This window comes from Watersipora subatra, chromosome 8 (genome assembly GCF_963576615.1).
Source record: "Watersipora subatra chromosome 8, tzWatSuba1.1, whole genome shotgun sequence".
NCBI classification, from domain to species: Eukaryota; Metazoa; Bryozoa; class Gymnolaemata; order Cheilostomatida; family Watersiporidae; genus Watersipora; species Watersipora subatra.
Genome location: NC_088715.1, coordinates 8,782,220 through 8,854,308, shown reverse-complemented (window position 1 = coordinate 8,854,308; position 72,089 = coordinate 8,782,220). Strand labels below are relative to the sequence as shown.

General features: G+C 37.4%; 1 protein-coding gene across 1 annotated transcript; it reads left to right on the top strand.

Moving 5' to 3' along the window:
• The first annotated feature begins 22,192 nt into the window (after window positions 1-22,192).
• LOC137402271 (tripartite motif-containing protein 2-like) lies at window positions 22,193-44,221 on the top strand. The gene is made up of 8 exons (XM_068088765.1): window positions 22,193-22,356; window positions 23,739-23,895; window positions 37,830-38,013; window positions 38,334-38,524; window positions 39,087-39,257; window positions 39,996-40,104; window positions 42,577-43,314; window positions 44,154-44,221. The coding sequence occupies exons 1-8, from the start codon at window positions 22,193-22,195 to the stop codon at window positions 44,219-44,221; spliced, it is 1,782 nt and encodes a 593-aa protein (XP_067944866.1).
• Window positions 44,222-72,089: the final 27,868 nt, after the last annotated feature.

Here is a 72,089-nt window from a genome sequence, read left to right as displayed (position 1 = left end):
TTCATATTATTGTTATTACTATTACAACCTTTGTTACAAAATAAGTTATAAACTAAACGGTACAAAGCTAAAGCTTTGTCACATAATAAAAATTAAATAAGTTATAATGTAATTAAACAACATGTCATTGTATAGAAGAAATATTTTAAATACGAATAAAATATAAATTTAATAAAAGGAAACTTGAAAAATGTAATCATATTTTAGTGTGGTTCTGTATTATGACTATTAAAAGTGTTTAACCTATTTTTGAGGCGTTAAATGCACATTTTCTATGCTCTTTCGGACATTGTAGTCGTTGTAATATACATGTATATACCAACATAATTATATGCTGACAATAGTACCAATATCCAAAATTCTTACCGTATTGCATATTCAACAACATTTTAAGAAGTTATTTACATAGTACATAACAATTTGTACTATACAACGTATATTTAGTCAGAATGATAGCAATCAAAAATGGCCTCATTAATTATTAGTGTAGCTTAGTAGTTGACCGAATTTCCTTCTCTCCTAGCAGAGCAACGATTAAATATCAGTACGTAGCAGTAAGAGGGCTGGAATATTACTACCCTTTGATCACTTTGACCCACATTCTCTCTGATTTAATCATTTTCAGAGGCTCCTTTTATACAGGCGGAATGAAAATAGCAGCTGTTAATTGGCTTCTGGTTGAGCATATTATTTCACATTTTGTAAAGGCTATTTGAGAATAGCAGCTATTACCCAACATAATGAAATTATTTGATGGTGTTAATAGTTCGCGCATTTGTGTGCAGTCAATTCCGCAAATTATTAAAATCCACGATTAATTAGTTTTTTTTAACAAAAGGGAGAATAACTACTACCTCAAATTAAAATCTAGCCACTAGGCAGAGTTACTAAACGTCGATGAGTTCCAAACTTGTTTTAAATCATCGCCGAGGCTTTGAGTTAAGACCATTGCCAATGCATGACATTTGTTTAAAAAAATATTCAAAGTTGTCACAAGTTTTTCGGAATTCAATCCGGCATCATCATTGAACAAATATCTACTGCAACTCTTCACAATGAAAACCTCAAAACTTACCACAATTTGTTAGTTCACCAGAGTTAGTTCACCAAATCGATGAAACTTCATGAAAACCTTTGAATGCAGCCAAAAAGTATAGCTTAGCATGATCAACATAAATTTCTCTGTTAAATAAAAATCCTAAGTACATGGTACATTATATGCACGTGAAGGTTTTACTCTAGTAATAGTTGCTCTCACAGACTAATTTGTTAGCGATTGTGTTTGTCCGAAAATAATTTAGTCCGCGAATATGCACAAAAAGACAATCTTCGCAAAATTTAACTCCGCAATTCATTTCATACTGTAGGGTAATTGGCTTCTTGTGAGCATTTAGCAAGCTATTTGCAAATTCTGACTAGGCATAATGTAACACCTCTGCTGTGATTGAGCACATCACCTCACTTTTTGAGGAAGCCCATAATGTTGGTGAAACTTGATCATTTTACTAAGTGTACAATTTAAAAAATTGTCCATATTTTTTATTTTGGTTCAACTCTTTTTGTTCTTCTGAATTTTACATTTCAAAAAAATCTTTTTAGCTATGTAAATTTATTAAAACCTTTTTTAAAAGGGCTCCGCTTACTGCTAGAAGTCCGCTCTTCTGAAAATTCTATGATTAAATAGAATCCGGCGGAGACATAGTTAACAGGACTGATTCTCATGAGTTTGATAGTTTCTGATGACCGCTTTGACATTGCTAGTGTGCAATAAAATAATGTGGACATGAAACACAGAAATTAAAAGTCACATAAAGTGAAAGGCATAAAATACAGAAATTTAAAAGTAAGCTCAAGCAATGAAATTTTTCCTTATGTAACATACTCAACCTTTTGTTGTAGCTCGGAGATGTACACATGGAAGCTTTCTTCTTCTCTGTATAGTCTCTTTGTAGGATTAGATAGCTGTTTCATTCTCACATCTTTTCTTCCCATCTGTGAACTTATAGATGGCCTTGTAATTGGAAATGGAGCTGCTTTTAACTTACTGTGTATTGTTTAAGAATGCTTTTCTCTTGGTATGAATTTTTTTTTAAAGTTGTGCTTTTATAGCTGGGTTTTAACTCACAGCCATTCTAGTTGCATGCTATATTCGGGTTTAGAATCAGCCATGTTGAGGCTGACAGCTTAAGATGTGCTCTGAATTAATGTAAACAAATACACTCCACATCACCACTATTACAATATATCAACTCAATCAATTATCTTACATGATGTCAGGTGGCTGAACTTCAGAGAGGAAAAATGGAAAGTGGTATTAGAAGACCGGGTCCTTTTTTATTTGAAGGCAACACTGCAGAAAACTAGAGAGTTTTTGAAGATGAATTTAATAGATACATTAAGGCTGGTTTTTCAGGGAACACTGAAAGATCTGAAGTAATGATCTTACTGAATCTAGCAGGGTCTGAGGCATTAGAGAAAGCAAGATAATTCACATATTTGCCTGAAAGAACTAATCCAGCTAATCCAGCAACTAATCCAGCTAATCCAGCAGGGGACAAATAGCCTGCTGAAACAAAGTATCAAGTAGACACTTTGAAATACAAGTTCAAAAAGTTATGCAATCCAATCGCCGATGCGACACTTGGAAGACACAAGTTCAACACACGTTTACAGAATTATAATGAGCCATTCAGTCAGTTCTACAGTGATCTGCAAAATAAAACACAACCATTGTACATATGGTGAACTGACAGACAAACTCTTAAATGATCGCATAGTTGCAGGAATCAATGACAATTCACTGCAAAAGCCACTCTTGAAGACATCAGATTTTACTTTAGCTTATATACCAGATGTGTCAAATGCATGAAGCAGCTGAGAGGGACTTAAATGCATTTTAGGCTAGCTCAACAAACACCTCAGTTGATGCTGCTTGCATTAGGCCAAGCGAATAAACAAGATGGGACCACCTATGTCATCTGCACCAAAGTTTGGAAAGTTTGCACCAAGTCATAAGAATGAAAGCTCATGTCCAGCCAAAGGCCAAATGTGCAAAGAAATGCAACAAGTTCAATCATTTTGTCATTGTATGCATATCATAAGCCAGCAAAGTCATTGAAGTAGAGATCGACAGTCTAACAGGGGATTATAGTTTTCTTATCGAAACTGTTGATTGTGGCACAAGAGTGCACACGAGAAGGTTATTGTGTGCATATCTGAGAAGGAGACCAAAATTATATCGCTAAAAGTTGACACTGGTGCTAAAATAAATGTCATATCTGAAGAGACAATAATGAGGTATGCTGCTCCAAATGACATTAACAAGACAACAAGCATACAGTTGGTAGAATTTGGCGGTAGTAAAATTAGGTCAGTAGGTTCTTTAGATTTAGTTCTACTAAAAGGCTGTAAGTATTATACTGTCTGTTTTCAAGTAGACAGCAAATGTGATAAGACATTGTTAGGCTTTAGTGATAGTGTTAGATTAGGATATGTGTCATTGTCCGAGGATGTTTATGAATTAACTGACAACAAGAGGATTCCGAGTCTAATGAATCCCAGTAGTATAATAGAACAGTACAGTAGTCTGTTTTACGCCAATATGGGAACACTACCGGTGAAACATAGGTTTACTGTTGACAGAGACGTTGAACAAGTAATAAGACCAGTTCGGTCTGTGCCAATAGCATTGAAGCAAAGCTCAAAGAAACCTTAGACAATATGGTTGAAACACAAGATTTTGACCAGTAACTGAACCTACAGACTGGGCGTCAGCACTGGCAGTGACAACAAAAACACAGATGATCTTAGGATATGTATTAATCCTGTAAACTTAAACAGGGCAATCAAACCTCCACACCGCCCACTCAAGACAATTGAACACATAGAATCACAGATTCCTGGATTAAATTACTTTACTGTAGTAGATGCCAGAGAGACATTCTACCACATACCGCTTGAAAAGAAGTTGTCATATCTAACCACATTTGGCACTCCAATTGGCATGTTCAGATATCTCAGAATGCCTATGGGCATCTGTAGTGGCAGTGAAGTTTATCAGCAAGTCATAGAGCTACGATTAGATGGCTACTCATGTCATGTCATTTTGGATGATACACTCATAGCACTCACAACTGAGTCGGAGCATGATGTAAACTTCCACAGCGTACTGAGAAGGCTACAAGAGCTTGATCTCAGGCTTTTGGCTTGTGAATGTGTTTATAAGAAATCTGAAGTGTTGTGCATAGGCTATATTCTTACAAACAATGGCCTTAGACAAGACCTTGCAAAAGTTTAAGCAATCACAGACATGAAGGACCCAGTGGAAAAAAACTGAGCTTCTTTGATTTCTTGGGTATGACTAAAAACCTAAAAAAGTTCATAGCAGGTCTTAGTGAGATTGCACCCGCTCTGGACCGGGTATGGGTATTGAAAGATTCCTCTGACAGGGTATAGAAAAACTCGCAGATCAAGGCCTAGCAGGCTGTCAAAGAAAAGATAGCTAAAATCACCGATTAAATGTAACTTGACGTGATGAAACCAGTTACACTCACATGTGATGCTTCAAAGTTGGGGATTGCAGCAGGATCTTTTAAAAATGGCAAAGTGGTGGGCTTTGCTAGCAGGACAATGACAGACACAAAAAACGCTACAGACCAATTTAAAAGGAAATGTTAGCAGTAATGTAGTATTTTTTTGCTCCAGGTTTCGTGATTACATCCTGGGAAACAAAAACGTGATGGTAGAAACTGACCATCAACCATTGGTCTCAATAGCTAAGAAGCCTTTGAGCGCAAACCCAACTTGACTTCAGGGAATGTTGTTACAGTTTCGTCCATGCAAACTGTGGTGGAAGTACAAAAAAGGACAAGGATCTTGTCATTGCTGACACTCTGTCAGGGGACTATCTAAGTGAGACAGAAGTGTCTGAGATAGAGTTTCATGATGGCATGGTTTTATCTTCTGTATCTATAACCGAAATACGAATGGAAGGACTGTAGCACATATCATCGAGTGATACTTTAATCAGCAAACTCATAGAACTGTGCCATATGGGGTGGCCAAGGAATAATTCTTCTCTGGTGGCAGAACTAAAATGTTGCATTTCATTCAGAGATGAAATTTGATCACAGAACAGTGTTTTGTACAGAGGTCAGCGTATCATAGTTCTAAAGATACTAAGACAACAGTACATAAGTATTATGCACCTTGGTCACATTGGAATCGAAGGAATTAGGAGACTAGCCAGATGTATAATGTACTGGCCCAACATGAACACAGACATTAAACGACACATTGGAAATTGTGAGATATGTCAGCAAATATGAATTCACCAGCTTAAAGTGCCTGTGAAAAACTACCCTACATCAGCTAGACTATTTGCAGTGGTGGCAACAGACCTCTTTGAGCATACCAACAAGACTAACCTTCTTAACACAGACCCGTTCTCAGGCTAGATAAAGTTGGACCTTTTTACAACAACCAAGGCAAAGATGGTCATTGAAAAGTTCAAAGCTCACTTTGCTCGGCTTGGGATTTCTGTCCAACTTATATCTGACAGTGGCCCACAGTTTTCACGCCAAAAGTTTAGGTTTTCTACCCAAGCCTCGGATATTCAGCATACGACAAGTGCACCAAAGCATGCAGCATCAAAATGGTGTTGCTAAAAAGAGAGTTCAAAATGCTAAGAGATTGATTCAGAAAAAAGAAAATGAGGATGGAGATATATATCTGGCTATGCTAAATTTATGAAACACACCAATACAAGAGTTCAGCTCTTCAGCTCAGTGAAACCTAAATAGACGACCAAGGACATTCATTTTTGCAGCTGAGTTTTTGCTTATATATCAGTCTTTAGACGGTGAACAAGTTCAGCACAAACTATCGGAATCTTGCTGCAAGACTGCAATACTAGCATCTCAGCACATCAAACCTTTCAGTTTACTGAAACCAGGAGATTTAGTGGGTATGGAAGTTAACAAAGGTTATTGAAAGCTAGCTAAAGTCAACTGCTCTGGAACAACAAACTCTTTTTATGAGGTCGAGGATGCACAAGGCAATGCGTACCGCTGAACTAGACAGCACTTCTTAAGATTGCCACCTTCAAAAGAGAGTAATGAAAACACTAACAACGAAAGCTCATCAGTCAACCTTACTAACCAGTCGGCAGCAACTACATATGGTGAACTTGGTCAACACCTACTTCCCTTCCAACCGCTTCTGTTGAAGAATATTACATGACACGTTCTGGTCGTACTGTTTGTAATCCTGCAGAAAAACCGGATAGCCCTATGTTTAATAATTACTAAAAGGAGAGGATGTGACATTATACAAATACTGTTAACCGGCAATAGAGTTGCTTAAAACTTACTTCGTGTTGTTTAATAGTTGTTTTTTCTTGGTATGTATTTTTTGGGAGGTATGTTTTTGTAGCTGGGTTTTAGCTCACAGCTGTTTGAATTGCATGCTCTGTTTGGGTTAGTCAGCCATGTTGAGACTGACCATTTAACATGTGCTCTGAATTAATGTGAATAAATACACATATACCGCCACTATCACAGTATATCATGTCAAATAATAATCTTACACCATGTTCATGCAGTATTCTGATTTGTTAAAACGGGATGAGTATACAAATAAGTATTATATATTATGGTAGATACAGTGAATTGTAGTTTTGCTGTCAAATTAGCATCTGACATCCTTTGGGCAGTCTGGTGTGTTGTGTCTAGGATAAGCTGGTAATAAACTTTTATTTCTTCATGCATTGTTGTGATCAAAGGACAGAGTAGCTCATATGCTCATGTACACAATTTTTGCAGCGCTGATATCTGAAGTACTGCATCTCATGTTTAGTAGACAGTCTGTATCAGGTTACAGCTAACGAGCAGCATGGTGTATCAGCATTTATTGCCATAATTAATAAGTTGTTTGTGGGATGAAGGTTTAAATTCATGACTTTGTTTAGGATGCAGTAAATCCGTTATTTTGCCTGGTCTGGAGGGATACAAATAGCCCAGCATATGGAGCCTTATAGTGCCCGGGTTTGCAATCTACTGTTCTCACCAGTGTAAAGGAATTTGCCGGCCTTTACTTAGCACAATCTAGACTATTTCATAAATAAATAAATTGCGTGTGGTTTCGTTCAATTTTTTTATTAGAGAAAGAAAGTCCACTAGCCGAGGAGCGTACGGTCATTTTCTCTGCTCAACTAAGTGTTATGAAATTACATTTTGGCGAGTCCAATGATACTAATTTTTATAGCTTATGTTCCTAGAATTATTTTTTTTGTATTGTGTGATTTTTCTTTTGTGATCAGATGGCTAGCTTTACTTTTAAATGAGATAGCTTTTTGTTTTGCGTTTAACTCACTCTCTTTTTGATGATCATTCAGTCAATTCGGACGTGTTTTAAGAAGAGTGTGTTAGAGGTAAATAGAATTCCATCGGAATTGTTAATTTTCCTTGTCGTATTTGTAATTGTAATTGTAAATTGTATTGTATTGTATCGTTGTATTGTATGTTTTGAATCTGGGTTGATTCTACAACTTGTTGTACAACCCAGATAGTATTCATTTGTAATAAAGTAAATACTCACTAGACAAAGGACCCGAGTTTTTGATTTGGAATGATATTTATTTGAGATATACAACCAATTCCATTTCATTGGGGGCTTGTCCGGGATATTTAAATTTAGAGTTGGGATTTAAGATTCTTAACTTTGAGTTTATTTGTCTAGTGAATTTGTCAGTCTGTGTTAGCAGTAGCTAATTGCAATTATGTCAAACCACGATGACTCTGTTGAGGCTGGGTATATTGATGGAGATGACATATTTTATGACAGTAGGGAAGACACTTTCCAATCTACCACTGTAGGTTTACCTACTATACCTTCATTTATTCCACAGAGAACTATTCCTCCTACACCTAGGCCTAGATCTACCGTAGTAGTTGGGTCATCTTATCCTTCTTTCACCCCCAGAGAAACGTTATCTGCTGAGACTGTGATAGATGATGCCTATAATAGGTGCTTTCCCAGCTCAGAGCCACAGATAGGCCTAAACATTTCTCCGGTGCCCACTGCTAGGTCAAAATTAGTGAGGATAAATCAATATCCTGATTCTTTAGGGAAGAGATTGAGTAGGCCTAACCAAACTGTAAATAAGTTTGAAACGACTCCTTGTGTTTCCGACGCCTACGCAAGTACAGGGCTGCCTGTGTTACATAAACCCAGTGCTGCTGAGTCGGCTCCAAAGCCGTTGCATTCTTCAACCTCAGCTCAAATTAATAGTAATACCGAAGATATGTTGCGGACTTTGGTCAACGAGTTCACCCACGCTATAGAGGAAAGGTCAACTTCAAATGTAGTCAAATCAACATTGAAAACCCCTCGCTTTGATGGTACAGGAGATGTACATCTGTTTATACAACAGTTTAATGATGTATGCGCATTGAGTGGTTGGGAGGAAAGGGTGGCTTTAGCACAGCTGAGAGGTGCTCTCGATAAAGGAGCAAAAGAAGCCGGCAGAGCTGATAGTGTTAAAGAGGTGTTTCGACGGTTGTTATACATGTTTGGTCTTTTACCAGAGGAAGCACGTGAGAAACTTCATCAAACCCGACGTGAGCCTGGTGAAAGCTATATGAACTTGGGAAACCGGGTAGGAAGACTGGCTCGTCTTAGTTATGGGGGTCTTGGTTCAGAGGTGGAAAGTACTCTTGCTGTGGAAGCGTTTGATCGAGCGCTAGACGACCCAGCATTAAGGCAATATATATCCCTAGCCAAAGTCAATACATTGGATGGAGCTGTTAAAGCTGCAGAGCGCTATGTAATGCTTGCACAAGTACCTCCTAAACCTGCTCCACGACTGGAGCGAAGTGCTAGAGTGGCTGTAGTGGACTCCACACCTGACGAAACTTCAAGATTCAAAGCCGGTTGCCCGAAACTCGACAAATTTGAAACACTGTTAGCTTCATTCTCCCAGAAGTTGGATGCACAGACTAAGCAAATTGAGGAACAGTCACGTCGTCTTGCTCTCTACGAGCAAGGTAACCGACGTCAGACTGACAATTTGTTGAGGCCTAATTCTTCTTCAAATCGTGTTAATGCAGAAAAGAATAGTCGGGCCTGTTACCAGTGTGGCAGTACATCGCATTTTAAGCGAGAGTGTCCACAATTAACCAGTGCTAAATCTAAAAATTCTAGCAATTCGGAAAACTAAGTAGGTCTGCACAGAACACTGCGGAGGCTGGTGGTAGACCGGAATCATATTTCCGCATAAACAGTGGTGGGGAGGAAACAGTAGTTAACATTGATAGCCGAGACGTGGTAAAAGAGCCAGTTGAGGTGCCTGATCACCTACTCACCAACAGGTTACCTGCGTCAACGTACGGTTCTTCAGTTACGACTACTTCGAACCAAACCACTGCTTGCACAATATCGGAAAACTTTTCCGTGAACATGGCATCATGCACACCTGCGTTATATTTGCCTGGAAGAGTTGGGCGTATAGCAGTTCGCTATCTATTGGATAGCGGATGTACCCTCAACATTCTCTCCAAAAGAATATTTAATAAACTTCCTCAGGTTACTAAGAAGAGTATGAAGCCTTTTCATTGCAATACTGGAACCTTGGCAGATGGGTCAGGGTTGCCAATTGAGGGTCAGGTAGAGTTGGATAGTAGACTTAGATCAGAAATGATCAATGTGTCTTGGGTAGTAGCCAACATTGAACCTGACGCCATTTTAGGTATGCCTTTTCTGCTAGGTAATAATTGTCAACTTTTCTGTAGTAATTTCACATTAGTAATGAATGGTAAAACTCTACGATGTTCTGACCGCCATGGAGTGGACTACACTAGCTCTGTGCAGGTAGTGTCTGACGTAGATGTTCCTCCGCAATCTGAAAAACTGTTGGATTGCCAATTATCAAGAGTTATCAATTCTTCTGTTGGAATGGTAGAAATGAGTAGAGCGACAGTTTCCAGAGGTTTAGCTTTGGCTTCTTGTGTTGTAGCATGCACCAAGGGAGATAGGTTTGTGGTCAGATGTTTGAATCCACAAAATAAGACGGTATTCATTCCGTCTGGGTCAATTATTGGTCAATGTTTTAGTGTGGAAAGTGACCAGCTTGTCGAAACGCCAGTCGAGTGTGACACAGGTCAGAATTCAAAGCAAGGGGAATTGCTATCTGATAAACCTGTACCAGAACACTTGGAAAATTTATACAGAGAAGCCAGTAGCATTTGTACACTGACATCACAACAGAAAGTGATTGCCGGCCTACTAGACCGGTTTGGAGATGTTTTCTCTGCCGGAGATCACGATATGGGGTGCACAACTCTGGTTCAACATTCGATTCCTATCGAACCGGGAACTAGACCCATTAAACAGGCACCTCGTCGTCTAGGGGCGGAGAAAGAGGTGGAGGTCGATAAGCAGGTTAAGAAGTTGATCGAGCAAGATCTTATTGAACCAGCACAGGGGGCGTGGAGTTCTCCGGTGGTGCTGGTTAAAAAGAAAGACGGAAGCTGGAGATTTTGTATCGATTATCGACGACTTAATGCCGTCACGGTACATGATGCTTACCCACTTCCCAGAATCGACGAAAGTTTAGAAGCTTTAGCTGATAGTCAATATTTTTCTACTCTTGATTTAATGAGTGGATATTGGCAGGTTCCTTTAGATGAAGACGCGAAGAACAAATCTGCTTTTTGTACTCGGGGAGGGTTATGGCGATGGAAAGTCTTACCATTTGGTTTGACCGCCGCCCCGGCCACTTTCCAACGTACGATGGAGCGGGTTCTCCACGGTCTTCATTGGAAGTCAGTGTTACTCTATCTAGACGATATCATTGTCATTGGTAAAACCTTTGAGCAACAATGTTTGCATCTAGAAGAGGTCCTATCACGTCTTCGCGCTGCCGGGTTAAAGCTCAAACCATCGAAATGTCACATTTTTCAACAAAAAGTGAAATATTTGGGTCATGTGGTTAGTGATGCAGGAGTGTCTACCGACCCGGATAAGATAGCCGCTGTGCAGGAGTGGCCAGTTCCAGAGAACTTGACAGAGCTGCAATCATTCCTCGGGTTCGTGGGGTACTATCGTCGTTTTGTCGACAACTTTGCATGTAAAGCCCGCCCTTTAACTAAATTAACTGGGAAAAATACACGTTTCCAGTGGTCAGAGGAATGCCAAAAAGCGTTTGATTTTCTTCGACAATCTTTGATGACCGCACCTGTCCTGTCTTATCCTAATCCTCAGTTGGAGTATATCTTAGACACGGATGCCTCTCTAAATGGTGTGGGCGCAGTGTTATCCCAAATTCAAAAGGGTGAGGAAAAAGTGATATCGTATTACAGCAAAGCTCTTTCATCGGCAGAACGCAATTACTGTGTCACACGTCGTGAGCTCCTAGCTATTGTGAAGGCGGTAATCCATTTCAGACCTTATCTATACGGTCGAAGATTTAGAATTCGCACCGATCATGCTTCTCTGCTCTGGCTGTGCCGGAAGACAACTCCTTCAGCACAAGTGGCTAGATGGCTAGAAATTCTAAGTGAATTCAATTTTGGTATAGAGCATAGGCCCGGCGGAGTCCACAGTAATGCAGATGGCCTGTCACGCCGCCCATGCCGCGACTGTTCACAGTGTGACAGAATGGATCGCACTGGTGGGGGCCCTAGTTTACCTGATATTCGTAAAGAACTCTCAGACATGAGAACCCAGGAAGATACGGTTGTCACCGATATTATTGGCGAGCAACTGTATGGTGCTTCTGACTTTGTTAGTCACTATGATAATCCCTCTAATGAGTGCCATAGTGTCTTGCAGGAAAAAGCCAGAGATGGTTCTCTTGTGTGTCCAGTTAATGGAGACAATCTGCAAGACAGCGGGGAAGAACAAGGATCTCTACCGCTACCAACGCCTGATTCTACCGAAACCAACCTTGTACTGAGTGGCGCTCAGAAGGAACAAGGAGAAGTTTCAACGGTATATAAGGCTGTTGATGACCAGGTAGCTATTGATGCATCTATCGTCAATTTGGGAAGTTGGGAACTACGAAAACTCAATTCAATGATGTCATTAATGAGAATTCGAGACGATGGTGTCCTGGTTGTTCGAATTCTCAATGGCCAAAGAACTAAAGAGGTCATTGTCTGTCCTAAGACATTGCGAAAGGATTTAATATGGTCCACCCATACCCTCTCTCATTCCGGTCGGACAAGGACCTTAAAAAGGTTGAGGCTAACCTGGTATTGGCCGGGCATGACCGCTGATGTACGTAGGCTGTTACGTACTTGTGAAATTTGTCAACGTGCTAAGTCCGGGGGCCTTCTTCCCTCTTCCAGGGCTGGGCCACTCTGGGTTGGTCGACCATGGCAAAAAGTTGCTATTGATTTAGTGGGACCGTTGCCAGAAACCTTGAGAGGAAATAAGTGGGTCTTAGTTCTTACCGATCACTTTACTCGGTGGCAAGATGCGTTGCCTCTTTCGGATGCAACCGCACCCGTTGTTGCCGAAGCTTTAGATAGTCGAGTTTTTTGTTATTTTGGTCTCCCTGAAGAACTTCATAGCGATCGTGGTTCGCAGTTTGAAGGTGAACTTATGACCGAACTATGTCGTTTTTGGCGAATAACTAAAACACGTACTACACCGTACCACCCTCAGTCTAATGGAGTGGTGGAACGAGGTAATCGAACTCTTGGTGACTCACTTCGATCCATGCTCCTCAGTTCCGGACAAGAACAGAATAACTGGGATTGTTTGCTACCTCAAATTATGCGAGCTCTGCGAGCTACTCCGCATTCAAAAACTGAGGAAACTAGCAACTTTCTCATGTTTGGACGGGAATGTCGCCTGCCAGATCAGTTGATTGGTGGTACGTATTCATGTGAGCTGAACACAAGGCTAGAGTATGCCCAAAGACTAAAGGAGCGTCTAGAGTCAGCTCATGATCTGTTGAGGTCCCAACAGAGTTTACTCATGAGATGGCCTGACTCTGACGAGGAACCCTTATTTAAACCCGGCGAGTTGGTTTTGGTACAACGCAAGCGAAAGATAAAAGGAGTTAACCCTAAGCTTCTGCCAAAGTTCGAGGGTCCTTTTTTTATTCGCAAGTCATTTAATAATGGCACCTATAAAATAGACGGCCGAGGAGTAGTCAACGAATGTCGATTGAAATTATTTGTTCCTTGTGCTGACGCGGACGGTCGACAAACTCCTCATTTAGGACAAACCACCCATCAGTCTATTCTAGAGTACACAGATGAACCTGACAACAGGTCTGTTCACTCAGACTTGGCTGGTGATCCTGTTGTTCCAGAACCTGTGTTGCCTACGGGAAGGTTAGGAAGGACTCGACGCCGACCGAGGCATTTATTTGATTACACATTGTATTAGTTTTGAGTAGCGGTGCAAAACTAAACTAAGTAGATTGACTTCTTTGGTAGTGTCAGTTGTGACAATTATGAGCATGTAGATCTAATTCTCTTTTCATATGTAATTGTTAACATAGACTGTTTGGTTTATTTCCCTATGCACGAGGTGAAGGACTTTCTGTCTATCATTGCACACACCAGCATGCTGCACCTACAACTACTTATGGCACCAGCAACTCTTCCTTGCTTCCAATTCTGAAGTTGGTTACGTCTCTTACTACAGATGGCGGAATCGGTCCCACTCCAAATTGAAGTAGACGTAGAGGAGGAACAGATTGTGCTGGATAATAATGAAGACGAAAATTTAACGGTATCACCGGAACCTGAAGAACCGGTGGTCAATGTAGAGGAGCCCGAAACTCAGCTTACGACCACGGGCCCCGTCAGAAAGCGACTGCGCACTGTAAAGTTTGTCGATGAACAAACATCCGTGGAAGTCAAGAATGCCCGCCTTCACCCTAATGGATGCAAACTGTGTTCGTTTACCATATCTATCCCTGACAAACTTACGGAGCATATCCGCACCCACTTCACAAGGTTTTTCTGCTCCTGTGGTGTGTCGGAAAATATCAAATCGTTGATCGGCATGCATATTCAACAGCAGAAGAGGAACTTGGCCGCCGATCACCAGGACATAACGAGTTGTTATGAAGTGGGCCGAACGCTTTTCCAGAATTTCCTACAGTTTGTGGGGTTACCAGATTCTACAGCGTTTGGAGAACTGGTGCACAGGAAGGATGGTGCTCGCAGCATCAAAGTGGAAACAGTAACTGCCCCAGCCACCACTTCTAATGATGCGTCATCCCTCAGTGTGACTTTCAACAAACGGAATCGGGATGTTCGGCTACTTATGAATGAAGAGGAGTCGACTGCTGCCGCAGCAAGCATTCGTGCTGGTCGGGAACAAAAGCAACAACAATCCCATAAACCATCCTCGGCATGTGTTGCTGCCCTCCGACCTGCCCTGAAACGAACAATGAGCGGTAGTGTTGTTAGACCCTCGACTCCTTTCACAGCGGTTCCCCGACCAACTGCGCTAAATACGGCTACTACCAATGTACACTGCAATGCTGAAGTTTTGGTACTTCGAGAGGAGTTAAAGAGGGTTACTGCAGAACGTGATCGCCTCCGCGAAGAGAACATTGCTCTGCGAGTGGAAAACCAAGGCGCTCGACAGACGATTGGAACTGTACAAGAGCACCTTTCCCAAATCCAGCAAATTGGGAGACACCTGGGAATGGCTAGAGATTTGATTCACAAATTTATAGGGAATTAAAGTTGTACGAGTTTCCAATGTTGAATTGGGGTAAAACTTAACAACTTCTCCTATTAATAAGTTTCGACGAATTGTCGAAGAACAAACTTATATGTAATTTCTTTTTGTTGGCAATCGATGCTAAGATCATGTTGATACTGTGTCGCATCTAGGGGCGGAGAATGTTATGAAATTACATTTTGGCGAGTCCAATGATACTAATTTTTATAGCTTATGTTCCTAGAATTATTTTTTTTGTATTGTGTGATTTTTCTTTTGTGATCAGATGGCTAGCTTTACTTTTAAATGAGATAGCTTTTTGTTTTGCGTTTAACTCACTCTCTTTTTGATGATCATTCAGTCAATTCGGACGTGTTTTAAGAAGAGTGTGTTAGAGGTAAATAGAATTCCATCGGAATTGTTAATTTTCCTTGTCGTATTTGTAATTGTAATTGTAAATTGTATTGTATTGTATCGTTGTATTGTATGTTTTGAATCTGGGTTGATTCTACAACTTGTTGTACAACCCAGATAGTATTCATTTGTAATAAAGTAAATACTCACTAGACAAAGGACCCGAGTTTTTGATTTGGAATGATATTTATTTGAGATATACAACCAATTCCATTTCATAAGTGAGCGCGCTCCTTTATATATAATAATATCACCCGTTCCGGCTAACGACAAGCGGTAAGAATACCGGCTAATAAGGTGAATAAACCGGATCGCTAGTGCGTTGGTATGGCAACAATTTAGGTGACGATAAGTGATAGCACAACGAGTAAAAGAACGATATAATGAAAAAGGACATACAATAAAATAAGACAACATGAGTGACGACAAGTGACATTACAACGAGTAAAAAACAATAAAACAAAAAGGACAACACATACAATGAAATCAGAAATGTAACGTCATGGGCCAGTGTCGACCACATTTTCATGCTCATAGAGCTTGTCTAAATAAAGAACCATTATTCGCCAGACACCTTGCTTGCAACAATTACAGCTGCGCATCATAGCTATTACTCATTCGGTATAAGACAACTTGTACGCAGAACCAATTTGCAAGTGGCTAGTCAGCGTTGACTTCCACAGCAATTATTAGCTCAATCAAGCGTAGCTCCCCGTTCTAATAAAAACATTCGCTTTTCGCGTCAAGCCTACGGTTTGTGCATTTTCTAATGCGCTTCGCTTTAACGCAGCCTATAATCGTAAGCAAGTTTAGCGAAGTACAGAAGCGTGCACGTAACTCAATTAATTATTTACTAATGCGCTAAAGCTAAATATCCGCTAAGTTGCCCGGATCACCACAAGCCCGTTCGGAATATAGCTGGTAAAATCTTAGAACTATTACACATTAGTAGGCAGATATTTAAGCTCTTGTTATACTTTGATAAATTAAACAGGACTGAAAGTTCACAGTGTAAATAGGCTTATTTTTATGCTCTCCAATAATTTTCCCGCTACGGTAATCAACAATAATCTTATTTAATCGCTTACACACTGCGATGGAAATAGACAACGCTTCCATCGATTTTAAAATATGTACGACGTTTTTTCCACACCAAAGAAAACCGTAATTCAAAAAAGCTAGTTATTTTGTTTCATTTACATTAAGATTTATTTATCATTTCAGTATTATATGTCGTAATGGAGTGTTGATATCACTAATAATTCATCAACATTCATACCTCATATACGGAATCCACCTATATTACTCACAAAGCCCAACTCTCCATACTAACCAACTATATCTACTCCAAAAGAGAGCTCTCTGACTCATCTGTCTCAAACCCAACCTGCAAGTGAAATCTAAAACTCTATCAACACATTTAATTATAAACAAGACAGCCATACTACCTCTGCCAGCCCTCTCAATCTACTTACCTGCCTCTCTGGTTTTCTAATAAATAATAACCTTTGCCCAACTTACCTTTCTGGTGCTTTTGAACAGTTAATAAATCTACATACAACCAGAAATCAGCATAAGCTTCCCAGCCCCTCACATCACAACCAATTAAACCTAAACATTTTGAGAAACTTCAACTCTCTTCCCAGAAAATTACGAACCCTGACCCTTAACTCTTTTAAAACTAACCTTAAACTTCATCTTCTTTGCCAATTTGCATAACCCTAACTCTCTGTATGCCATCCAACAACAACACCAATACCATGTTCTTTTGGACAAATCATATGATATTACTACTATACCTGCTAATACTGTAACCGCTTGTAAATGCTCATCAAATATTGTATTTGTTTTATGTTCGTTTTTTTTTTAATAGTCACGGAAACAGCACAATATATTTTTCACATTCAATTGCTTATTTTCTATCCTCCATATTATATTTTAGCTTCATATCTAGATTAGTGTGAGGTACATCTTGAAAAACATGTTTTTTGTCATGAATGTCGATTATCACAATAAATAATGAAATAAAAAACTGGCTGAATCACTATTAATATTTTGTCCCCCATTCAGCGACAATAGATCATTACCATATGAATTGTTGTGTTTTACAAATACATTTGATTAAACAATATTTGACTAAAACTAGCTCATGGAAGATTTACGAAGAGGCAAAATTATATTTTACCAAAGGAAATGACATGCAATAAGTTTCATGACATGTCCCACATGCTCTAATGAATCTGTTTTTATTTAATAGGGACTATGTTTAGTTTTGTATAGTTACTGATTGGTTGATTACGTGTAGTTATTTGTTTTATTCACTTAATAAAGAAATAATTATTAAATAAAACATTTATTAAGTTACTAATTTAGTAGCAATTAATACAGTATTTTTTGATGCTATTTTAGTCTTCTAATAATTCTTCATGCAGCCTGAGATTACAGACAGTGATAAATTGTGCTGGTGAGGTGCACTATATAACTTGAGTTAGTACTGTTTTGACTCATAATTAGAATGTGATATTAAAAGTTATTAATTATTATGCAACCTGAAACTACAGACACCAATAAACCGTACTGATGAGATAAAAGATTGCTTTGAAATTAACCAAACTTTATCCCTGCTAAAATGCTTAGAAGAAAAAGACTTGTTCAAACTTGCCCAATCTGAAGTATATAGGAAGGCAAGCCTGTCTTTATAGATCTCTATTATTCACATTGGCTATTTCAATAAAAGTCGAGCCCTACGCGGCTGTGTCAGCATACATTTTATTTTATATTTGCTCATAATTGATAGAATAAAAGTTTCAAACCTAGCTACAGATACATTGTTATGAATGTCTCAAACGTCTGAAAAAAAGATAATCAAATGTTTGTCATATTAGTTTTCTCTAAGTTTTATGCAAACATCTGAGTACTGACAACGATTCTGCCAGTCTATGGTAGTTAGGTTGTTGCGTGAACTTATTTTATCGAGACCTTTGTATCAGCAAAGTTCTCAGTTGCTATTCAAACCGAAAAGTAGTTAGTGGATAAAATAAGCAAATCACATCTTCGTAAAGAATATGTTTGAGTATAGCTGAATCCAACCGCATTCTAAAAACAAACATGCTTTGTCAACATCATCTATTCATTATTAGTATAAAATTGTAGAAATAATTTTATTAGCAACATTGGATTAGTTGATTGAAGTACAAAACAAGTGGATTTTTTGAAATGACCAAACTCATGTACACAAAACAACATCAATTTCTTTTAAATCAATTAACTCATTGAATCTGGCAAAGGGTTAATAAAGTCATTTATGCACCTGGTTGGCGGTTTGTAGTATGGACTCACCTATTTTCACTCACTGGTGAAGCGCATAATTTTCACTTACTAGTGAAGTGCATAGAATCATTGGAATACTTCTCAATATTTGATGCGATGGAATTGAATCGAGCTGTGCAAAATTACCTGCTAATACAGCTCCGATTAACCACTCATAAACCAATCTACTAGACAAGACTTTGGCAAATGTATCAACAAGACTAATATTTATTCAACATGTTACACAAATCATGTTATGCATTGTCTTTAACATTATTATTTTATTATCTAATTTTCACAAGTCACAATGTTTTTATCTCGGCAAAAGTTTTTCATTAAAAAGATCCACCCAAGATATTGCCACTCGCATAGTTGTAGTTCATATAATTTGAACAATTACTCTACTGTAGTAAACTTAAACTCAGTATGTGTCGTATCTGGTTATTTCTCCCCTTTTTTTTAAATGTTAGGATAAGTAGCTCTCACTATGTTGCATACACAGGTTAGTATTGGCCACTACTTTGCTACTGTAAGTCTGTCTGGGTGTTTCCAAAATACATTTGAACTGTATACGCTTTATTTTTTGTCTTTGCATACCATATTGTGCAGCTCGTGCTCCTGCTACCTTTCAGCTAGTTTCAGCCTGTCCACATCGGGATACTTGATTTCTAAGAAAATATTTAACTTTCATGTTTTTTTTTGATCACTTATTGATTGTCGCCCTGAAGTGATATGACATCTAGTAAAATTAGTACCAACAAAAATCCAAATAGATATAAAACTTACCACAGTAGTGTCCGTAGTTCTAATAGGTCATTTTCCATGGACCTGGTTTGATAAGTTTGTATTCTTCTGCTTTTCTGCAACAGTTTCCAAATACCAAAACAAAATTTGAAAAAGATTGTTTAGTAGCTTCCGTGATTATATTACCAAAAACGTCAGAGTCATTATCTAAACTAATAAATAATTAAAATATACAAAAATGGCGGATATCAATGTTACTAGTTGGCCTTTTAAAGTTTAAAAAATACTTATAATTGTTCTTTAATAAAAGTTCCATCAAAGATCAACTGTTTATTAAATTCGTAATCATATTCATGAAGAGATAACTTTTATTGACCTTTAAAGTGACCTTTTATAAGCCGATAAGCTAAAAGATTCATTGATTCAAAAAATTTGACTGTTAATGGTAGCTGCAGTGCTAATTAAATTCTATTCATAATATATATGTATATATCTCAATGTATGTGTGTATGTGGATATATATGTGCATCATTCCGGCTATAGTTCTTAAAATATCTAGATCTAGCACTGTTGACCATTATGTTGATGGTTATGTTAGTCTATGTTAAGCTCGTCCAAAATGCAAGTATTGTTTTACTAAAAATCTAACATTCCAGGTGAGTTACTAAAATTCATTAGGTAAATATTACTCGAGCAATGACGGGCAACACTGGGAGGCACAGCTAGTATCCCTTGAAAGGAGAGTATAATGCCTCATGTGTAAACCTCATATTTGTTATTTCAATAGACATCGGCTAGATTCAATTAATTTTTTCCAAGTTGCAGGTCAGTTAGTCTCAAACTGTCCTCAATTGCAAGTTTTTATAAATTAAAAACAGTTTTCCCTCTTGTGTGCCAGTATTGTAACATTCCTGAATTAGCAGCCAGAACAACCGCTTATAATACTTTAGAATTATTTCATTTTGAAAATAATGTAGAAGGAATGTAGAAACATGCTTTGTATATTGCTTTATAGCGATAGCTCTATGCCAAAATCATGATAACTGACTCAAGAACTGATGTATCTGTCATCATCTGTCTTCAAGAACTGTCATCATCACTAATGTATCTATAATAATCTATAATAAAACAACTTCGCTTTTCTGCGTGCAACAGCAACCCAAGCAGCAATTAAGTGATTTAATATGTTGTTTACACACACATTGACCTACTGGTTACCAACTAACAAAAGAAAGTTAATCAAGGACGAAACACTTATTCTGTCAGGGAGTTTAAAATAACCAAAACCATTCTGTTCCTGCATGCTCATTCTTACAACCATTCACCATAGCGATGCTGACAATTGATCATCCTGTACTGTATCAGTGAGATGTAAGACCTGCATTGGATTAGTACCACAATGTCACTTAAAAAGACATTACATAATAAAACTGATTTTGCAATGTTGTTTGATAGTGTTTGAAAATCCCTTTAAAGGTTGACTTGCAATAAAATTCACATTACAGTTATTTTGTATCAAAAGATTCACCATGTCTTACTCTGTTGTGTTGTAGGTGCCAAATATGTGGAAATGTGATTACAAGCTCTTAAAAGCTCAAAAACGAAAAGCCGTCGCAGATTGGAATCTCTTTATTTCAATGACGTAGCCATGAAATTTGGTTATTGTCTTGTCACGTATGTTCTCACGTGAATCAAAAGGCCAATTAAAAGCTCAATATAAAACTTATCGTAGCACTAGTTTATGACAAACACATCGGGTTTTACCGAAGACCCCGTATCAAATATAGATGCTCGCTACTTTACAGTTTTGTTGCGGTTTGGTCTAATCGGCAAGTCGTAATCTGATCATGGGACCAAATATTTTGCCAATGAATTTTTGCAGCATTTTACGATTAACACAGGTGACCAACAGGCTCGCCATGATTATCAGACGATGATATGTACTCCTTCAAGGTAAGGTTAAACAATTAAATGAATTTTTATGGTAAGTTATAAAATATCACTGCTAAAAATGACAGCATTACAATGACGATAAAATAGATGCATAAGAACAATAGACATGGTTTTATTGAAAGCGTGAAGTAAATTTGTGAAATTATTTCGACGCATAAGGTTGCATGAAAGTCTAAACAGAAACCATTTCTCACAATTACGTCACATTTGAGCCGTTTTGGAAAGAGAATCCAAACTACAGCAGTCTCGTGTGGCTGCGATTAACTGTTCGTTTTTGAGCTTTTAAGAGCTTGTAATCACATTTCCACATATTCGTCACCTACACCACAACAGAGTAAGACATGGTGAATTTTTTGATACCAAATAACTGTAATGTGAATTTTATTGTAAGTCAACCTTCAAGGCGCTACTTTGAGGATGTACATCTTCACACTAGGGGTTTGCTGACAAGATTCACAGCCTTAGTTAACTAACTTTTTGCTACGACAGAAGAAGGCATGCCTCTCCAGATAATGATGTTATGTTTTACGATTCCTTACTAAAGCCTGGGTCCCATATTATATCATTTCTTGGAACCAGGCTTTAGCTTCTTTGTAAACTAAAGTAACTATTGATAAACTAGAGTTGTGTGTGCAGATATGAGCAGTTAAAATAGGGAAGTCATTTTTATTGGTTACTAATAATAATAAGTTAGGATGAGAAATTATATGGTTCGTTGTGTTTATGCAGATTATAGACTCGCTGTAAACCCTAATCTGTTATTATATTATTACAACCGATTAGATGGCCTTGACTTTAACCCATTGAAGAAAATGTAAGACACAGAGGCTTGACAGACTTGGTCTAATCATTTCACATTCTAGACTCACACAAACTTTACTGATTTTTTCCGACTGCTGTTCACAATAAAATGAAAGGTCACTTAAATGTAAACAGTGTCTCTTACTTTGTGATTTGCATCCAACCAAAAGCTTTCGCAAATTCAACTGCAGTTTACTGCTAAGTTTTAGGCATAATGCAATATTTCGATTTATGGAGTAAGACTAATCTCAAACAAAGTGTGTTTTATTTCTAGAGTACAATGGCTGAATCTGTAGCAGATGTCGAGTGTGAATTTTGCTGCCGTAAAAGTGACACCATTCTCAACCCCAAAGTGCTACCATGTAGTCATATTCACTGTATGACCTGTTTGACCACCTACTATGAGAGCAAACACCTGCTACTTTGTGGAAACACTGGATGCGGGTGAGTCTCACTATTCGTTGGTTAAACTTGGATTATATGATAGTGCACATAGCCAGGGTTGGGGTGCATTAAAACCGCATTGCGTCATTGCAGCGCAATGTCAAGTGTTTTTGCAATCAATTACAACTTTATAATGTGGAGCTGACACTTACTGCTACTTGAACTGCATTATTACTGCAAATTTCCCTCTGCAATCCACTGCAGATTCACTTCCCTGACACACATGGAAGTAAACCCATAAATTTATGTGCACTGAACATGCACTTTCTTCAAAATCTGAGACTGGACATGTACTGCAGCTGTGCTTTAGTATGAGGTTAATACTGTAAATGAATTTGCCGGCCTTTACTTGGCAAAATGCACTAGTACCACTAAGTGACACTATCATCAACCCCAAGTTGCTACCATACAACAATATTCACTGTATGACCTGTTTGACCTCCTACTATGAGAGCAAACACCTGCTGCTGGGTGGACGTAGTGGATGTTGGTGAATCTTGATTTATTTATATTATTTATAAATTATATAGTACTAGGTGCAGATAACTCCCATACACTCATGGTGTGACATGACCAACTTTACTTGCTCTAAAGTTTACTATTCAGCTACTTGGGGAGCGTGTTAAGAGTACAATATTGAGCTATTCAACATTAGAAGAGAGGCACCATGGTTTTATGATGCACCATGTAACCATAGTTAGGTTTGTTAGGGTGCTTGATAGCAGATGATGACTGAATAGGAAAGGGTTATTTAACAGTTATCAATGTTATGCATGATGATGTATCAGCAAAAGCTGTCAACTAAAACCGCTCTGAATATGTTGATGTTTTAAAACAATAGAACACTCGCATTTATTGCAAAGTCTCTCAGTACATGCAAAACAGATTTTTTTACTTGTTCTGTAGATACTTGATGAGTAATTACTGGATGGTTTTTGAATTGCTTTATGGGCTAGGTAAAAATTCACTCCACGTTTATGAGCACTCAAAGAGGAGAATGAAATGCTGATCATGATCTTTACACTAAAACTTTTTTTCGGCATATTCTCATAAGTACACTGATTACAAAGAACCATCTTACGAACCTGAGAGCCAACAAGTTACTCAGCAGTTTGCTTGCTTCTCGAGCTTTCATGGTTATGCACCAAAAATTACAAATGCTTTCTTAAGTTATGCATCAAAGTTTTACACCTGCAAATTAAGTCTTTCAAACTGTGGAAACAAAGATGAATGTACGGGTGGTGATGCGCTACTTGTTGAATGAAAGAAACTTAGATAAACATCTTGAACTCCATGTTGTCTGTGTACGCAACACCAAAATTCTCACTACATCGGATCAAGACAATGTTGGAGCAGATGTGAATTTTTTTGTTTTAATACAGTCAGGTATTTGAGATGGCACCAGACAATCTCCCATCATATGATTTGGGTACAGACAAGACACTCTGTGATGTTTGTCTAAAGAAGAGCTCACCAAGACAGAAAGCTATCAGCTATTGTACTTACTGCTGTAAGAAGTTCTGCTCTGCTCATTTGGAGGTATGTTAGTTTCACTTTAGTATAATTTAGCATTAACTATAGACTAGCCATGGTGAACTGTGCCAGTTTCTGTCACATGACATGTTATCAATTCTTAGAATTATTTTGAAGCATTTTCTCATTATCTTTCTGTTACTTTAAACACTATCAATTATTTTGACAGTTAGTACCCTCAGTCTGGCCAAACTTCATTGGTAGTTATTTATTAATTTGATTTTAAACCTGCCATGGTCATAGTTTTTGCTTACTTGCTGCTATCTTTCTGCCAGTTAGTGTCTGGCCAAAATAGTGGTTGGTCAGCTTCATTCAAACTTATTCCATTATCAACTATTGAGCTTATAATGCATAGTCTGGTGAGGCGGCCGGCTTGGCCCTGAGGTGGCGTTGCCAGGCTCCATATTCTAGGTGACGTATCTCTTGCTGTAGCATATCTCTCCTGCTGGCTCAATTGCAGGTAATACGTGATATTAGCTTTGACAAAGGCTGCATATGTTGAGAGGTTACTGCATGTGAGCAGTATGTCAGCGGTCTCTGTTGTTAGTTTCTAAGTAGCTGACTCGTAAGTTGGCACCTCAAGATCTGTTTGCGGCGGGCAGTGTAGGTTTGGCCAACTCTTCTGGCATTAACACACTGCAGTGGGCGTTGGTGGTGTCTCTTCTGTAAAACACACTTGTCTTTTTGGCTTGCCACTCCAGCTAACTCGGAGTCAGAAAACTGCACTTAGAAAAGGGGTACACGACTCTATTCTCAAGTCCAGTTCCTGTTCTTAAAGGTTGACTTTCAACAAAATTCACATTACAGTTATTTGGTATCAAAAAGTTCACTATGTTTTACTCTGCTGTGTTGTGGGTACAAAATATGTGGAAATGTGGTTACAAGCAATTGAAAGCTCAAAAACAAACGGTTAGTCGCAGCCATCACGAAAACGCTGTAGGTTGGAATTTTACCAAACAAAAGCACGATGTGCTTCTGTTTACACTTTCATGCAACCTCATTTGTCGAAATATTTTGACAAATAAACTTCACTCATTTAATAAAACCTTGTTTATTGTCATTTTACGTATATTTCATTATCATTGTAATGCTGTCACTTTGAGCACTGATGTTTCCAAACCTAGCCTAAGAATTTGTTTGATTTTTTAACATTTGCTCGAGGGAGTGCATATCATCATCTGATAAACACGAGAAGCTGTTGGTCACTTGTGATGGTCGAAAAGTGCTGCATCAATTGTTCGTGACATTTGATGGAGATATGGGTCACATGATCAGATTATGACTAGATGATTAGACCAAGCAGATACGAAACTGTAGTTTAGCGAGCATCTATATTTGATAAAGGCTTTCCAGTAGAGCCCGAACTGTTTGTCATAAACTAGTGCTTCGAGACGTTTTATATTGATCATTTTATTAGCATTTAATTTCAAGTGATATAATACCAAATTTTCATACCAGTCATTTTGTGTCTGTTTAGAAGCTGCATCAATTTGTTTTCTGACACATGTTGCTATGGGTCAAAGGACACCAAAAGACGGCAGAGTGCTGGAATTGTGGTGCTGGCTTCAACCACATTAATGGTTGCTTGTTACATCTTATTTATATCATATTCATTTTTCTTGTTTTTCAGTGCGGCCATTACTCTATCCCAGGTCTTTTGGATGATGTACTCTTCCATATGTACCATCCTCCTGGAGGGCTAGACATCTAACCAATCTATCTCAATCTAATCTTGAGCATCTTGGTGGCTGAACTAGCAAGTAGGAGCTCTTAGCCTTTTTGGTAGTTAGTTCTTCCTTGGTACAAACCTGGCTGATTTTGAAGATGTCCAATTTAGTTTCCTGTATAGTTCTTTAGGCAAGAGCGAGTGGCCTGAAAAGATCGTCGCCAAATCCCGTAGGATTTGCTATGAGTGCGCCCGCCAGCTTCGCCTCATTCACCTAGTTTTAGTCTTTGTGTATTTCTAGGAGTGCTGACAATGTTGAGGAGAGTGAGTTGGGTCGATAGGTCACATCCAGCTCAAACTGTTGTTTTTGCTTAGCGCAACTGACAGCGGTTTGGACAGCACCAGCCGAGGATTCAAACGCCGGTCAGGTGTGGCTATAAAATAAACATACCTTGTTTCTTTTTTAGATTCAAGATTTTCTTCTCCTGGTTCAAAAAATTTCACACGTCGGTCTCCATATTGTCTGGTGAAAGGCTCATGGTCTCGTCTGACTTAGTTGGCTGTCGCATATGACACCAGACTACTCATGTGAGTCGAGGCAACTCTCTACCTCATTAGTAGTTCCAGCTGGCTCAACATACTCACAAGGAATCATTAAGCTTACCTTGTTGCTGTAAATCCACATGTTAAAAGTTGGTAGAAAGCTGTATCCTGAAGTAGTGTGACACTGGCTCAGTAGTAGTATGTGTAAGGGAAATAAATAATAAAAACTAGCTTGTCCTAGTGCCATTAGGTTGTCATCAACCTACCCCACAACGCTGTCAAGACTACTTGCCTGGTTGATGAATTGTCCTGGATGGTCGACGATTGTGGTGTAACTGCTGGTGCCATCACCTGTGGACTTGTCAACTTGGCTTGTTGTCGTAGTACTTCAAGGTCTGTTATTTTTGGTGTTCCAGGAGTCATTGTTGTTGGACTCTCCCTCGGTGCCTTTGGCTTTGAGATTCGCTTTAAAGGGTCTTAGAGGTTTAGCCTTTAATGTGAGAACTCCGCATCTTCTTCTGGCCAAAATATTGTGCCCTTTTGTTTGTCTGACTTTGGTGCATAGTTGACCCCTCTTGCCTGTACTGTGGTTCAATCTCAGCTGAACTCATTTCGGCATGCATGATAAGGATTCGGCTTGCTCTGTATGAATGACCGGCGCAATCGCTGTACCAGATATGTGTGGTTAGGCGTGGCCATCACTACTTGGTTTGGCCCAAACAAATTTGTTTGCTTCATTATTTGCTTCGCCTCTGGTACAACTCTACCACTAAGCAGCTCTCAAACTGCTTCCTGGCATGTGTGTTTCTGCATGGGCATACCAATGTGGGAAAGCTCTGTTTTCACAAGATCTCGGGTAATAGCAGTGCAGTGGTTTTAGCAGAGGTCGGACCATCCTGCCACCTTGTCAGTTGGTTTGTCAGCATGAGAGTCCACTTGCACCCTTATTGGTTGTTGGATGGGGCACCTACCAAGTTCACTAGCACATACTCGGTTTTTTTGCTTCTCTCAAGTCGGTAGTATTGGAGCTATTCTTACATGACCAGGTTTTTTTGGGTGTCTGCCATTCATCAGCCTAAAAAACTTGATGTGTGAAAGGCTCATTTTTCTTGAACAGTCAACAAGAAGAGATACAGCTCTTTCTAAATAGGTGCTGGTGCCTGTAGAAGGTGTGTTAATTAGTCTTGACTACAGCCCGCATCTCCCTGTTAGTGACACGATAATTCCTATCTGCAAGTGCAGGGCTTTACTGAAGTAAGTGATTGCATATTGGACAAAACTGCCCTTCCTCCACATCCGCTGGCACTTGTATACAATAAGTTCGACTAGCTTGAATTACGATATCCTAGAGTGAGTGCAAAGAATGTACTATCTTTTAAACTCTCAAAGGTTGCCTGCTTTTGATCTTCTCACTTTCACGCCTCTTGTTTGCCCATCAGGTTGTTCAGGGGCCATGCCAAGGTAGCTCAACTCAGAATGCACTTACAGTTGTATTCTACTGTACCCAGGAAGCTATGCAGCTCTGAGAGCCCTTAATTCTTTCACTGCCATAAACACATTTGTGCGTAGTCTATGGTCGACTGCTGTAGACACATTGTTGCGAATTTTCCGTAATGGCGCACTAACCTAGTTTTATTATTCATTGACAACATACCCAACAATCTCTAGGACTTTTATGGTATTGACAGTGTTGTTTGATAATCTTGCTATAAAATTAGCCTAAAATCCTGAAGCAATTTTAATTTTTTGTTTGAAAATTTCTAACTTCAAAATAAAATTTCCTTCTTTCTGACGTTCGGACTATTTAGTGTTATTATGGCTTTCGTAAGTACTTCCCGAGTTAGTAAACAGAGAGTTAGTTATGTTGATGACATCATAGCCAATTCAGATTTTAGTGATTACACAGATAATTAAAGTAGCACCACTGACTCTGATGGTGGTGAAAGTAATACATGTACATGTAGTTTTGTAAGAGTAAGGAAAATTGTAGAGGATCCTTTTAGCTTTGTAGCGATCTTGGCTTCAAATAGTTTTAGGGATGCACAAAGTATAGATACATTGAATTTATTAGCATAACACTATTTGTTAACATTTTTGCAATCTAAAGTAAGTAACAAAAATTGTCTAGATAAAGGTTGAAATTGAAAAAAACATTGTATACATCAGGAAGCAAAATCGGCAATATTTGGTAAAATAGCTGGCAGTATCCGATAGGTAAATTTTGTACATGATTAGCCATGAAATGGTTAAAGGTTGACTTGCAACAAAATTCACATTATCGTTATTTAATATGAAAATATTCGCCATGTCTTACCATGTTGTGTTATAGACCTGTGCAAAATATGTGGAAAGGTGATTACAAGCTCTTAAAAGCTCAAAAACGAACAGAAAATCGCAGCCACATGAGACCGCCTGTCACAAAGTGGTGATGCAATGTGACAGGTTCGAGATATCTGGTGTTGTGATTGTATCCTGATGTCTGCACAAGTCTAAGAGTTAAGACGTCCGGGTGTAATATTGCGGCTAACTATGTATAAGTAATAATATGCAGAAGATTGCTGTGAGAGTATGATATAATCCTTTACTGCTGACTTGTAGACATGCACGCTGTAAACTGAATTCTGAATTGCTGCAGTCAGGCTATTTATACCTCCTTACAATTATTCTAGAAACTTCCAGAAAATCCATCCAGGAAAAATCTAGTAATAGAACAATGCTTCTAAATTTATGGTCATGACTCATCAGCGTATTGCGCAATAGCTATTGTCATGCTATAACTTTGTTTATGATACTATATACAGCACTCAGCATCTGTGACAACTCCCCATTCAAGAGGAAATTTATAGTCAAATTTCCAGCATTAAGATTCTGAGTCTATTCTGCTCATGTAGTCCGCTCCGACGTTGTCTTTCCCTTTGATCGATTCCACCGTCATGTGATAATCCTGTAGATATAGTGCCCATCTCATCACTCTGCTGTTCTCATACTTTGCTCGATTGATGTAGGTTAGGGGTTGGTGATCCATTTGTAGTATGAACTCCACGCCGTAGAGATATGGTAGATATTTCTTTACAGCCCATACAATTGCCAGGCATTCTTTCTCTATCGTTGAGTAATTCCTTTCACGGTCCAGTAGTTTTCTGCTAGCATAGCTGACAGGAAATAGCTTTCCATCATGTTCCTGTAGTAGTACAGCTCCGAGTCCAGTGTCTGACGCGTCAGTCCTTAGGGTGAACTGCTTCGTTACGTCTGGTAGTTTCAGAACTGGTTTCTCGGTTATGGTCGCTCCTAATTTCCGGTATGCCTTCTCTTGCGCATCTGTCCAGATAACTTTATTAGGTTGTCCTTTTTCAGTCAAGTCCGACAGAGGACTTGCTATTGCCGCGTAATTTGGGACGAACTCTCAGTAGTAGCCCGTCAATCCAAGAAACGACCGTACTTGAGTCTTGGTCAGAGGCCTTGGAGCTTCAGTCATTTTCTCCACATTGTCTTCCATCGGTTTCAGTTCTCCCCGGTCGATCTTGTGACCTAGGAACTCTATAGATGTTCCACCGAGGTAGCATTTCGTCGGTTTGATTGTGAGCTGTGCCTTGGCCAAACGAGTGAAAAGTTCTCTCAGTGCGTCCATGTGATCCTCCCATTTGGCAGTGTGTATGATGATGTCATCGATGTAGTTGTCTACTCCTGGTAAATCCTTTAATAGCTTCTTCATGCCACATACAAATGTTGCTCCAGAGTAGACCATCCCAAACGGCATCCTGATGAACTCGTATTGCCCATCTGGAGTGACAAATGCAGTCTTCGGTATGTCACTCTCCTCTACAGGAATTTGCCAGTAGCCCTTAGTTAGACCTACCTTCGAGAAGTAGTGATCACCGCTCATCTTCTGAAAGAGATCGCTTGCTGTTGTTATTGGCTCTGGATCGAACACTGTTATTTTGTTCAAGTTCCGGTAGTCAGCACATAGTCGATTGGATCCATCAGGCTTTTTTACGAGTACGACTGGTGATGCATATGGAGAGTTCGATTCTCTGATGATCCCTGTGTTCAGCATATCTTTTATATCTTCTCTAAGTGATTCCCTCGCCGCGTAAGGTAATGTGTAGGGTTTGGATTTGATAGGCTTGTTACTGGTTAGAGTAATCGGATGTTTGATGAGATTGCAGTTTCCCGGTCTGTCTGTGAATATATCTGTGTAGTCCTTGACGATGTCCGTGATCTGCTTTCTCTGCTCATCCGATATATTTTCTCCCATCTTCAGATCTTTCACAGTTCCGACTGACTTTCCCAAATACAACTCCACCAGTGTGCCTTCCTTTTATTCTACTTCTCCGATACCAGCTACCTCAGTTATTTCCTTATCACTATCTCTCACGTAGTATTTCTCCAGCATGTTAGCGTGGTAGGTTCGGCTTTTACCTTTGACCTGAACTCGGTATGCGTTTATCCCGACCTTATCTTCTACGTTGTATGGTCTCTGCCAGTGCATTAGTAACTTGTTGTGGTTAGTAAGGAGCAGGATGAGAACTTTGTCACCTTCTTGAAATCCCCTCTTCTTCGCCTTCTTGTCGAAGTAATGCTTGTACCTCTGCTTATTTCCTTCTAGCGCTTTCTGAGCCAACTCCATCGTATCTTCCAGTTTAGCACGCAGATCAAACACGTGTTGGTAGCTACTCTTGGTCTCTCCATCGGCATCCTGTGTCCAAAGCTGTCGTAGAATATCCATCGGCCCTCGTACTGTCCTTCCATACAGCAGCTCGAATGGTGAGAATCCAGTAGATTCCTGTGGGACCTCTCTGTAGGCGAATAGGACCGGGTTTATGCATCTGTGCCACTGCCTTGGCTCCTGATGGCATAATTTTTTCAGCATTGACTTCAGTGTGCCATTGAATCGCTCCACCAGTCCATTAGCCATAGCATGGTAGGGGGTTGTCGGCATCTGCTTCATGCCGAGTAGTCTGGCGAACTCCTCCATGTACTCAGATATGAATTGGGTCCCTCGATCACTGATTACTTTTTTAGGTATTCCAACCCGACTGTAAATGTCGATTAGAGCTTCAGTCACTGCTTCTGAGCTTATCTCTTTCAGTGGAACAGCCTCGGGGTATCGAGTAGCGTAGTCCACCAGAGTTAGTATATATCTATGCCCTTTTTCACTCGGAGGGTTAATCGGTCCGATCAAGTTGACAGCGCAGCGCTTGAATGGAGTCTCAACTAGTGGAGTCCGTGGTAGGGGAACCTTCTGTACTGAATCTTTCTTTACAGTGCGTTGACAGATGTCGCAGGATCGACAGAATCTCGTAACTTCATCCTGCAGACCCGGCCAGAAAAAGTTGGTTAGGATTCGATCAGTAGTTTTACGGATTCCCAGATGTCCACTCAATAAAGAATTGTGGGCGTGTCTCATCACAGCAATACGTAGAGTTTTCGGTACAACTACTTGTTTTATCGGCTGTCCGCTGTTGTACCCTGGGTGATAATATTCACGATAAAGGATGTCCTTCTTCACCATGAACCTGGTTTGTTGTTTGCCTTTCGTTATTGCTCCTGTAGCGTCATACAGCCTCTTTAGAGAATCGTCTTCTCTGTGTGACTTGATGAGGTCTTCTCTGTTTAGTTCGATGTTTTCATTGCTGACAACTGATAGTGGTTTTTCTCCTCGTTTATTTTCTATAGCTTGTGTGCGTGTAACCACAGAACACTCCTGATCCGGTTCTGGTAGTGGATCACATGGGGATCGAGCGCCTGGAATATTTCCAAGCATTAGATCGTGAATGGGCGTTTCCATAACCATTGCCGTTACATCTCCCTGATAGAATGGTGTATCGATGCTGATTTTGGCAAATGGCAGTTTTCTAGCAGTGTTATCTGCCATTCGTAGATATCCTTCCTCTCCTGTGTACTGATCAGCTTTTACCAGTGATTTCTTGACCACTACTGTGGTGCATCCAGTATCTCTAATCATCTCCACCTGCTTACCATTTACATAACCTCCAACCAGGTTTACTCCATTCTCCATTTTACCAACTTTACCTTTACAACATGCTACTTGTACGTAACGCTTCCCACCTAGCTTAATTTCATCCGTATTCTGTCCTTCTGGATTTGTCTCCCCTTTGGCCACACCCGCCTTGTGCGTAAGTGTCTTGAGTCTTCGACATTTGGCTGTGTTATGGTTATTCATCTTGCAGTGTGCGCAGTACTTATGAGGCTTCTTATTACACCGATTCGCAATATGCCCCTTTTCGTTATAACTGTGGCCGGTGATGGTTGTCTTATTTGGAGTTGTCTTCCTTATGAATGACATCTTGCGACCATGAGCTGTCAGGTATCGGTCAGCAGCTTCAGCCAACTTGCCACAGCTGTCAAATTTCATCTCCTTTAGATGTACAGCGAGAACCGTAGAACATGCCGCTATGAATTGTTCTCGCAAGTTGAGTTCTTTCAGGTCTTTGCAGTTCGATAGCTCCACCCATTTGTCAATGTAGGTACTGAGTCGAACTAGAAATTGTTGGGGTGTTTCGTCGGGCTCTGCTTTACTTTTTCTGAATCGCTTTCTGTAGCCTTCCTCCGTGAGATTGTAGCGTTTTAACAGAGCTTCCTTCACCTGATCGTAGTCCTTCCTATTCTCTGCCGCCATTCTAGTGTAAATCTGTAGCCTTACCTTTGAGATATTGGCTCAATTGGAATGACCATTCAGCTTTATCCCACTGATAGTTTTCAGCTATCCATTCAAATCGTTGCAGGTAACTATCCATGTCATCTGTTTTCTCATCAAACACTGGTAGTTTAGGTTTATTGCTAACCCGCTCTAGCCCTGTACTCTCTTTTTTGGAGTCATCCATCCTAATACTCTCCACTTCCAGTTTTTTCATCTCGAGCTCATGCGCTAACCTCTTTTCTTCTATCTCTCTTTGCATCTCCAACTCTCTTGCTTGGTTCTGGCTGTCTATTTCCATTTGCTTCATATGCATTTGGAGTTGTCTGTCCTCAGCCTCTTTTTTGGCTTCTCGTTCCATCCGTCTCTCCTCGCGTTCAATCTCCGCTGCAAACTTTGGTTCATTCTCTTCAATGAATTCGGCTAGCTCAGCATCCTTTAATCCAAGCTTCTCGCCCATATCCATTGCCATCCGCATACTGCTCATACTAGTCTCCGCCATTACTGACTGTCTTTTGGTACTCTTTATGTCTTGCGTGAGTTAGACTGATATAATCCTGATCAACGGTAGATATTGCCAGAGCAGCCCCCAAGTTGTCACAAAGTGGTGATGCAATGTGACAGGTTCGAGATATCTGGTGTTGTGATTGTATCCTGATGTCTGCACAAGGCTAAGAGTTAAGACGTCCGAGTGTAATATTGCGGCTAACTATGTATAAGTAATAATATGCAGAAGATTGCTGTGAAAGTATGATATAATCCTTTATTGCTGACTTGTAGACATGCACGCTGTAAACTGAATTCTGAATTGCTGCAGTCTATTTATACCTCCTTACAATTATTCTAGAAACTTCCAGAAAATCCATTCGGGAAAAATCTAGTAATAGAACAATGCTTCTAAATTTATGATCATGACTCATCAGCGTATTGCGCAATAGCTAGTGTCATGCTATAACTTTGTTTATGATAATATATACAGCACTCAGAATCTGTGACACCGCCATAGTTTGGATTCTCTTTCCAAAACGGCTCAAATGTGATGTAGTTGTGAGAGATGGTTTTTGTTTACACTTTCTTGCAACCTTATTCATCGAAGTATCTTCACAAATATACTTCACACATTCAATAAAGCTAGGTCTATTGCTCTTTTGCGTCTGTTTTCTCGTCATTGTAATGCTGTCACTTTTAGCACTGGTATCTTATAACTTACAGTAAAAAAATCGTTAAACTTTTTAACTTTAGCTCGGACTACATATCATTGTCTGATAATCATGACGAGTCTGTTGGTCACCTGTGATAATCGAAAAGTGCTGCAAAAATTATTTGCGAAGTATTGAGTCACAGGATCAGATTACGACTTGACGATTGCATAATGCCAAAACAAAACTGTAATTAGCGAGCATCTATATTTGATACGAGGTCTTCGGTAAAACCTGAAGTGTTTGTCATAAACTAGTACTACGATAAGTTTTATATTGAGCTTTTTATTGGCCTTTGAATTCACATGAAAACATACCTGACAAGGCGATAACCATATTTCGTGGTTATGTCATCGAAATAAAGCGATTCCGATCTACGGCGGCTTTTCGTTTTTGAGCTTTTAAGAGCTTGTAATCACATTTCCACATATTTGGCATTTACAACACAACAGAGTAAGACAAGGTGAATCTGTTGATACCAAATAACTGTAATGTGAATTTTGTTGCAAGTCAACCTTTAAAGATGAGCCATTTACCATCTGGTTAGGGCTTCTCAAGATTGATAGCAAGCTACTCTTTGTTCATCTTATAGCCCAGTCTATAGCTTTGAGACTACCATAATTTGTCGTTTACTGATTGAGCTCGCGTCCTGTTTTCTTCAGCCATTTGAACATTTCTTTCAGTCTGTGCTGGTTGATGTCAAAGCCTGTTGCATTGATGATGACTTTCCTAATTAGAGCAGCAGCGCCCTCTAGTAAGTGTCACACGTTACCTGCACCATGGCTGTGTCAACATTTCTTGCGAAGCTGCTATCTGACTCCAACATCCCACAGAATTTGCTGTCGTACGGTAGCTGTAAGCAGCTTATCCTGTCCCCTATTCATCTGGTCCACTTGTTATTAGAGCTAGAGGCTAGTTAGCTTGGGTCAGAAGGTCTGGTCTACCAGAACTAGCTTCCGCGAGTGCTCAAGTAGGAACTAGCTTCCGCGAGTGCTCTTCCGCATGGGTTAGCTTTAAAAGTTTTTGCTTCTTTCAAGGCATGCATCATATAGACAGCTGGTTCGGCTTTTCATATCCTATATTGGTTTGGTCTACTTCTAATCACTGTGTTTGAAGTAGTCAAGGGTGTGCTCAGCTTGTGTTCCTCCTTTTTGGCCACGGTTACGTCTGGTAGTTGGAGTCAATTTTCCTAACAGCCATCTCATAGTTGCGAATAGTCACAAGAAGTTTTTCCCTTTCTAATCCACTGCATGTTCGCAAGGTATTTTGAGAATGAGTCCACCCTGAGTCTCTTGGTTTAACCAGTTGACAAAGGCCCCTGCTGCTGGGGTCGCGAGTGCTGGAGGCCTTTGTGTAATCAGTAATCACCACCTATGTTACGGCCTCTATTTGTTTCCCAAGGTTGGGCACGTCTTAATTGTGTGATCATTTTCTTGACTCTCGCGGCTTCAGCACAGATAGGTTTGTTCCACAGTTACCTTTTTAAAGCCGTAGTTTTCATACTGCAGCTGCTGATACCTGTTTCTCTAACTGTAGCACTAAAAATGCAGGGTGCAATATTACTCTTTTACCACTGTTACCTGTCCAAAGGACTCCCCTTCCTCCGTCTTATAGGGTGAATTCTGTTTCTCCTCTGTCTTGATTTGGAGAATCTTTGTCCCATGGCACGTAACATTAGTCAAAGTGAGAGTTGGTACTTTTAGTAAATGTTTTTGTGTGCACAAGTGGTTCAGCGAGCTGCAAAACATTTATATTGCCGCTTTGACACAGGCCGGTCTTGCCGATTGTTGTAAGCCACTCAGACTAGCTGTTCCACCCAGACGGCATGTTTTTAGATGGTTGTCTCTGAGTTTTTACAGACTAGGCAGTTCTGCTTGAGCCTGCCTGAGAAACACGCTAAATTGTGCCATGAATGCATCAAAATGCATCAAGTCTCTTCGACTTGTTTGGTCAGGCCACAATTCTCTTCATCCTCCTTCATCGCCTCCCTCTGATGTAACAGCATGGTATTTTCTGTCTACTGGTCAACTCCAGCTACTTTTTGGAAGCAACGTAGAAAGTGTTTTACATCTTCAGTACATGCATACTAAGCACTTAAATTTGATGTGCCAAAACTAGGGGTCGTTGGTACCATCATCAACCTTTTTAATATCTTAGACTGACAGTCCATGTTGATCTCCCTGCTTTGGACACACCGATGGCCATGCTGTGGTTATCCATTTGCAAGCCTATTCCATTGAGGTTTAGAGGCAGGTTACTACTTTTTGGTTACTCAGCCGTAAAAGAAAACCATTACCAGTCTTGATGGTGTCTCGTTCCTTGTTACTCAGTCTCCTTGAGTTCTTTTTCGAATGCCACTTTAAAACAAGGGTTAGAGCTAGAATATGACAGATTTGACTGATGACACCAATGTGAAAAATCTGCAAAGGCCCTTTGTCTTTTAACTTGGAACCAGCTGCATGTTTGAGTAAAATGATATTTGGTTAAATATATCTGTACTACGCATAACATAGCATAATTTTAAGCTTCAAAATAAAACTCAGTTGAGAAATTGTACTGCTTCAAGTGCAGCTGATCAAAAGTTGTTAATAAGGTCTATGATCCAAGCACATGCTTGTACATGTATATCAGTACAAGCATGTATTTTTGTAAAGAAGTTATGGCCAATCAATTCATTTAATGTTGCTTGATTTCTTATATCCGCAGTTGCAACTGGAGTAGGCTTTGGCCTAATGTTATTGTTAAAACTAAGAGCATTTTGCTGGTTCAATACCTGAGATTTTATCTCAGCCATCTCAGACAATTATTCTAAATATTGAATATTTAGCTAATATAATATTATAATAATTAGTTAATATAATTAATAAAGGGTGTTGATAAAGTGGTAGTTCTCATCTATATTTTCCATGGTGTTTGTTTTGCTACATTAATGTACTAAGTCACCATTTGTATTAATATAATCAGCAGGTATTTAATTGGTTACTCAACTTCATAGGTATTACATCCTCATCACCTAACTAGAGTAAATATGGCTGCCAATAAAGTGCTGCTAACATCAAAATATTTGCAAGCAATTGCTCGTAAAAACTTAAACGGCAGTTTAGGTAAGTATAACAGCACTTGTATGAAATATTGCCATATCAATGTTTTTTGTTGTCAGTCCAAAGATGGGATTCATTAATAATTATAATAATATTGTTTTACATTGGGGTATGCTACAAAAGGGCCTAAGCATAGTTAACATATACCAAAATATAGGTAAAATTTTCAGCAAGTAATATAAAACTTATTCATATACAGCAAACTGACATATCAAAGTCACTCTTACAGTAGATGAATCGCGACCCTAATATACACGTAGGTGAGGATACTAAAACATCATGAACTAAATTTTGTTCAACTTATCTTAAGTATTGTTAAGTCTTAGGGTTGACAATCAGGATAGAAGTAGTTTGTAACACATATGACTATCATAGTCGTAACCACTATTTCTCCCGTCTACCTTTAACAAAATATTGAATATGACAACTTTAAGCATGGGATTACAGGCATTGCAAAAACTGATAAATCACAAATCATAACTTTTTAGGAATGGTGAAAGAAAAATTTATAAACAAATTTTATTGGAATTTTCACTACTATAACATCTATATGAATGTGGTGTTTTAGATTTCCTCCCAATTTTTGCCAAACTTAGTTTTTATTAAATAGTTGGTTCCATAAAAGAACATTGTCAACCAGTTCTGTATCAGAGGTTAGTAAATTTGCTAACGTCGTCTAATGATACAATTCGTTGCTACAGTCTGTTAGACTTTGGTAAACTAAAATCGTGCAGTTTAAGAATTAACAGTTGATAACTTTATCAATGCTTTAGACCCATGATGATGCACTCGGTGAACATCACAAGATAACAATACTTGAGTACTTGGCTCAACAACAAAAAGCTAAAGTCAGCAACTGCCCCAAGCATGAAGGCCAACAATATATTTTTGGATGTGAAGTCTGCAATGTGCTCAGCTGCTTGAAGTGCGTTCCAAACTTGCAAATCTGTGAAACTGGTATGTAAGCGTATTGTAGGTGCGTGTAGGTCTCTAAATTTTATTAGATTTTTTAAACACAATATATTAGTTCTAGTATGATATCTATTCACTCAGGACATCAATGACTTGTTATGATATCATAAGATACCCTGTTGTCAGTGTAACATGATTAAGTTGTATCAATATATCTGATTTTGGCTCTAGCATGTGTGATTTTCATTTTGTCTGCAAATAATGTAAGCAATGCATAAATAATTATCTAAATGTGTTTACCATCTAACACAAGTTATTATTTATTTTGTATGATTGGTATCTCTGAGGTCATCTTCTGGATTTAGGTTCTACACATTCTTTGATTCCATTAGAGGACCTGGCATCAGCCCTTCTTACAGGCGCGATATCTACTGAGAGTTCTGCTAAAGACGATCAATATGAAGCGCTGTTTAAACGAATATCTAAGATAGTCTCTGAATATGACAATCAGACTGAAGATATGTTAAATATGATTCAAAAGAAGAGAGACGAGCAGGTTGGTGAATTAGCTCAGTCTGTGTTTGTGTTTAATTCTTTGCTGGACCCTTAGACTTGCATTTTCAACACACTATTGTTTGTTTCCTATGTTCTAACAATATGATCCTAAACTGAGATTTTCAATGTATATATCGAATCATAGATTTTGTACTGACTTGATACATTACGTCATAAACAATCTCCTATGTAGCATCAATCACAAAGCTTATCTAACTTTTTAAGCTATGTGCTATTCACGTTATTGGGACCGTTATTATCGGACAATTATCACACATTATCGGGCCGTCTGCCATAGCTGCTCAATTGGTCCAACAATGATGTCCGGGGTGAATCTTCTTTATTGAATAAATCAAAACCTATCCACTGGTTAATTTATGCATATGTGTATTAATTTAACCTGTTTGTGGGATTTGTCTCATCTACAGCTATAACATAAATAATGTTGATATAGAAATTGGTAAAGGCCACTGTGCATATACTTGGTGTTACCTATATATTTTATATCATTTTTGAGGACCGTTTATATTCATGTTTTGTATCAGATTTGACTAAAACTGTAGATAAACTCACTTAAGGAGCAGTATGATGAAATAGAGAAGAAGGTGCTTGAGAACAGACAGAAGTCTAAAGTACAGCTTACTGATTTTCTGGAGGATGGGGTTCTTGACAAGTGGAGAAGTCTCAGAAACCATAGAGAAATGTTGGAGGCAAAAATCAAACATTATTCACCGGTAAGTAAACAGTTAAATATACATGTATAGTGGAACTTCAGAGTAGGAAAGGACTCCTTATAAAAAGTCTCCAACACCAATGTTGTAATTGAAAGGTCATGACATCATACCAGTTTCTATGAGTATTACTATTTAGGACATGGTGGTGGGGCTATATAATCACATGAGTGTAGGTTCAATTCAATTGTTTGATGTCATACTTTTAGTCGGTAGTAGTTTATCTCATTTTATTTCATAAACTATTGTATCAACCATAGTAGTTTATACATAGGTAATATTATATATATTCTATATATATATTTATTATATGGTGAAAGGGTATAAAATTATGACATGGAAATTTATCATCGGCCACCTAAAATTCTTAAAGCCGCGTTAGAGCCAACTGCTATGCAGGGACTTGCACACTGTTTTTGTTGCTACTTGTACAAAAATGTCTAGTAAATACACACTTTTAATTGGCTTCAGAGCACTATATTTTATCAGAATTGAACATTTTCACGTTTTATAAAGTATCAGGAGAATTCAGTGAAGCTCTGTAGTTCTATGCAATAAAAAGAAAAAGGATATTTTCTGTGAATACACAATTTAGCCTTAATTTGTAGGCTATTCTACTACAAAGCTGAGCATCATATTTTCTGGTATTAACCACATTATTAACTTATCATACTAGTTTATCTACATGATGTCCGTTTATGTCAAGGTTATAACAGTTTGTAAATCAAGTCTAACGTTTAGGATGATATTGTGAGAGGGTTCAAAAAGCTGAAGGAACAAATGGATAAATTTATTGTTGAGGAGTTACCTCGACTAGAAGTGGGAGAGCAACTTCAAATAGAGCAAACAGGTATGTAAAAATAATGAAAATCAATGATAAATGCTATAGCCTATACCAATGATATACAGCCCCCACAGGATAGGCGACGGCATCATGTGGGCGGGGCCTAATGTTCGAGCTCTGTTGGGATGAACCGTAACACGGCACTTGAACAAACAAATGTGCTGAGTAAGGCCCCTAGTGAATTTACAAAAATTATGAGCAATAGTGGTTATTTTACTGATCTTTTGGTTTATTTTGTTGCAAAACAAATATAGTTGCCCAAAATTGTCATGGTTATGTTCAGTCAGTTGTCATTCACAAGCATTCGTAATATTAATAGTCGTAATCGTAAAATTGCCTAATTTCGGTTTTGTATTTAGATTTTGAGTATGAAAACTACACTCCACAGTTTTGCCTGCTGTGCTATCTTATTGGCCAGGTAAAACAATGTGACAACAATAAAATACTTTGTCATTTTATATTAGGGGTGGCAAAATATTAATCAAAAATTAGGGAAGAAAGGTCATTGTTCGGGTGATTTTCGGTAAATTATATTCAATTCAAAGCACATACTGCGACCCCTACCAATTTTCAAATTAATAAAATTGGGTAATTTGAAATGTTTTTATTTTCCAAAGATCCATTTTTTTGGTTAGGTGTTACCCCTACATTGTCCGAAATTCAAGGTTTGCTGTTGTGAGCCGCGGGGTCTACTGAATGAATGAGCTAATGACACGATAACAGCGAGTCGTGTTCTCTAAAACCTAATAAGACAACACGACTGCCCCGTGTAGACTGTGTTAGCACTGAAACCAGGCTAGCACAATCTGAACAGAGCTCAATCATCAAACCCCGCCCATGTGATAGCCGTCACTACTCTGGTGGTCTATATCATTGGTCTATACTAAGGCTTCACCCATATCATTTATTCTAACCCTTTCATTTATGGGTAATCTCTGGTCGACTACCGTGATCACATTTTTGTAACTTTCCCAGCATTTGCGTAGTAACTTAATTATATTATCTGTTGACAACATAACCAACAATCTTTAGGACTTTTATGGTATTGACAGTGTTGCCCGAAGATTTCTCTATAAAATTAGCTTAAAATCGCAAAGCAATTTAAAAAATTTGTAAGGGAGTTTTCAACATAAAAATGAACATTTTTTCTTTCTGTCGTTTGAACTATTTAGTGTTATTATGACTTTTGTAAGTACCTCCCGAGTTAGAAAACAGAGAATTACTTGTTGATGACATTACAACCGATTCAAATTTATGTGATTACACAGATAATCAAAGTGGCAGTACAGACTCTGTTGGTGGTGAAAGTAATAGTTTTGTAAGAGTAAGGAACATTGTCGAGGATCGTTTTAGCTTCATAGCGATTGTAGCTTTGCATAGCTTTAGCAATGCACAAAATGCTTTTTTGCATAGCTCTATTTGTTAACATATTGAAAAAATAAAATAAATAACAAAAGTCTTTTAGATAGAGGTTGAAGTGGAAAAAATTGCATACATATCATGTAGAAAATTTGGCGATTTTTTGGTAAAATGGCTGGCAGTGGGCCGATAGCTAAATTTGTACATGGATGACAGTGAAAAGTTTAAAGATGGATCTAGAGTAATGTAAGTGATATTTTCACTCCATCTTTCAATAATTAACAAATCCTTTCAAATTATCTCATGTTTTAATGCAAGTTAACAAAAATGATATGCGCAATAAAATGCAGAGTCATGCATTCTCTACTCTCAGGCTAGGATAATAGATAAAGAGATATTGTTACAGTATCTTTGCATGCATTAATAGTAACACTTGTACAGTCTCTAAATACATTATCTGCTTTCTGGTAACAAACCGTAGAGACACTATTAAAGTTTCATTGTTGATATAACTTGCATTTTTCTACTGCAAAACTTTTAGTACCTTAAAATTTCAGTTAGTTTGTAAGAGACCATGCATTGTTATTATGCTGATTGTTTTCATATTGCACAATTTGATACTTTAAACTTTCTCATGTCTCTCATGGTTGATTTGAGCCAATGAGTAATTAATTTCTTTGTCTTAGCTCTTGTCTAGGCTGCGCTGCTTGCGATCAAGTGTTTTGTTACACATTGTAAGCATATCACTACAAATATGTATATACATGTATATATATATACATGTATATATACATGTATATATGTGTATATATACATGCATATACATGTAAATATAGTCTCAAAGTCTGTCATTCGGTATGTCTAACTATTGTTGTTAAAATCTAGGGATGAAAGATCCTCTTTGTGCTGGATTTAATATTGAAACCTCCTGTTCACCCGGTGATTACCTAACCAAATAGGCTCTAGTACAGGATATCTTAGGATATCTAGTACATTCATTAGGTGATATGAGTTGTTATCTCAATTAAACTAGGCATAGGGCTATGTGTTAGGCCATGTCACTAAAGCTTGCTCTCACGGCTTTCATTAGTAAATGTTATTCTACTATTAATGTTTCAGGTGAAAAGCGTGAGATTGAGTTGAAGATTGTTTCGGCTGGTGATTTAGTGGTTAACGGTAACCAACACCCTGTAGTTCCTCAACCAATAGAGCTTTCTTTATCTCGTCCTCCTCCAAAGTCTATAACTCTACTCAAATCTATAGAATTACCATCAGCTCCTGTATCAGTGTGCCGGCACGAAGGAGTTACATATGTAGGACTGCTCAATGGTACAGTCAGTAGAATTGATAGCGACTACAATCTGCGTAACTCATTCATCTCTACTTCTGGTCGTGTTGAGTCCATCAGCATCCATGAGAACATACTATACATATTGGCTCGTAGTAAACCTCGCACAGTAGGGGCCCATGATCTGTCAGGACGAGTGATCACAACCTGGCAGCACCCTTACCATGGCAGTTGCTGTAGTATGCTGACTGTAGCAGCAAGTACTGTGGTAGTTGCTGATCCTCCCAACAAGAAACTAACTATTTATTCTCTCACTGGTAAGACTCTGCGTAATGTCAGCTGCCCTCTTTTGAGTAATAATCAGGTCTCGGTATGTGCTGGACATGGCGATGATGTCATCATAGCTGACTATGAGACAAAGAAAAGCTTCCGATTTAACATCACCACTGGGAATGTCATGTGGACTTTCACCCATCCTAATCCTCCACAAGGCCTGGTGTGCTATGAAGACTACATACTAGTAGCTGCGCACAACAGCAATATCATCTGCACACTGACCTATGCCACTGGTAAGTTGTACATTGTATGTATGAGGTGCTGGTTACTAACATTTATCGAGGGCGTCATTTTAGCTTATGATGCATTTTATTATTTAGTAAAAGTTTTCATTAAAAATTGTTTTAATATTTAGAAAATATTTTTTTAAATCTTAACATTATTATTTTCAATCAACCGCCACTTCATTTACAATTTATAAATTATAAATTAAAAAATTAATTATTACTAAAATTAAATTAGAATATGTTACCAGTAAAGTTGAGTAAAAGGTTGTGGAGATCTCCTTTTGTTGTTTTTCAATGTTAAAGACATTGACAGCAATTTCTTGTTTATAAATAGTTCAGAAGCAATCCAATATGTAGATCTTAGATGTATAATTTCCTATATATAATTTAATATGAGTAAAAAGCTCACTAAACTAGTAAGACAATACAAAGTGGTTATTAAGTTGTTCTGTCAGGGTCAGTTCTTGTAATGATGAGTATAAAAATGGTTTGTATGCAAATGAAAGTCTTATTAAATAGTTTATCAAACCGACCAGGCCAGGGCTCAGCTACCAGCTTTAGGCTTGTTTCTTAAAGGATACAGTCATCCTTGGCTTAAACTTTAAAGCACATCAATTAGATATTTATTATGCTTTTTCAGCTTGTTCAGGTTTTTCAACATCTTGGCTTTCAAATGAGCCATTGTTTGACATGGTGAGACAGACATTGGTTGGTGTTCATAGGATTTACCCAGAACTCTACCGCAGAAATGTTCAATGGTACAGGCTCGGAAATTATGACATAACAATGTTCATATTCGGTGTTGTGTGCTATTACCGCCTATTTTTACCGCTTACTGCTTATAGTTATCAACTATGATAACTACGCTAATTACGACAACTACGATAACTACGCCAGTGGCAGGAAAAGGTAGCACAACTCAACAGAAATAATCAAAATGACAAAGGAATCAGTGTCATTAGCTCTACGTGTACAGATTATTTCTGTGATAAATAGCTCAGATTCCAAGCACCATAATATGTTTTCCTGAGGATATTTGGCACTAGCCCTTTCTTTTCATTGTAATGTTGAGAGGCATGACTGTGGCTAATTAATTTCAAGCATTTTGTGGTCTCGCGAGAGTGCAGTTTACATATAGTCCTAGGGCCACGCTACTTCAGGTCACAGTTTAATAGATGTGATTTTACTACGTTTAACAACGACAGTATATTTATTGAAGCATTATCATTTTTAGAAACCAACGTGGAAAGCGATACAAATTTTTCAGATGATAATACTACTACAACCAAGGATGAAAAAAGCAAACTCTTAACAGTCACCAGAAATCTATCAACCCAGAACACGTGTTTGTATTGGTTGGGCGATAGCACGATCCCCGGGCATTGTTGATTACCTAGAATCCTAGTTTATTGTTAGCACTCCACGGGTTTAAGAGCACCGATTGTCGCAGAACATCACAGCCTTGTCGGCAGCGAAAAAGATCGATGACCTAAGGCTAAATGCTAATTATCACATCACATTGTGGGAACCGCCACCAAGTGTTTTTTTATTGTACGACCTACTTTTGACACCCGGTTTTTCATAGTTTCATTATCCTTTGTGTATTGAACAAAGGCTTATTCGAAAGTCAATTCTCTGAAGTGCTGAAATATATGATAAAGGTACTGATATAATTGATGTGCTTTAAGGCCCGTTCACACTATTGCTCAAATTGACGATTAGCATTGGGCTGCCTTAACGTCATCACCAACGATAAGGTCTACACACTACGAGCAATCAACTGCAGGTGATCCCTACCTACAACCAATAGCAATTATGAAAAAGCCTTCCTTATATCTCGAGTCCTTTCGTTATCTTTACGCAGATCTTCACGTCATCACCAAATCAGCATGTTTTGGGAACAGGCTCAACTTGAGCTCACATCAATGATGTTGCGCTATGATCAGCATCAGCTTATAAACGAGCTAACAAAAGAAATTTTTGGTGAAATTTCGTTGATAAATCATAGGAAAACAAAAAAAGAAAGGGTTGTACTACAATTTATTTCCTGAATTGAGAAAAGGTGCCAACCAAGCCTACTGCCAGCATCAGTATTTTTGCATGGCAAGAAACACGTTTGATTAGAATTTTAGCAAGATCAGGCATAGGTAAGTTTAAAACCTTCTTGGCAATGAATCGCCTAAATTATGCAATATTGTTTGTAGAAGTGAGTAGTATGTAAAATATGTGTGTAAACTTGTGTTACAGAATAGAAAAGCATTATATTCATCTGAGAGAATATTTTCCTGCTGATATGAGACTGCCAATGACTTTGCACTACTTGGCAGAAGGCTGCTCATTTAACTCAATAGAATATCGTTAGAGAATCTAACCGTAAACCAACCATAGGCATGATTATCCATGAGACTTGCAATGCCCTGTGGGATTTCCTAATGCAGCTATACCTGAAGCCTCCTCAAACACTTGATGATTCGAAATGAATAGCCAGATGATGAGTAGGTGACAAAAATTAATATTAAACATAATATTATTAAGTTTAGTATTAATTAAACTTAATATAGCCTAATGTATTATTATTGTTATAGGCAGGTTAACATTGTATTTCAGCTCTAAAATTATGCTCAAGTGAAATACACAAATATAAAAACAAATCACAGGCAACTTTTACGAACTTAATGTTCTACATTTCAGTTCGGCAAAAAATATTGTATCACATCCATGGTCATGAACATACCGTAAACACAAAACTCAAAAGTTAACTGTAAATAAATTTGGTAATTTGACAGGAATGCTATATATCTACATTTGAGTCTGCACTGATTTGGGATGTAGTAGCTGCTGCTCCTTGATGTTGCAAGTTGAATGTTTTAGACAATTTTTTAAGACTTTTGAGTAGGTCAGCTTTCAACTCTGTTTCAAAGCAGCAGGTAGAAAAGTTTATTTTGGTGGCTATCAGAGCATTCACTGTTTCAGAACATAGGTCAGCCCTAGCCTCGGTATGTATTTTTAGGCATAGAAAAAACGCGCCCGGCTGCTGCATTACTGTGAGGTATATGCAGAGGATGGCCCTTATTAAAGTCTTCAGTAAGGGATAACGCTCTAATGCCATAGCATCCCAAAACTTTGCAGGTGTTGATCTCGATGCTGGAGTATCATTTAGCTGCAGGTTGACCCATTATTGGTGAATACGGTCTAGATCAGTGGGCTGCGTAAATATGTCAAGTCCTTTTGCTAGCCGTCTGATGTCATCGGGCTTGAAGGACATCTTTTGGTTAACATCACTAGCTGGAACCATCTTTAGGACTTCGCTGGCCAAATGAACTAATTCCAACATTTTAGATATGGCAGCCATTTGGACATCTCTGACTGAGCTGAAAGTAAACAGTAAAATATACAGTAATAATTTATTTATGGCCATTTGACTGAAAAGTATGGCAAGATGTTTCTTTAATTGAACTTTTAAGGTTGAGACTTATTGCTGGCAATCAGAACAACAGCAAAATGAGAAAACCAATTTTGGAGCACCAGACCGAGTGACTGCCAGTAAGCCATACTTCACATTTTGTCTAACTTATTAACCAGAAGAGTTGTTTGATTTGGACTTAACTAGCCTCGTCTTCCAAGGCTACCAGCTGGGTTCGCCACTCTGTGCCAACAAATAGTTCTAAATCAGAAAGTTGTTTCTGCTGGTCTGCATATGGAACCTTTGTTATGGCAGCTTGTTTCTTTATCTCAGGATCACTGATGAGAAATTCTGATCTACGGCGGTTCCGTGATGTTGACGATTAACTGTTCGTTTTTGAGCTAGTCAGCAAGGATACTTTGCCTAAAATTCACCAAAGAGCTTTGTCTACAGTAGGAAACAAATTGCCTTCTGTGGACAGATTACATATTGGCATGCCAATAAATTTGGTTACAACTTTACCATCTTTAAACACTCATGCAAGTATGGCAAGCTGTTTATCTACATGGCGATCTGTTGTCTCATCTATCAAAAGGCCGAAATAGGATGATTGGCTGATTCCTGCAGCTTGTTCTGTGCAGTATGGTCCATAACCCTCTGGATTAACAGAGCATGTGAATTCAAGTAGTAGTTGGGCCGATGTATCAAACAGACCAATTATACAAAACACAGGCATAAAAATAGAGCTAAACAAAACCTTATGAATAATTTAAATTAAATTTAAGTCTTGGTAGCTGTCTCAATAAAGATGCTTGCGGCTGTAGCATAAATGCTAACCAACCAACTTCTTATCATAGCCATTGTCTTTGTTCACATGCATCTATATTTTTTGGTGATCTCACTGTCAGGAAACATTTCGGGGACCAGCTTGGTGAAGTGGTCTGCAGCAGAAAATGACAAATTGTGCTTTGCCATGATTAGCGTAAAAAATGCTTCTGCTTTTGTTACCTAAAACTGACATTGTAAGTGTTGGATTAACAAAACTTTAACATTTGTGTGATCTGATACATGCATAAATGTGAAAGTATATCATTTTTTTATTTTGTACTTTAAAGTATACTAGTCTAGGTTTAGCAAATATAATGCTATCTTTTAGAAGGTTCACAGCTGGAAAAGAATATAGGCCAGCGCTGCATTACCTTGCATTCATTACTAATTTGTTTTGTGGTCCTGTTAGCTTATTCTCAAGACTTACATAATCAATTTTTTCATTTCTTATTTGACAAAATTCTGGTAGTTTGTCGGTCTTCGTGAGAGCTTCCTTGTGCTAGCTGTGCTTGACATATTTTATGTGTTGTGAGACATCGTTCTGTCCGCCATACTCAATGCTAATTTTAATTTTGCACCAAGTACAATGACACGACAATACATCTAAACTAACCTTAGTGCTTGATGCAATGAAGGTCCATTATTTAGTCCAATCCGGTTTAATTTTGATGAGTACTTGGCTTTTTTGGACATGACTGAATGGTAATCGTATCTAAAGACTAAAAATGGCCATAGGAAACGCCCACCCAAAGAGCTATACATATAAATATTTGCTTGGGCCTAGGTGGAACATAAGCTTAAAAAAACAAATGTTCCGAAATGTTCGAGTGTCTAATTCAGAGGCCATAAAATAACCGAATGATAATTCTGTGCACAAAGCCATAAGAAAGTGTCTTTTGCGATACAGCGATTTTTTTCATTATTATTGGATTACGCGCAAGGTGTTAATGCTACAGAAGCTAATAAATAAATGGCTTGGTATTTTATCCTAGAGCACAAAGCGTAAATGTGGGAGTTTACAGGGAGATTTTATTTTTCTGTAAAGGTAATCTCAATTCTGGGAGAGTGCGCAAAGTCCGGGAGAGTTGACAGCTCTGGCGTAATTGATGGAACATTACAAATATGCCATCATTTACGCATGTTGCGCTTTATAGCTTCGGAACTACTAATTTGAAAGCAGTAAATTGTAGATTATCTGAAAGCCAAGAAAATGTTGCATCAAGTAATTCAAAGAATTTTATAAAGGGAGCGCATGTGTAGTTGGCATAATATAACTCTAAATGTCCCATCATTATTTATGAACCCAAATGCAAGTTTATATAAAAGCTAAGATAAAGATATGAAATAATCTAGTTAGAGTTGAGCTTATCTAAATATGAAGCTGGAGGTGCTTCATCACGTCCTTCATCATCTCCTTCATCATCTCCTTCATTTGCTATAACATCAAGGAATTTTATTTATGTCCTGAGAGCTCTAGATTTTGGCATTTTTCTGAGGTATCCTGCAACCTCCGTTCTAAAGTGATAACGAATAGCCTTTTATTTTTTTCCCTGGAAGTACCTTCTGGAACTATTTTAGAAATGGCGTCGAATTGCATTCTGTAAAGTTGGACAGTAATGCACATGCGTGTTTGGATACAAGGATGCCATAAATTATGCATACTTCACAACTTTTAGTGTTTAACATGTGCTTACTGGAACGAATCTTCTGCATTTTCTGCAGTCTCCCTTTTTTTTGTCGATGGCAAGTCACGCACCATTGGTGTTTGTGCAGATGAACATGAAGGTGTAGATAAAGCAGCAGGAGGGCTGCTTAAGGCTGAGGTAGAAGGGCATTTAATGCTCTATGTTAAAGCTGCTTCAGAGCAGGTGGTCTCTATTGGATGCGAGATCGTAACTTAGTAATTGCTCTGTGGCCTAAAAACAAGTGGAAGAACAATTGATCCACAAACAATTACTACAATTTTATTAACCAAAACTTATAAAATATTTTTACAACACACTGACATACCATTTTGTCTTGCTGTCATCCCATAGCCAAAGAAGATGCTCCCATAGCGGCCATGTTATTATCGGTGCTTGCCAACTAACACTCTTCTTTCCTTTTCCTTCCTTCACATATGATGCTAGTGTATCTCGGATATCCTTTCAACATTTTTGAATACCGATACTTGCAAAGTATTAAAAACATGAATAATAGTGAGTAGCGAGTTATCAGCATTAATCATACAAAGCTACTTTATATGCTTCCTGCAACAGCTCTAACTCAGGATTGATTTAAAGTCATAGAGACACAGGTATTCTTTGACAAAGCTAATTATTAATTCGTCGCATACATACTTATTCACCATGCTTGCCAAACGACATTGACATTGATCTTCAGAACTGTTGAAACTAGATCTGATGTCGTATACAAACAGCTAATCAATATGTAGATAGCTGCGATCATCGGTGTCAAAGCTCAACATGTTGAAAGTCCATCGCATCGTCGCTAGCAGTGATTGCATTGACCACACATGGCAAAATGATGTCATTGCAGATATTTGCTCATCGCTAGCCGTCGATTTGAGTGATAGTGTGAATGGGCCTTTAAAGATGTAGTTGCGTCAAAATTTAAGTTGATCTTAAAAGACAGCATTTTTTTTCTCTATCAGTTGATATGTTGTTTGTTGTGTTACGCGATCGCATTGCCAAGATATTTGAAGATTAAAACCGAAAAAATCTGATCGCCGTAAAAACGCTCAGGCCACAAAAACGTGCCCAGCCTCGCCAAAAATGATGTCACGCGTTTGGCAACCTGTCTCTATCTCTCGTATTCACATCGGCTATTTGCGATAAAAGTCTAGTCTAACGCGGCTCTATTGGCATATATCTTATTTTGTATTTGCTCATGTTGGCTAGAATAAAATTTTAAATCCTGCTACAGATGCATTTTTATGAATGTTTCAAAGGCCTCAAATAACGAAAATTGAAAATTTGTTCTACTCACTTTCTCCAAATGTTGTTTAAACATTTGGGTACCGACTACCAATTCTACCGGTCTACGGTAATTCTGTCAAGTCACTTTATGTAGAACGCGGTCTTTGTATCAGCAGTTTTGCAGCTGTCCATACAAACGATATACAGCCTCCCATAAGCCCCGCCCACATTATGTCGCCTATTACATATTGCCTACGTACTAGTTTCTTACTAGTAGCAATGATATACAGCTGTATACATTGCTGTATATCATTGCTAGTAGTATTCTTACCGAATACTAAATTAGTGAAAATAAGCAAGCCACCTCTTTGAAAAGAATATAGACAGGGATAGAGTTTTAAGGATGAGAAGTCTGCTGCAAACTGGATTTGAACTCACATTCTCCAGTTCTGCGGACACCCATATACCATATGCGATTCACTACAATATTCTGCAAATCATGTTTTGCATTATCTTCAACAATATTATTTTATTATATAATTTTTACAAGCAAAAATATTTTCATCTCGGCATAAAGCTTTTATTAAAAATATTCATCAAGTCGTGGCCACTCACATAATATTAGCTGATACAATAAGACAAATTCATCTACTGCAACAAACTCAAACAAAACATCATCCAGCATGCATTCAAGTGTCGATCTCTCCTTTATGGCAGTTTCCACACTGACAAAGCTTCTTCGGCTGGTGGGACTACATAAACATTCTGTAATCAGTAAAACAAGTAAATGTAAACAAAGTAGATGCAATAAATATGTCATTCATAGATATGTCATTCTAAAGCGTATCTATTGACAGCTTCCAAATTGGGAGTTGAATAGATTGCGAGTGTAATTTTAAAAACGAATAAACATTTAATAAAGGCACAAGTACGCCAAGCCAACGATTCGAAGCTTTGGTTCTGGAAATTAAAGATTTGCAATGATCAATCGATTTTACCCACTTCCTACGAGTGAAAATAATTTGTAATCATGACTCTAATTTACCAAAGAAAATTCGAAAAAAAATATTATAGCTAGGTAAAACGGCAGATAAGCTATGAAACGATGATTGGAGATAGCAAAGAATTATCATTTTATTAATTAGTACATGTATTTATGACTATAAAAAATATTACATTTACTAAAGTATAGAAGACTCTAAGTTAATTTACCTCTATTCTGTCTTCTTCTGCAGCAAAACGCTGCTGACGCCTGTCAGCTTTGGCCATAGGCTGTCTACTCTAATATTTTACTTAAAGTTGCTCAGAAAACTCTGAGTAGCGGTCGCTCGAACTTGAAGCCATTTTAAAACTATGTATAACTTAGTAATTGTTGAAACGCGTTGAATCAGAAACAATGAGAATGAATTCTCTATGATGAGAATCTTCGAGATCACAGACAACGCGTTTTACGAGTGATAACATTTATTACGGCCTATATAAAAATTTCGCACGCATGATTGGCTAACGAATCGACCTCATTTTTATCGCTCGTGGTTTCGTTTCAGATAACAAGCTTGTGACGTCACGAAATTGGCACCCGCTGGAACGTGAGCTTTTTAACAGAGGGCCTCATTCAAACGCATATATCTCTGGACAGGGTTGGTCTACAAAGACAAAAATGGCATCAAATTGTAGCTGATGTTTTAGCCTTTTATGGGTCCTAATTTCATTTTTGACGCAGCTACATCTTTAATATAAAATTTAACATATATGTAGCAATGAGAATCGACAGCTGACAATAAAAAACTCATTCTATTTATCAGCATTTCATTGGTTTTATGCTTATTTTTCATTTAGTTTTTATATACATTAAAAGGTAAAACGTCATGTACAAGGTGTGCCAAGGGTAGTAGCTACAATAAATGACTCAGCCATGCCCACCCACAAATTTGTCAGCTATGTGTATTGTTTTCTGATGTTGCGACTAATTTCTAGTAAAATGAGGTTGCTCTTTTTTTGGATGACTTCCTTCCATAAGCACTATTTTCTCGAGCTGATGGATTTTCAAATGGTATCAATCTAGTTATGGTTGTTCTGTCCTTGCACTATAGCTAAATTTTCATTGATTTTCTCAGAAGTAGAACTTGCAATTTATCTTATTATAGCAAAATGTGTGCTAGTTGGTCTGTTATCACCCATAATAGTATAAACAAGATTGGCATACGCTTTATATCAAAAGTGTTGTCAGATGCTCGGTGTAATATTTATCTATTAATACAGCTAGATAACAAGTGTAGATGTAATGATTGTACAGTAATAACAATTAAGATATTCATATACTTTTATTACAGGTGAGAAAGTATCAGAGATGAGAGACGATGGTGTTTATACCAATAGTCTATTTGGCTATTGCCTCTTTGACAAACCTATCTTTAGCTTGAGTGTTACTGGTAACAACTTTGTGGTACCTGACTGGGTGACTAAAAATGTGCTTGTTTATAAACTGAGTGAGAAATAACGGCCACATCCTTATTAATCATCATATAACAATATTCATGATCAGGTTTCATCAAGACTAACTACTCTACAGTTAAGTTATACTAACAGTATCATTATTATTATCATCATATTTTATTTTATATCAACTTTCATATCTAAATGACTGACTGTATGATCTTAAACTGCTTATTTAGATGTAGTGCTGTCAGAAGTCAAACTTTATATTTTGCTCTGCTGCCACAGCCTTCTTTTGTTAAAGTGGGCAGAACATGCCGATTGTTTGGTTTCATGTCATTGTATTTGTTTTTTAAACATGAAATCTGTTATCCAGCCTTAAATACACATTTTTACATGAAGTTTATATACTTTTGTGATCATAAAATTATACATTAACAATGTGGCTGGTTAACATTATCCATTATATGAATGACTTTGCATGACCTTCTTGTAAGGGGATTGCCTCCCCTTTTTATTTATTATCTGTTTAGTATTACCAGATAATATTTGATATATAATATAATTTAAATATATGAAAATTATTATGGACGTTGAAATTGACATGGGAATAGGCAACGGTTTTAGCCATGAGCTTGAACATAGGCGTGTAAAAGAGCTTGGCATTTAAGGGCAAGGGCATAGACATGTTCATGGACATGGATGCGATCATAGACACAGATATATCCAGACATAGACATGGAGATGTATGTAATGTTGCCACAAAGATAAAAATACTAGATAATCTAGGTAGTAATTGTGAGTAGGACACTATGACAACATTCTCAGACCTGCTAACAATCACTGTCTAACTTATTATATAAATTACTAGTTTACAGATTTTTATGTTTTCTGTTCATTCCTCAATTAATTTTAAAGTTACGCTTTTTTGTTCATTATGTTATTGGGAGTCCTACCACACAAAGTCATCGTCAGAATAGTCCCTTTTAAAATCACTGTCGTCACTATTAAAATCACTGTCATCACCTTTTTCAAGTTGGTAACCAAAACGATCTCTTTTTTCACACTCGTTATTTTAATACAAATATCCATTCTGGTGGCACTGGGTTGCGTTAAATACCTGAAACTTGCTCAGCTTGAACTTGTGCTAATCAAAAGCAATGCTCAACCAGCCACCTTCACAAACTTATTAGTGATGTTTGGGAGCATTGCTGATTACTACGCGAAGAGTGACAGCCGTCTTAGGTTTTTAGAGCTATATTTCTTGTACTGAAAATAGACCGAGATTGCCTTTAATAATCACTGTCAGTCACAGACTTGGAAATGGATTTGCTGTCAGGGTCGTGGCATTTTATTGCTGTTTACTTTAATGACCTGGCAGTCTATAAATGCTGGGTCAGATTCTTCAAACCAAAACTAGGGAAGTTTCGTTTGATTGTGTTGATTTATGGACAAATAATAAGTTAGTAAAGGTATGGCGACACGTAATGAATTTTTGTTGGTTCTGACCGAAATCACGAAATGAACGAAACACACAGAATTCTTCTGTGCTGCTAGAATCGTGCTAGCGAGCACGATTCTGGCAGCTTTTGCAATTAGTATAGTCCAAGACACGTATAATGACACACAATAAAAGTATAAGTGCAATTCAACATAGTACACATGATGCAACTGCTTAGATTGCGCTATTGTATGTATTTATTATTTGGACACTATGGCTACAAATTGTTTGTTGTATTTTTAATAAAAAAAATTTTAGCAACAAAAGTTTTGTGGTAAAAAATGTTGCCTTCTTTAGCGCAATCAAATCAGTTGCATCGTATTTATTATGGTGAATTGCTGTGATATTTTCTTGCGTATCGCATTATGTTCTCGAACTACATATATTTCAAAATTTGCTAAATTCGTGCTCGTTAACCAACAATAGCGCAACTTAAACTGTTACATCGTGTGTACTATGTTGAATTGCCTTCGTACTTTTATTGTGAGTCGCAATACGTGTCTTGGACTATACTAACTGTTAAAGCTGCTAGAGTTGTGCTCGCTATTAATTTTTTAGTCTGTTAAAAGCGTTTCCTCGACGAGTTCGATGGGCATGCACAGCTCAAATACATGTATACAAAGACACGTATCGGTGATTTTCGACCGAATAATTCTGTGTTTTTCGTGATTTCAGCAACAACTCAGAATCAACGAAAAATTCGCTACGTGTAGCCGTAGTAATCCTACTTACACAATCATAGTCACCTACATTGATAAATGGTCGTCTCGCCTGTCACTTTTAAACATACCTGTCGTCAAGTTGTCAGAATCATCACAAAACATGAGAGGACCCCCCCTTTATTTATACCCCCGAAGAACAGTCATAATATGACTTTACACTATCGTAACTAAAGTCACGCTCTTAATTCTTATAACCCACGAACAACTTATTAATGATGGTTATAAATGCTATTCCATCATGATCTTTGTTAGCAGTTGCATGATATAGAGCAGGGGTCTCAAAGGCATTTCATGCGGCCCGCGACACATTTCTATTGTCGGTGTTTGAACTTTTGCAAAAGCGCCATCTTAACCAGAACAAAATCTTACCTACTTATTTATTCATAGTCTTTCCATTGATTCCCGTGTAGCGCTCAAAGCATACATCCGGTTTATTATCGCTCACTGTTGATTGCATTGTATAAATTTGATTTTACTATATTTTTTTAAATCAAGTGCCCATGTCTTCTGTTTCGAAAAAAATAAAACTCGCAGATGAAAAGAGAGTTTTTCAAGTCAGATGGGAGGTTTTATATTTTGTGACTGAAGTCAGCGAAAAAATTCATTGTCTCGTTTGTCAGCAAACGATAGCGGTTCTGAAGGAGTTCAATGTGCGTCGACACTACGAAACAATGCACCGTGTGAAATATGACACGTACACCGGCAAAGTCAGACAGGATAAAGTTATTCAACTTAAATCAGCATTATGCAAACAAAAAAGTTTCTTCACCAAAATTAACCAGTCCAACAAGGATTCTGTGGGAGTAAGTTTTGCATTAAGTGAGATGATAGCGAAGTCATCACGACCCTTTACAGAGGTTTTTTTTTATAAAAGAATGTATTTTAACTGCAAGTGACATTTTATGTCCGAATCAAAAGAAACTGTTTGAAGGCATAAGCTTGTCAGCCAATACAGTAGCCAGCAGGATTACAGATTTAGCAGCAAATGTGGAGATGCAATTAACTGAGACAGCTATGGACTTTGAAGCATTTTCAATTGCTCTCGACGAGAGCACAGATGCTTCAGATACCGCATAATGTGCTGTGTTTATCAGAGGTGTGAACCGCAATTTAAATGTGACAGAAGAATTCCTGGAACTATTACCATTGAAGGGTACTACAACTGGACGTGATTTATTTCAAGCCCTGGAAAAATGCATTGAGAAATATAACTTGCCATGGAATAAACTTGTATCTTTGGCCACAGATGGTGCACCGTCAATGTGTTCTCAAAATGAAGGTGTTGTTGGATTGGTGAAAAACAAATTAAACAGCCTTGAAACAGCAGGAATCAATTTCACTAGTATACACTGCATTTTGCATCAAGAAGCCCTTTGTAGTAAAAGCCTACAGATGAAAGAGGTGATGGATGTAGTAGTTAAAACAGTCAACTATATACGTTCTCAGGGGCTGAATCACAGGCAGTTCACTTCATTTCTTGCCGATATGGAATCTGAGTATGGTGAAATTATTTATCACACTGAAGTAAGATGGCTAAGTCGTGGAAAGGTTTTGAGGCGTTTCTTTGCACTTAGACATGAAATCACTTCATTCATGACAATGAAAAATAAGGCAAATCCTTTACTGACTGATTCTACATTTCAATGCAACCTTGCTCTTCTAACTGATATTATGGATCACTTGAATACACTGAACATAAAGCTTCAAGGTAAACAACAGATTATTACACAGATGTACGACAGTGTGAAATCATTCAGAGTTAAACTATGTTTGTGGATGAAGCAACTTGGTGAGGGCAATTTGGCCCATTTCTCAACTCTGAATTCCTTAGGCAAAGTTGAAACCAAATGCTTGAAAGAATATGCAGATTTGATGTCTGAGTTACTTCAACAGTTTGATGTGCGTTTTGCAGACTAAGTTACTGGAGCCGCAATTTCAACTTTTTTCGACGCCGTTTGCTGTAGAAATTGGCGCTATTGCAGAGGAATTGCAAATGGAGTTGGTGGAACTCCAGTGTGATACTATCTTGAAGCAAAATATGCAGAAGTAGGAATACCCGAATTCTACACATTTCTTTCACGAGAAAGATTTCCAAGGTTACTCTCTGCTACTGCAAGGATTCTTGCAATGTTTGGCAGTACGTTTGCATGTGAACAATTTTTCTCATCCATGAAAGTTAACAAGTCTGTACTGAGGTCACAGCTCACTAATGAACATTTGCAAGCAACACTGAGATTGGTTTCTTCTCATAAAATCAAGCCAAATATTGATGCCCTGGTTGACGCAAAACGCTGCCAGGTCAGCAGTCAGTACAGAAAGTGACTGAAACCTAAGTTAACCAAATACAGATACGCCAAATACGGTACTCAAATTGACTACATTACATTTGCAATAAATGGATTTTAGAAAGTTTGTAAAGCACTATGTTCTTATTATGTTGTCTTGTTTATTAACTTTTTTATAATTTTAAACAATTTCTGGCTATGCAGCCCTTGAATTACTTTAGAAGTCATCACTTGGCCCTCGAAGCAATTTGAGTTTGAGACCCCTGATATAGAGTATAGACTGTCTACTAAAAATGTTTGGTATATATATAGAGCTTGATATGGTTTGGGAAAGGTTTTCAAACATTTAAATACAAGCACAACTGGTCCATTTAAAATTCTGAAACTTTTGGCTTTAGAAAAAAGGGATTTTAATACATGTATATACTTTTAATATAATATAGCTGAATGAAATGATAAACAAATAAAAATTGGTTACAACTAGAGATTTCAAGTAATAACTAACAAGTTAATATACTACAAACAATTGTTCAATGTTTCTTGTTAGTATATGTATTCTTGAGTAGTAAATTTATTCCTTTTACTTTAGTTTCAAAAGGGAATCAAACACAAATATAGAAATATATCCTAAATTTTCTTGTTTTCCTCAGCAGCTTAGCGCCTGTCAGCTCATACCATAGGCTGTCTGCCCCAATAAATCGCTACCTGATGCTCAAAATAGTCTGAGGCATCTTCACTGAAACTAGAGGCCAAGTTGTAATTCTGTTGTTATTCAGTAAATCGTGCCGATTCAGTTGTTGAAGGAGATTCAGTTGGAAGCCGATCGTCATTTAGTAAATCGTTGTCTTCTCTCATAATATGCGACAGTTCTGTCGTGTTACAACTTCCATTCCTTAAGTTTTGCCCGGGTAAATTACTCAATAATTTTCTATTTTGGAAAATCATCTATGCTTATGCTAATCTCTAACCTATGCAAGTCTAACTGTGAATTCTAAATTATCTAAAAATGAGAATATTTGAGATTACAGACAACTAGTTTTTAGTGATAACATTTATTACGACCTAAATAAAACACTTGTGCTGATGATTGGCTAAAGAAGAGAGTATATATTTATAGCTTCTGGACTCTTCCACATACACTACTTTATACTTACAGAATTAGCCAACCACTTAATACTGAGCGTTTTACCGTGAGAAAGTTTTGTCAATTTTAATCTCGAAACATACTTGCAGTCAGACCTCCTCAAATGTCAAAAACAATCACAAATGATGAAATAATACGTATACAATCTGATGAAATCAACTAGAGTTTTATGAAAGTCTATATTTTTTCTGTTTTAAATAGCCACCCTTTATGTGTATAATCAAGGTTTTTTTGCAGAAGTTGTCATTTCATGGGTTCCATAAGAGGCAACTTCCACTATGTACAACTTTACAATCACTTAATTTTAGTATTAACTCTATTTATTGCAAAATATAAAAAGCTAAAATTGTTAATAAAATTGTATATATCGTGTTCATAATTTTAAAAAGCATAAATATGTTAGCTAAATAATTTCAGTTTTTCAAGTTAATTCCGTGAATATAAATATGAGATATATACATGTAAATTTGAAACAGTAAATGTTTGGAGTTGTGTTCCTAATAAAATGCCAGCTTCCAAGTTGTTCAGTCAGCTCTTTGAATCAGATTTTATTGGTAGTCTATATAAATAGGTCAAAGATTAAACAGTTCATGAGCTTAGAAACTAAAGCTCTTGTCGAATCTGCTGTGGCTAAACTTACAGTTATAAATAATTGTTTACATTCAATGAGAAAAAACATAAGGACGATACCCTGTCATTTTCTTTTACTATTTAAAATAATAGTTCCATCTTATTGTTTACTTAGCCATATATCTGTAGTAAGGCACTACACAAATATTGAGGTCAGCGCAAGGTGTCAGTATGGCTATAATTTTTGTTATGTGGTAAGTTTTGTATTTTCTCAACCATATTTGTGATACCATTTAAACTTATAATTCTAAAGTATAGTGATTTACAGTATAGGTGATCTCTGTTGCAAGTTGTGCACCAGTTGGCTCTAGAACTATTCTACCAAAAATTATTTATGCATTGTGGTTTATTTGCTTGGAAGAGTTGGCTGCTCTCACTTTTGCACTAGAGTAGTGTAAGTAGACATGTTCTTATGTTTTGCTTAAACCCTGAGATGTGATCAACATCACTTGTATATCAAAGTAAACATTTTTAATATGAGAGCATGAACACAGACCGTATGCAATTAATCTTCAGTTTGTTGACTCATCTTCAACTATCAGCTTTGTCTGTTAGGGATCACTACTGCAAATGGTCTTATTCATAGTATAGAATCTATTGCGACTATTCACTCATGACATATGGCACAGAAACAATTGTGGCTGGGTTCTTTTCCTAACACCACAAACAGTTTTTAGTTCTCTGGGTTAGCCTTGTTAATAGTACTTACTTTAGAGATAATATAATAACTATGTGTTTACAGTTTAACTTACTGTATAATTGTTATTATATTAGTATCCTGGTGTTAGAGATATTCAAGTGTAATAACTATACAAACAATTATTCTGCTATATGACCAACGAAAGGTGGAGGTGTAATGATGTCCGTCTAACAAGCTGAGTGTTAAGAGTTCAAATCCAATGTAATATTTTTTAACAACTTTCAACGATTGTTTCAGGCAAGTGAACATGACTCCTAATAAAAGAAAGATTATCTTTTAAACAATTCCACAAGTCTGTTACGACTTGTAAAACTCTGATCATCATGTAATCATGCTTGATAATATCACCATGAGATATTCTTATGGATGGTGATTAAACTGGTCTTAAACTTGTGGCATTCAGGTCAGGCTATGAATAATACTTAACATATTAAGAGTTATGCTCTGTTATGGTAAAATGCTTTTGTGAAGGAGGAGTTATATGTTCAATCTTCCAAAGTTTCAAAATTGTTTGTAATTTTATGTGACTACTAGCTGTGCTACCCGGCAATGCCTGGGTAATAAAAAATTCTTTGGAAAGCAAATTGTTTTGTATTTTACATATAACAACATTTGCTACTCTAACTTTCAAACTGCATATGATGAGAAGTGTTTTGTGTAGTTGAAAAAATTTAAGAGAGAAAATAAAAGCAAAATTAGAGGTTTTCAAACTTTTTCAAACAACTGTAACTTTTAAACTTCATATCATGAAAAAAAGGTTTTCAAACGACTGTAAATTAAAAAATTCATAACTTTCAGCAACGCATAGCTTTTAATAACGTACACTGGAACCTATTCTAGCAGAACAGGTCTAGCGTTGCTAATGGAGTTTTTAGAGATGCAAAACAATTTTCCTTATTAAAAAAAAATTATGTAAATTTTAACCCGTTCAAAGATAAGAAAAACTTGGGTAAATTCAGAAATATACTTCGGTATTTTTTTCAACATTTTACACCATAAGCTGTACTATATACTACTTACTATAAATAGAAATTGGTATATATAGATTGTGTTTAATTTTAATGAAATGTTTTATATTTATGATGATGGAAAAAGAAAGGAAAAGTAAGCATGTCGTACCTTTGGCATTTAAAACATCCAAAGTATTAAAGGTTAAAATACTACACTGAAAATTTAAAAAATAGATAAAGAAGCAGCAAAAGATGCAACAGATAGTTACATCAAAAATTGTAGGGAAAAGTAAATATGACCAGCGATGGCCTATTAACTTTACATCTTTAAAGGAGACTCACCCTCCAAAAAGATTTAATGTAACTCTCACTGAAATGGTTATCTCTCTAGCAAATCTCTTTGGTAGAGGAGGGGTCGTCCCACATGGTTCCTCCCTTTTTGTAAAGAATTTATGAAGCATAAAATGCTTATCCGTTTCCAATTTTTTCCGGAGCTTTGCTAATTGCATTGCGCATGCTCCAGTTTAGTCGAGAACAGAATTTATTTTCAAGCTCTGAGGCAAACAAATCTCAAAATCTTTGGTGGAAAACCTAAGGCTAAAATAATTAGCATGCACATGTTGTATATTTTATATGAAAAGGAATCTGCTCACTATGGCGTTCTAGCTCAGTAGTCGAGCATCCGGATAAAACACTCGTTGATGTAAAAATTGTGACTGCTTGAGACTAGCTGACATGGGGTTTGGCGCAAACTAGTTAAACTACAGTTACTGTTAGAGTTACTGTAGAGCTAATTAGTTGAACCTTAGCCAATGTTCTTTGACATACATAACACTTCTAAAGTTTATGCAGGTGGCACTCTCCTTCTTTGAAAAATAGTATGAATGGAATTTAATCAACACTGAACTTACCATTTAAAATATTGTTTAAATAAAATATTTAAAATAAGCCAAAATATATGATTAGGTCAGTTCTTACATAGCCCAATGAGGACTGAATAGGCAGGTTGATTGACATGTCAGGCAGGTGCTATAGGCTGCTAAAAAGAACCAGCAATGTATTGACAACCTTGGCAAGTTTTCAATATTAAGCTTAGCCTTCTATACTAGTCACACATAACTCTACCAAGATTGTGTGAGGTCTCAGAAATACTATATTAAAACATAACTGACACGAGCAGCTTTCATTGTTATTTAGGTAAATCATACAAGCTGATTCCGATTTTCTACTCAAAATCAAAATTGGTTTATTATCTCAAAGTCACGAATGCTTTTTACAGCGTTTCAATATCGGTCTCGCAATTGAAGCAATCGACACAGCAAGCTCCACTCATAAGTATGTGGCGCAACGTAGGTTTTTAGGAACGGTAGTTGGGGGATGTTTAGTCCGATCTAAAAATATAGATGAATGTCTTAAACTCATTATCATCTAAATTCAGCCTTCAAAATAATTCAAAAATTCTGTATAATTTTGTTTGTCATTTTCTTTCCATTCGTATGTCTGTGAATTTTTTGAATTAAGGTGTCTTAGAGCTGATCAGATTTTCCAAGGTCATTTTAAAGGGCACTAAAATTTATGTCTTCTCAATGTTGTTGATAACAATAATAAAAAGACTGTCTTTCATCATTTCTTAGAGAATTATTTTAAATACTTTGTTGAATTTTAAAAAACTGACAAATAATATTTTTAAGATACTTTTATATTAGATTTTAACTATTTACTATTCTAGATGATTATTTACACTTTTTTTCATAAATAAAATATAAAAACAGCAAAACACTTCTTTTTATATTTATTTGAACATGTGTTGGTAAACAGCAGGCGTTTTTTTAAGTAGAACATTGCAAATTATTATTTAAATTTTAATAACATCACTGTTGGTTTAAAGAATTATATTTAATACACAACAAGTAGCAAATAATACTTATAGAGCAGTTACATGTACGTAAAAGTCACAGGATCTCAGGCTGTTGACAGTAGTTGAAGTATGGTGTAAAATACAGAAGAATATAATTATGCAGTTTGTTCTTTTCTCTCTATAATCTCCTTATATATTTAAAGCAAGTTGAATAACATAACAAACAGCAAAAAAAATCATTTGTTTACTTGAATGGAATAGTTATTGTATTATTAACCAGCAGGTGCTTGTTTTAAAGTGGCACAGTCGAATTAAAATAACATAAGATCTAGGTCAATAACTAGACTCGTCGCAATAAAAGTAGCAAAGAACACTTGTTCATAGATTTGAGACAATAGATTCAAAGCAAGTTCTGAAACTGCAAAACTGCAAAAAAGTCATGTTCAGACACGTTCAGACACTCTAAGTCTATGTAGCTTAGTTTATATTATGTATCCACTTGCAACATAATGTTACAGCAAGAATATACCTCTACACTGCCAGAGAGTCAGCACCTCAGTGTACAATGGCTGAAGGTCTACTGCAACTGCTGAGTACATGATGTACCTAGATATGGTTGTTGCTGTCAGACAGAACTTACAGTAGAACTCTCCATAGCTCATGACAGCTGCCAGCCAAACATCATTTCGACCTTCATACGACCTCACTCAAACACTATGTTTCCATGGTGTGCAGTACTGCGAAGCAGCCCCCTTCAAAGTCGAGGGGATTGTACGCTTCCATGCTGCACAGTGATTTTCAGCAAATTAGCCAAAAAAAAGAAATTGTATAAATCGAATCGCCTGATGGAGAAATACAATCGATTACGAATACCAAACATCCGAAACAGTCTTTTTATGCTTCTGTTGTCATTATACTTTTATTTACAGTACACATTCACAAGGTATTACAAACCTTAACACAATTTTTACAAACTAATATATTTTAATAAGTAATTTTAAGTAATATATTATTTAAACATTAATTTAGGACTTGCCACCTATTTTCCGAAGTGTTGGCATTGATAACAAAGTCCAGGAAAGTAATCACCTCATCATCTTCGTGAATGCAGACCATAATTAAATTTAGGTGAAAGAAGATCAGAAGAATAGAAAAAATAACAAGATTAGCGGGATAACCTTTGTACTAGTTTATGGCCTTCGAAGATTCTGTCTCCACGGCATGAGAGCTATGCGCAGCCACTGAGCAATCGCTGTTTCCTTGCTGCAAATTTGCGCTGGCTTTGCACTGATCAGTGCGCAGTGATTTCAGTTCGAAGACGCCGTTTCCATGATTCAGAGATAGCACGACTCCGATGCACTGCGCATCATGGAAACATAGTGATAGTCAAGTAGTAGAGTAGGAAGTCTTTTGAGCAGATTAATTAGTTCCAATTTTGTGTGAAGAAAAACTAGAACTAGCTTGAACTTTACTATAAATAACTTTATTAAGTATTGATTATCTCAACAATCTGCTTATTCCCATGCAATGCTTTCAGAGAGTAGATAATTCTCAAGAAGGTAGAAGATACATACAAGACTCAACCTTCCGGTTTGTTCCATTAGTTAGCTACAATTTAGTAACTCATTGTAATGAGTAACTCTAATAAAGCTGACAATAGCAATATCATGCTGTCTCACACGCTGTTCATCATGATTGATTAGTTTACTAACCAAAATAGTCAAATGTGTCAAGTTGTAATTGGTTACCAGATGTGTTACAATGTCAGTCTAGCAAGCTGAATGTCATGGGTTCAGATCTAGCACGATGTAGCCTTTTTTCTGTTTTTAATCATTGCTTCAGACAAGTGGACTCAACTCTTAATAATTATAATAAATATTACATTTAAACAATTTCACAAGTCCATATACTTGTAAAACTTTGATCATTTTGTTAACATCCCTAATACTGTCACACTGTCGCACTGATTTATAAAACCCTAAGCTACTAACTGTGCCAATCCAGCCATTCTCTAATAATCTATACTGTAAGAATGATGGTGTTCTGTGAGTTTAATAAGCTTGGTTTGATGGTAGAATTATGAAATCAGGCTGCCAGAATTTCAGGAATTACTTACAGCGTATTTAATGGGAAAAATCAAGATCACTTCAAGGAATGCCTGTCTCTATTAGCAATCTAAGAACGTTAGTATTCATATAAATATGCCATGGTATATCTTTAAAAAAAATATAAAATGCTACATTGCATGTATTAAGAACAATTCCTCCCAGTCGAAGCTTTCATCAATTGTTGTAGCAAAAGCAAAATTGAAATTTGTGTTAAAAATAAATCACGATCAACCCCAAATTTACAGTTAAACTTTACTATAATAATAGACGTGTCTGCCTGTCTCTCTGTTAGTCCAACTCGACACCAAAAATAAAAGATTTGCACCAGATAATAATTGAAATAAAATGATTGGATTCTCAGTCAAGCACACTACTATCTGCTGCACTCAACTGCTTGTTTTGGCATCTAAGAATAAATATGCAAATATTTACTACACAGGAAGATCTCTCACGACGTGAAAGCAGTGTTGATGAGCATACTAATAATTACCAATGAAACTAGGTATACAAATGTTTATCGGAGGGACATTACTGCATAATAACTGAAGTTGTCCTTTGCAGTCTTTACAGCTGGTTGCTTTATAAAACAATTTTACTATTTTGCAACTGAATTGAAGAGTCATATTGGTTTAATTACTGGTACAGCTATCAAGAAGCTAGTCAATCATCACATGCATTATAATTATTATATACTGAGAAAACAACTCCTACACACTGTTCATACAAACTTTGATACAGAACCAGACTAGAATATACAGCTTGGTTGGATTGTAGCACTATTAGAAAATGAAACCGATTTTTATGTTAATAGAATTGTTTCTTTTAACATTGTGACTCAGTATTATAAGGACTACAAGTACCCCTAATACACCCCCACAGTTTACCAATGGCTGTTCAGAACCTAATATCGTCTGCTACCATGGTTATGTCTACTACCCAACTATTGGAAACTGACTCAGTAAGACTATTATTTTATATGAAAGTATTAATCTCAATTCTTATTGGTCTAAAAACAACCCTGTAGACTATTTAGATCTCAGACTCTACCTACCTGATTATTACACAATAAAAACACTGCACTGACAGTGAAAAAAATAAACATTAAAGTTTATACATTTATGTTTCATATGGAGTTAAACCTCAACATATACAAATAATGTATCACAGCTTTGATGAAAATCTTTAGAATTTTGAGTATTTATCTAATTTTTGCAATTTTGCATTATTTAATCGCTGTATTTTAGTCCAACTATTAGTTATATAAACATAATTTTATCACAAAATATAATAATTTTATTAATAATTTTATTAACAATTTTATTAATAATTTTATTAATAATTTTATTACTTTGTAGCATTTTCTTTATAATTTTACATGGTATAATAATTGTATTTCAGACCTTATATTCTCATAAAAGTTGAATGTAATAAATTTAGTTTATAAAACTAGAAATTAAAAATGCAGCTTAAAAAATGCTCAATGGTGTTTCTCTATTTTTCATTCTTGTCCATCTTCTTATGAAAATAAACTGGTGTGATATAGCAACAATTTTAATTCAAGATTTATATTTTATAGTAAAAACCTTTTTATAAATAAATTTGAAATAGAAGCGTAGAACGATTTGTTTATATATATGCTTCCATTCAGAAGGTTCAAAGATTTCTTCTCATGAAATGCTAATATTTTGAAACTATTTTTCATTTAAACTTGAATGGATGTATTCTCCTGGCCACTTTTTAATCTTCTTACTTTATTAAGATTCCAAAAAACTTTCGAAAAGCTTTTTAATGCTAACGCTCTACAATTTAAGTAAAGCATTGTATTCCAAGATGACAGTTGAAAACGTTTTATCTATTTAAAAGCTGCAATAACTTCCCAACTGAATCAGCAAAAATCTATATTTCTTACTGCTGCTTTTTAACCATTGGAAGATATACTCAGGTGATCAGCAAGAACCTGGAATGACTCGACCTACTTAATGCATTCATGTTAGGATAACTCCACATTTCTATTATATTTTTAAGTTATTTTTTCAAGTTTAATTATTTATACTGAAATTATCAGTATTATTATACTTTTGTGTTTGTAATGTTTTACCATCAATTTCATTATTGTCCTTATGACTCCACATAATCAATCATGTCACAGCTTTTATGATTTTGTGCTTAACTCATTTACTGCCGAATTTATTTTTAGCTTTGACCAAGGTTTTTTTATTCACATAAATGTTGACATATTGTCAATAATTTTGTGATAACTTGAAACAGAATGAAGATACCCACTCAAGCTAGAAAAACAGGTTGTTGATAAGAAAATAATTTATTGGGAAATAAACAAAAATTTTAATATTTACTCTATTACAAAATGAACAAACTTCCCAAACTTCACCAACAATATTTTGCCAGCAATTTCGATAGTCTTAGTTTGACTGTCACCATAATATTCTAATGCTATACTGATTCTGTTGTTACTACTACTATACTGGGCTATTTCATAGCAAGATTCATTGCTAGAAGATTCAGATTCACTCGATAAAGAGTTACTGAAGTCCTAATGGCTGAGATTGTTAGAAGCTACTAGAGCTGTAATCGGTCGCGGTATTCTTTTTCAATCCAAGCTTTTTCTGTAGTAAATTTTCTGTTTGAAAATTAGTGTTAAATCAGCGCTTCTAGTGAGAGGCCTGCTGATTGGTCTATATTGTTAGCAACAAGTTGGTTTCCATGAAGACCAGAACTTATCGGTCTATCTGAAGTAAAAGGTAAGTAATTATAAATAAACTAACCCCGTCTAAAAGCCACAGAGAGAAGATAATCCGAGCCGATCCGCCGGCTTGCGGTAGTGAATGAATATGTTAAACATGGCTTTGTTAGAATATTCATCATATCTTGATGTCCACATTATTGGAAGTCAGAGGATAAATGTACTGTAATATTTTGATCTGCTATATTATATTTTTGCCTGTATCACAGGTTAAAATGTCTGTTTCGGTAATATTTTTGTTGAGAAGCTAAAATTTTCTTGCATTTGGTTTTTTAGTTATTCACTTATAATTGTTAACACATCTATATTAGTACTGGCTTTATTAAAGGGCAGTACTTCTTACAGCAAAATTTGAATTAGCAAAATATTTAAGTAAACTTCCTGGGAAAGTATCAATATTTTTCAATTGTTCGTGATGTTTTTTGTTTGAGGTGTTCCGACTGATTGGATGTTTTGACGGTAAAATTTGCAAAACTTAGAGTTAATCGTTCATGGTTAAAGTGCTTAAAAGAGAAATATGTTGAACGTGATGAGATCACTAGTTGCTATCACTGCTATAGTTGATATCGGCTATTGCGATCAAGTTAGCATGTTACTTGTCTCTACTCTGTCAGTCTCTTTGCAACTATCACGGACGCCATAGTTATACTTTCATATGATCAAAGTCTTTTTTGTAACTTTCATGCCAATTTACTACATCACCTTCTCCAATTTTGGTATTCTGTCTCAGAATGGACTAGTTCGATGCCTCTGCCTGTAATTGATTGAGCCAGTAGCATTTGAGGTGCGAATGTTTTTGAGTTTGCCTCCTGGGCCGTCTGGTATGACCTTGAGAGCTAACTCTGTCAACCAAAATTGGAGCTGGGTTTCTCCATGTGTCGTTAGGGAATGGCAGCTGGGGCAATCCTTTTCCATTGGGTTAACATCTAAATCTAACTTTTCCGATTCTTTCAAATACAGTTTGATATGCCCTTCGTGTTGTACTGTCAACTTCCCATTTTGCAGCATTTCATAAGTTTGATAAGGGAGAGACTTTGTGATATGGTAAGGACCGACATATTTTGGCTTGAGCTTTGTCCCTTGCCTCCTGAGTAAAATGATTTGAGCCAAACTCGATCCTCTTTCTTAAAGGTTGAAAGTTCATTGCTGGTAGTTGAGCGCATTATCCACTGTTGTTGCCGTAGTCGCTGGCCTACTTCTTGTAGGTTAGTTTGCAACTGAGTGGCATATTCCGCTTCGGTAAGCAGTTCTGATGTTATACCTGTTTGTATCAGTGTTTCAGGCGATTTAGTTTCCCTTCCGAACATATTGAAATTTGCCTTTTATCTAGTGATGCGATGTGGGGATGCCCGGACTGCCCTCATTAGTTGTGGCAGTAATTCGTCTCTATCTCGGCGTTCAACACCACAGAGTAGCGCTCGTAACGAATTCTCCAACGTATGATTCAGCCTTTCGACCACGAAATTTCTTTGCGGATGATATGGGGTGGTTCATGTTTTCTTGTTTCCCCACAGTTTGCAACATTCGGCAAACACATGCGACTCGAATTGACTTCCCTGATCGCTATGTATGACTTTCGGTATGCTGAAGTAGGAAAAAGCTCTGTCGCCCAATGTTTTGGCAACGGTTTCTGCTATGCCATATGGAATGGGAATGGCGTCATACCACCTTGTAAAATGATCTGCTAAAACCAATATTTAAGTGTTTTCTCGGGTTGTTTCTGGAAATAGTATGCACAGTTCAACAGCTACCACCTGCCAAGGTCTTCCTACGTGAAGATGATTTCTCTTTGAGCTATTCTATGTGTAATTCGCTTTGCTTGTTGACATTCTTGGCAGTGGGCAACATATCGCCTCACATCCGCTGTCATTCCCGGCCAGTACCAATGTAGTTTTAACTGTTCCAAAGTTTTATTAAAGCCTAAGTGAGCCTGTCGGTGAACAGCTTGAATAGCACTCTTGCGCTGCTCATATGGACAAATAGCTTGACGCCTGTGCTGTCCTTTTATTGGAAGCATGATTCACAGTACGCCATCCGAATTCAACTGCAATAGCTTTTGCTTAACAGCCAGACGCTTGGTGACCCAGCTGGCATGTTGTTTTCTGGTTCGATTCCCTTGACAATTGCATGGTAAACAGGCTCAATGTTTGCATCGGCCTGCTGCTGACTGGCTAAATCAGCTAGTTGGAGCGAGTAGATGTGCTGCTCGACCTCGTGGGAATTCATGCGGCTGCACTGCTGACAATCTGTGCACGTCGGCCGGCTGAGCCCATTTGCGTTATTATGTTTCAAACCTTTCTGGTGACTCAGCTCAAAATCATATTTTGAAAAGGCCTCAATCGAACGTGCGAGCAGTCTAACAGGTGTGGGGTTGTGCAGCAACAAAGTCAAGAAGGCATGATCGGTACGTATCAAGAACTTTCACCAGTACAACTAAGGATGGAAAAGTTTGACAGCCTTCGCAATGGCTAGCAACTGCTTTCATGTGACACAGTAGTTTGCTTCCTCAAGCTGGAACATCTTTGAGTAGTACACAATTACTTTTTCCTTGCCATCTTTTATTTGTGACAAAGCCACACCAGTACCCACTTGATTAGCATCAGTATTTGAGATGAATGTCTTAAAATTGTCGGAATAAGCCAGTATGGGTGATTGTATTAAGCGGTTTTTTCAATGCATCAAAGAAGGTTTGACAGGCTTCTGTCCAGACAAAAGGTGTGTGCTTCGAGCTTAATTGGCTTAACGGCCTGGATAACTCTAAATAATTCGCGATAAACTTTCGGTAATACCCGCAGGTCCCTAAAAAAGCTCGCACATCTCTCTTGTGTTTGAGGAGAGGCCAATCCCTTACACATTGAACATTAAACATTTTATAGATACTTTACCCTCTGTGCAAAGAGGGTACACTTGCTTGGCTTAAGCTTTAGTCCCGCCTCTCTCAGATGCATAAAAACTTCTTTTAGGCTGCTCAAATGACACTCTACGTATTTTGAGACAACAATGATGTCATCTAGGTAGATGAAAAATGTTTTCCTTTGTTACGCTTTTAGGATAGTCTCCATAAGCCGCTCAAAGGTAGAAGGAGTTGAGGTCATCTTGAAGGGTCACACTTCCCAATCCCATTAGCTAAGCTCTTTCGAGTCACAAAAGCTGACTTTTCTTTAGCTTTCTCATACAATTCAACTTGCCAGTAGCCACTGGTTAGGTCTAACGCGCTAAAAGAATTTGCTTCTGCCTAATGCGTCCCGGCTGTCATCAATGCGGGATAGAGAGTAAGCATCTTTTATAGTAACGTCGTTTAGTTGGCGATAATCTACGCAAAATCGCCAGGTGTCATCTTTCTTTTTAAACAGGACTACAGGAAAGCTCCAGGCACCATGCCCATCTCTAATGAGCCCTTGTTCTTTTAGCTCCTGAACTTGTTGTTCAACTTCATCCTTTCGTGTCGGACCATGTCGGTAAGGTCATTGCTTGATTGGGCGTGCATCTTTGATTGTGGGCATCTGATGTCTGGTAACACTGTATCGGCCCACGTCAAACTTCCCATCACTGAATACACTTTGATGCTTGATCAACAGAGTTTGTAGTTGTTCCTTTTTGGAAGGTGCTTAGTTGTTGTCCCCATCTCTCTATGTGCTCTTGTAAATGCTTTGTAAAGTTTTTCTGTATCAAAGAGCGGGGGTGGTGGGTATGACATCAACTGCTAAGCACTTTCCCAATACTTTACTCAATTTGACGATACTGGGCTTATTAGTTGTATTCATTAAGCGAATTGGAATGTCTTGGCTTTGGGGTGTGTGTAGTGAAGTCGCTACCATTAAGCCTGGTATCTGGCTTGCATCTTCAACACAGGCTGTTCCTTGTGTCCAAAGCTGATTCAATCTTGCCGTAATAATTTGTTCTGATTTTGGCTGTATAATGTTTTCCTGCTTAGCTTATACTTTGGCCAAAAGGGGATGTCTATTGGCGGTGCAACGCAATATAATTTCCTTGCCACACCCTAATTTTGCATTATGAAAGTCTAGGTGAAACTGAGTAGCTTCCAAGAAATCCAGTCTAAATAAAACATGGTGATCAAGATCAGCGATCATAAATTTGTGTTGATGTTGACCCTCTCCGAGTTTGAAAGTCAATACTACTGAACCACACGACTTAATTTTATTTCCATCGGCCAAAATGCTCATACCAGTTACCGGTCCCATTGAACCGTGGCAAGTACTTGGTAGTCGGTCTTAAATTGCTTTGGGGAGAACTGATTGGGTGCACCAACTATCCAATAGCATCACATATCTTCCCCCGCCAATGTGACTGCGAACGTAATAGGCATTGGTCAATCGACATAATTATGTTGATATATCGTTGGCCCAAATTGTCAGTTGATTCATAAAAGTTGGGCATTAACTTTCCTGGACAGTCTCGTTTCTCGAACTTTTGGATTTTTTACAAAATCGAGTGATGTGTCTAATTTCGTTGCAGTTGTAACCGCACTAAGCTTCGGGACATTCTGACATTTGTACGAGCATCTAGCAACCCAGGC

Bases quoted from the DNA above. Each gene is read 5' to 3' on its own strand.
- LOC137402271 (XM_068088765.1), top strand. From the start codon at position 22,193: ATGGCTGAATCTGTAGCAGATGTCGAGTGTGAATTTTGCTGCCGTAAA. The intron at 39,258-39,995 runs GTAAGTAAACAG...TCTAACGTTTAG, and splicing joins AAATCAAACATTATTCACCG to GATGATATTGTGAGAGGGTT. The intron at 43,315-44,153 runs GTAAGTTGTACA...TACTGCTTATAG, and splicing joins CACACTGACCTATGCCACTG to TTATCAACTATGATAACTAC.